This window comes from Arabidopsis lyrata, assembly GCF_000004255.2.
Source record: "Arabidopsis lyrata subsp. lyrata unplaced genomic scaffold ARALYscaffold_4, whole genome shotgun sequence".
NCBI lineage: Eukaryota > Viridiplantae > Streptophyta > Magnoliopsida > Brassicales > Brassicaceae > Arabidopsis > Arabidopsis lyrata.
In genome coordinates this window covers 3,330,107-3,397,326 of record NW_003302552.1, presented here as the reverse complement: position 1 = coordinate 3,397,326, position 67,220 = coordinate 3,330,107, and the positions used below count along the sequence as shown (strand labels likewise).

Here is a 67,220-nt window from a genome sequence, read left to right as displayed (position 1 = left end):
TGAGTAATTGGATTTTGAGAACAATGGTTAGACTACTTATAAAAGGGTCCACGATAAACAAGGTTATTTGAAGCAAGGAAATTCGGAAATTTTGCAACTCCATAGGTTGACAAGAAATCAAGAGTAACATAAAAAGTGTTTTATTGCGTATAGAACCTAGTTAACATTACCTTGGAGTAGCCATGGAGTAGAAATCATTAGAGGATTCACACCTAATTTTGATCTCCTTAGTGTGATTAAAGTTTGAGTATATATAAAAGCTATCGTGAAAGGGTAACTTAATATCGGGTTTAGAACTCCGCATTAGATGGTCTATCTTCTCGTAAGTTACCACAAAGAGATGTTTTTCTACCAACCAAAGCTCTACCATTGCTAACGACATTCAAGTAAATTCTATGTAATTCCATTGCATGATATAGTACGCTTAGAATTTTTGTATGTTTGACTGTCAAATATGTGTTTACAAAAGACGCCTAAAATAGTTTGATTAGCGCCTTAGCGGTAATCCAACGAGAGAATACTCTGTATTTTCTTTATCCATTTTTGCTTTTTGTTGGATAATTCCAACATACTTGAGGAGCAAGTAATCTCTTTCTAGAAGATCCTAGAAAAGAAAAAGAAGAAAGGAAAAAGAATAAAGGAAATTCAAGAAAGGAAATACAAATAATGTCAAGTTGGATAAAATTTGGAAGATTTCCTTATCATAATGGGATTAGGAGAAGCTTGGTTCTAGTATAAATAAGAGCCTTATGAAGAACAAGAAGGTAGTTAAAACACACATAAGAGAGGGAGCTCAAGATGTGAGTCAAGGAGAGATCTCATGAGAGTCGAGAGAGACCTCATGAGGTAAGACATGAGAGTCGAGAGAGACCTCAAGAGAGATAGACTTAGGGGTAGCTAAGTTCTAGATAAAGAGGCTATGGAGAGTTGTTCTATAAGACCTAAGAGATAAGGCTTTGGAGAGTTGTTCCAAAAGACCTAGAGAGATTTAGTTTTGTGAAGTTTCTAAATCAAAAAAGAAAGTTCGTTCTTTAATCTCTTGTTCTCGTGTTGCTGAATCACTTTCCGAATCATTCAGTGACTAAGTCAGGGTAAGGTGATCCTGATTTAAATTGGGCATAAGAGCAGTCAAGGTAAGGTGATCTTGATTTGCATCAGAGAAGTCAAGATAAGAAGATCTTGATTTGAATTGGTATCAGAGGAAGTCGGCTCTGAACTTTAATTGGTATCAACAAGAACAAGACATGGTTTGTTGTTGACATATCGATTGAAGTTTTCGATCGGTTCAAAAGGTTTAAAGAGTTTGTAGAGAAGCAAGCCGACTTGTCTATGAAAACCTTTCGCACCGATAGAGGAGGAGAGTTTATGGAGTTCAATCGATTACGCAAAGAGAGTGGAGTCTCTAGGCGAGATTCAGAATGATCAGTGGGAGGAGCCGTACGTCATTCAGAGATCACATGACCACATCTAAAGAAGTTAGATGTTGAGTCAAGAAGTGTGATCACGGGACCGCATCTAAAGAAGGTAGATGTGGAGTCAAGAGGAGTGATCACGGGACGCATCTAAAGAAGGTAGATGTGGAGTCAAGGAGTGTGATCAATCTTGGAACCAAGCCGGGTTCTAAAGAACATAGATCCTATGATCAATTACAAGGAAGATAATGGTCACAGTATTTGGGTATTCTATACTAGTCGTTGAAGTAGTACAGGAAGTATTACAGGAAGTCATTCAAGGAGCAGAACAAGAGGTATATGCTCAAGGAATACTTGTCGTTGAAATAATACTGGAAGTAGTACACGAAGTCATTCAAAGAGCAGAACAAGATGGATATGCTCAAGGAATACTTGTGGATACTAAGATGGAGTCAAATTTGAAGATGTCAAATTTGAAGATCTCAAAAGCTGAGGAGGAGCAAGAGATCGTATCTCAACAAAGCTTGAAGTTGAGAATGTTCTAGGTGTGGAGTAGAAGGCGGACACACTTATTAAGGCATTGGCGAGAATCAAGTTTAAAGAGTGAGGAACCTAATCGGAGATGAAGAGATCAAGCCACCCGGAATTCAAGTTGGAATTAAGGGGGAGAATATTGGATAATTCCAACATACTTGAGGAGCAAGTAATCTCTTTCTAGAAGATCCTAGAAAAGAAAAAGAAGAAAGGAAAAAGAAGAAAGGAAATTCAAGAAAAGAAATACAAATAATGTCAAGTTGGATAAAGTTTGGAAGATTTCCTTATCATAATGGGATTAGGAGAAGCTTGGTTCTAGTATAAATAAGAGCCTTATGAAGAACAAGAAGGTAGTTAAAACACACATAAGAGAGGGAGCTCAAGATGTGAGTCAAGGAGAGATCTCATGAGAGTCGAGAGAGACCTCATGAGGTAAGACATGAGAGTCGAGAGGGACCTCACGAGAGATAGACTTAGGGGTAGCTAAGTTCTAGATAAAGAGGCTATGGAGAGTTGTTCCATAAGACCTAAGAGATAAGGCTTTGGAGAGTTGTTCCAAAAGACGTAGAGAGATTTAGTTTTGTGAAGTTTCTAAATCAAAAAAGAAAGTTCGTTCTTTAATCTCTTGTTCTCGTGTTGCTGAATCACTTTCCGAATAATTCAGTGACTAAGTCAGGGTAAGGTGATCCTGATTTGAATTGGGCATAAGAGCATCTCCAACCCACCTCTATATTTGTCTCTAAACTCTATTTTAGAGGCAAATCTACTACAACCCTGCTCTATTCTCACCTCTAAAATAGAGATCTCTATTTTTTTCTCTATATATAGAGGTGAGAATAGAGAATCTCTATTTTTTCTCCTATAAATAGAGTTAACTTTTTAGAAGAAAAAATAGAGAAACACATTGGAGTAAAAATAGAGAAAATTTACCTCTATTATAGAGATAGAACTAAAATTAGGGAAATACATTGGAGATGGTCTAAGAGCAGTCAAGGTAAGGTGATCTTGATTTGCATCAGAGAAGTCAAGATAAGAAGATCTTGATTTGAATTGGTATCAGAGCAACTCGGCTCTGAATTTTACTTTTTACATGCTAGCAAAGAATCATCATGGGAAAAATGGTGATTGAGAAGGCTCTAAGCTAGCCTTAATGAATGGAGAATTTTTTATATGTCAAAAAAAGAAAGAAAAAAGAATGGAGATTAATCGTGAATGGGATAGTTTTCCAGCACCTAAAAGAGTTGTTTTCGAAGCAGACAAACACCCAAAATCTTCCATTGGTGTATTGTAGGAATTAAGTAAGAGTTACTGACAATGCTTCATGTTTACGAGCTTTACCAAACATCAAACTTATATTTAGAGTATATGGAAATTTGGAGAGTTGACTAGTGACCTTTTAAGTAACCTTAATGATCTCAACCTCTACTGTGAACATAAGTGGAGATTAGGGATAGTTCTAACATTTTGAAAAGTTAGTAGAGACTTCATGGACAATATGCCACGATCTCTTGGCCATATAAGCCCATCCATTAGCAAAGGTTCCTTTAGAGACACATAACGTGAGATGATCGGACGAGATAAATAACAATGAATCCTACCAGCGTCAACCAAAGTTGTGTTACCAAATTTCAATAACAACAGTGGCATGGAGCTTTTTTATTTGAGCTCCTCTTCTCGTAAAGAATGGGAAAGATGTTGTGACTTTTCAGTGTGAAGTGTCACTTTAACAGCCGATGCAATGACTCCGACACCAAAAATAAAGTACAATTTCCGGGGGGAGGGAGGTTTATATATCTTAAGATGAACCAAATTGGAGCATATACTAACTCTGAAAGAAGAGAGATTAGTAGTTGGTGACCATTTGAAGAGTGAGAACGCACAATTTTCCGCTTGCTAATATTCTAAATCTAGGACGTAGTCCATGATACCTCTGAAGGAGAAAGATCAGGCAGAGACCACCCAAGACGACATTTGGTAGAAATTATTCTCTGACCTTCCTATAAATATGCCATGAGTAAAAATGTGCCATTAGTTGAAAATAGTCGCAAGAGGAGTGCCGTGAAAATGTGCCATGAGTTGATCTTTCCAAATGTTGTAGACCTTCAGGGGGGTATAGGATATGTTAGAAACTGAAGTCTCCAAAACAGAACAGAGTAAAGATCAGAGAGAGGGAATCAAGTTTTAAAATCAAGATCGGTAGAAAAGACAAAACTGAACAACATGTGTTCCCGCAAAACAACTTGTGTTTAAATAGACTTCAATGGGTTTTAATGTCAAGAGATGCAACTCTTCTTTCTTGTAACCCGTAAGACATAACTAACTTCCTTAACAGACACGACACACACACCTTTTGACTTAACATACATAATTACTTATATAATTATTAAAATCCTAAACTCAATTATATATCAACAGAGCTCTCACAACCGGATTCCTATCTTCATAGTAAGTCAGAGAAGCTATTTTCTTGAAGTTCCATCAAGAATACTTAAATCAAGGAGTCCAAGGAAGAGAGACATTGTTAATCACCAAATTTGGTTCCTCATCAACCACCTCCAGCTGAGAATCAACTACCGGAGACGAGATAGAGGAATCTATCGATGGATACAGAAAAATCGAAGTATTAGGGGCTCTACTGTAGCAGAAGCCATGGAGAAAGGAGGAGGAGGGAGTAAGAGGAAGACAAATATTTGCCGGTTATATGGAAATGAAAGAGTATTCTTTTTTTTTTGGCGTATCGCCTAATTTTTTACTACTCTGAAAGTTGATACGATAGGGATTTATCAGCCTCAGTATGAAATTAACCAAACCGGCAAAAGGGATTAGAGCTTAGACATGCAACTAAAAATTTGTTGGATTTTCTAGCTGTCTATTAAACAAGGCCGGTCCGGTTAAATCCATGGCCGATTACAAAAAACAAAATTTGGAGCATAATTTAAAAGATAAAAAATGCTAAAACATTTTTTTTGCTAATTATGGGGCATTAATAATTTTTCTTATATTTTAGACATTGTTTGCTAATTATGGAGTATTTTTTTGCTATTTATGAGACATTGTTGCCAATGTTATAATTTCTTTTGCCAATTATGAGGCCTATTTTACAAATTATGAGGTATTTTTGCTAATTTTGAAGTTTATTTTATTAATTGTGGGGCTTAAAAAAAAAAAAAAATCTCCCACAAAATGGGCCTCAAAATTTCGAGGCCCAATACAAATATATCACAAAAATATGTCAGGGGCCGGGTCTGCTACTAAACGAATGTTAGAGCGAGTGGTCTTAGACAACTGGAAAACCCCAGCTTACTATAATACATTAACAAATGGGTATAACGAAACTTGTTTTTTATTTCTTAGAATTTCATTACATCTTAATCTCTTCTTTTATAACTTAATTCTATACTATTTTAACCACTTGTAAAATAGTAAAGCTGGTTCAGGATGTTTGTCGCTATATCCATATATACCATCTTTTACTGCTTTCCATGTACAGATTTTACATCTTTCCTCATTCCTAAGCGCTATGTAAATGTCAAAAATACCTTTATCTATTTGTCCGTCATGAAATCCACAAAAATAGAGTGTAGTTTTCGTCAAATTATTATGAAATTTCCATTCATATATTTCACCTTTTTTAAGAAGGCGAAAACCGAAATCTTTATTTGCGGATTTACAATGGACTCCAAGATGATAATCATTTTCATTTATGATTGAGACTGTCATGAGAGGTCCTGTTATCGAAATCAGTTGTCTATCTTGTTGTAGAGCTTCTGAACAAATAAAGGATATCACCACTATAGAAATTGTAAATTTTGAGGACATAATGGATATGAGATTTCCTTTAGATGAGTTTATCATGATGATTGAAAGAGTGATGATATTTGCCTTCTCAATAATTCATAATTTATATATAGTGGGACATATACATTGGTAGAAAAATTAATTTATAATATTCATATCAAATAACCTAATTTAGTCAATAACTAGAGATAATTTACTAAATATAAAAAGCAGAATAAACGGATACGAGATTTTGTATATCATGGAGATTTTTTAGTGATGATATTTGCCTTTTCTTAAGAATTCATAATTTCTATATCATAAGATAACGCAACTTTTATAAAATATAATTTGTATTAAATTTACTTGGAATAACCTAAATTAGTCAAAAGCCATTAAAGATACTTGAGTAATTATAAATATAGTTAGAGGTTTGTCTCTCCTCCTAGGATAGCCACCTAATCAAAAAAGTTTTACATTACAATCTATTTAAAACGTTCATTGAATTTAGACATTTTTTTAAATATTATTACTTATAATATAAGTTAACAAAATACCAAAAAAATAATTAAAAAAGATGAAAATTAAATGATTATTGTCTAAAATTTTCATCTATTTCATTCAATGCCTTAAATTTGAATATATATATATATATATATATATATATATATATATATATATATATATATATATATATATATATATTCTCATTTTTTGTTATTTTGCCTATATTCTTAAGTCTTTCTTATGTTTTGTTTATTATTATCTTATTTTTTACAAAAATAGAAAATATTGAAAATGAGATGAGAGAGAGAGGATTCTCTCATCCAGGGCCGGCCCGCAGGACAGGCCACCCAAGCGGTGGCTTGGGGCACCACAAATTTTTTTTTTTTTTAAGGTTTTTTTTTTTTTTTTTTTTTTGGTAAAAAGGCCCATAAAATGAAAATATTTAGTAAAAACTAAAGTTTTTTTCGAAAAAAATAAATAAAATAGGGCCCAAACAATTAAATTTGAATGTAATAATATTCAAAATATCATTATTTTTGTATAATTTACTAAAAATAGGTCAAAAAAAAAATTTAGCCCTAAAACTTATAAATATATTGGGCATTATTTTATTTTTCGTGTAGGGCCTCACAAATGCTCGGACCGGCACTGCTCTCATCGTGCGTAGGGCTTTTGACTCCCTCCCCTACTTCTTCCTTCTTCTTCTTCTCTTTGCTTTGGCCACTCTACACAGTCCACACCTACTTAGACACCTTTCTCAACCTTGAGATCGGCGTCAGATCCTTTTTTATCAAGTTTCTTAAACATCATTAGTTATTTTAGTTACCATCGTTTACAAGTAGAAAACATCTTACCATATATGTGTCGCTAATTAATTTTGTATGTATATTTTTTAAATTTTATTCTTGAAGAAAATATTTAAATTATGTATTAAACTTTAAGAGATCAAAATGTTGTTGATGAAGCTTTTTTTGTTTTACATCTGTTGATTAAAATTTTGATGTTAAAAAATATACACAACTGATCACTTCAAAAAATTTCAGAATGATAATTATAATTTTGATCCCGTGTGACATTCCACCGTGTTCTAAATTAAAAAAAAAAATGAAAATTCTCAAAAAAATCTAACTATTTAATATTTGCTAGAAAAAATCGAAATTTTTTTACAGCTGACAAAACAAACACAAACTATATTTATTTTTTGAATTTCTCCCCGTCTCCGTTATAGCTGTTAACAACATCATGCATGTAGGCCCAAAACTTTATTCCAAGCGAGTATTCTCATAAGAGCACCCCCACCAATAGGTTTTAAGAGATTATCTAAAGAATAAAATAATAAAAACAATAAAAAAGTATGAAAGAGGTTTAGAAACGTTTCTTTAATGAGAACCCATGAGAGACTCATAAGTCATAAGTAACTCTATGTCTATTTGACACCTTGTAAGTGGTCTAATTTATTATTAAAAGCTAAAATTTAATCATTTATTTTTTCCAAAATTTACCTAGTTTAACATAACTTTAGGGAAAAGTAACAAGATTAACGCCCAGATATCTAAGATAACTAGATTAACCCAACATTTAAGTAAGAAGACCAAAAACCCTTTTTTAGTTCTTATTAAAATGAAATTAATTTAACAGATAATTAAAAAGAAAAATTAAATTTAAAAACCAGAAAAAATAAATAAACAAAACCTAATCTATCGAATTACATTTTATTCCATTTCAGCAAAATAAAAAAAAATAAAAAAAAAACTGGTCGATTTCGCAAAACAAAAAGTTGACCTCTCCAAATCAAAATTGAAGACGAGGAACCCTATATCTATCGTAACCTTATTGTACATACTAAAACAAAAATTGTCAATCATAACCAATGACATAAATCTTGTTGAAAACAAATCAGCAATCACATAAGAACAATAAATTTCTCATAATAGAAATTAAAATTTAAATATGTCGAATGGCCAGCTTTCTCCAACCTACTAGAAGAGTTTGGTTTGCTACGTGGTTCCATTCCCTCTTTCTCAATCTCCCTTATTTCTCGTTCTTATAATTTACAAGCGAACTGCTTAGCCCGCTCTTCTAGATTTTTATTTTCTGAAGCTACTTTTGTAAACGTTTCTCCTCCTAATTGGACAACCGATCAAAGAGTATTTTAATAAATGTGTGGTTGACGAAAAAAATTTAAATATGTCATAACATAAAACATATATGCGGGCACCATATATATAGGTCATTCCAACAATTTATTTTTTCCTCAAGAAAACTGCTATCATACGAAAGTTTTTTTTTTTTTTGTAAACTATCTTAAATCTGTCGTAACATTAAACAAATCTGTCATAACATAAAATATTCTGCTTGCGATTATATGTCATTCTAAAAAAAAATATTTTTACATAATAAATATGCTATCAGACTCTAAATTTTTATTAACATAATAAAAATATGTTATAACGTAAAATAAATCTTTTATCACTAATAAGTCAAACTAAATATTTATTTATCTTGGTACATAAACCCATAATCCCTATATATAATTAGTGATTATGGGTTGATGCATAAACCCATAAACCCATAATCCCTATATATATTTGGTGCATAAACCCATAATCCCTATATATAGTTAGTGCAGACTCATCTCATGAACTCTATCTTGGTATCCAAAGTTTCAGTGCAGAGTCATGTGTATGGAAATGGTCATCTATTCATCTTTTGGTACAAAATTGAATAACCTATTTGCTTATTGAATTCTGGAATTGGATTGGATTCTCTCATTTCAATATATGATTGGAACCTTTGTTTTGCACATCCACATTAGCTGAACATAATTAAAGTAGCAGGTAAAGAGAATTATATTTGAATCATCAACCCATAATCCCTATATATAATTAGAAAGATAGAAAGAAAAAAAAAAAACTAAAGGAAAAAAATTGATGTGCACTCCCCCAAAATATTCGCATATACTAATTTTCGCACATAATTTTCATCTTAAATAGAATCACCCACAAAAATAATGTAATATACAAAAAAAAGAATCGGTTATGAGAATTTACGACCATAGATCATATATTATAATAAATGGTAATATGGTACTATATATTAGAGGCCACAAAGAAGCCCAAAGATTAGCCTCATGAGAAGCCCATTAGTCCATGAGATTAGGTTTTGTAAGAGCTCTCATATATATATATATATATATATATATATGTTATGTAAGACATTGATGAAATATGTTGCATGGAAACTCTCTTCGAGGTCCGTTTCCCGTTTCCGAAACGTTTCGGAAACGGAAACTCTTCGGAAACACGAAAAACGTCACGGAAACGCGTTTCCTAAAAGTCTATGTTTGGAAATACGATGGAAACTCACGTTTCCAAAATGGAAACGCGACAAATCTTTTTATTGATTTTGGAAACTTAATAAATAAAAGTTGAAAATATTAAGATTTATAATACATATAACTAATTTTGGAAGAGTCTGAGTTTTAAGATCTTTCTATCGACAAACTAGATTTGAAGGCATCTTTATATGATCTATGATAAAACTAATGAAAATGAGAATAAAAATGTTGGTCTAAATTAAATATTTGAACTTGAACTTCTTAATCTTTATCTTTTAGAATTTTAGTTAACCTATTTAATATTGATGTTTTGGACTTTGTATTGTTTAATTAAACCATTTTTTTATAGTTTTATGTTAATGTTATATATATACATATATGTATGTGTATACGTTTCCAATCCCTAATTTTAGAAAAAAATCGTTTCCCATTTCCGAAACGTTTCACTTCCACGTTTCCGTTTCCGTTTCCATGTAACACAGGATGAAAGTAACCAAGGCTGCCTCTTTGATCAGCCACATTCATCCTTTTATGAAACATAATCGAAATCTATTTTGGTCTTGAAGACAACCTAAAGCCTTCACCTTTCTTTGCTCTTTACATTTTGAATAAAGCTCCATATGAGCTATCTCATTTTCAGTTTCATATTTCTATGTTAATAAGCTCTCTAAGAGCATTAATCTCATTATCTTGAGATTGTCTACACTAAATATATGTAATCAAAATGATTATTTGTACATTGTCTATGAAAAAGATAAGGACAAGAATTACCCCTAGAACGAAATTAAGAAAAGTTATAGACATACAACACTCAAATCAAAACGATACATAATTACCTTTAATTCTCAAATAATAATATACTTCTACGTACATAATATATAGGAGATCCCGGTTAATTAAACCATTGACTAGTGACATATATCTCAAATAAACACATTAGCGATGTTGTCATTATGAACATATATGTATGTAAATGAAATCATGCCGGCTCAAGTCTATATAATACAGAACAATTTGGTATAAATAATATAGTAACAAATAATTTGTAACAAACGAAGTCAACGAATTTTCATTACAAATACACATCTTATTCTCAATACACAATTGTGTCAAACAAAAAAAGTTGCTTGTTATAGAGGAAGAGATTAAGCAAAGAAAATGGCAAGGATACTCAACTCCATATGCTTCATATCCGTCTTTCTCATCACTCTATTGGTTTCAACGGGTAAATTAAATAGATTATTGGAATTTACGTAAAAAAACTTATCAAATCATCGTTTTACATGCTGAAAAATGGATTAATATTTCTTTATAGATTTACCAAAGAGCGAGGCCAAGACATGCAAGATGTTCAGAGGAGAATGTCCCGTAGATCCATGTGATCCAGTCGCATGCGACCAATGTTGCAACACAACCTTTGGAAAACAGGTTTGTGGAAAATGTGAACAAGAGGGCACTGAGTTTCATTGCCATTGTCGTCGCTGAATATTCATGAGGTCATATCAAGTGATCTTCAAGCATAACAAACAAAAACAAGAGAAGCTATGATAAAACTTTGTTTTCCTTTCTATTGTTTTTCTCTTTTGATTGTCGAAATAATTGACGATGTTGTAACATTAGTCACCTACTTTCCATGTGCCATGTTGTGTACGTGCTACATTGTTTTTTTTAATGTGTGCCTTTTCAAGTTTTTTTTTGGTTTTCTAACGAGACCGTGCGTTCCCTACCATACTGGAAACTGATCCGACAAGGGGAAATAATTCGAATAATCTCCTCTTACAATTTTAAAAGTTCGAAAAATCAATCAATGAGCATTAACAAACAATTTCACTTGATTCACTAGTCACCTGAATCAATTTCCAAAGCATCTTAAATGAAAGAAACCACACAAATCTGATTCTAACATTAATCAATCATTAAATCTCCATACTCTGCACAATCCACAAATATATCAATACTAAAAGACTAATTGATACTAGGATTTTTGCTATCAATTACCCTAATATACTTTCATGTCATTGCAGTATAAGAGGTTATCAATCCAATCAGGTGCTCTTACTATCAATCAAGATATGCTCAGAGAATACTAAGTCAAGCCAAGCAGAATAGAGGTTTGTTATTTAGCAATCCTAAGCGAACATGCATAAAAACTATAAAACTACAGAACATGAATGAGCAAGTGCAGAGAATAGGTAAACAACAAGTAAGCAAGATTCAAGCAATCAATAGAGATAAAAGGTCTTGAGGAATGGGGTAATCGATTATAGCAGTCTCCTTAGTCTATCTAGGTGGTTAACAAACTCAATCAAGCTATCCCTAGACAATAGATTCAAATACAAATCAATCCACTCTCGTGACAGAGATTCTCAAGCTAAATCACTTTCATACTCAATTCTCATTGAAGAAATATAACCTAGCAGGCATTAAGATTCAATCTAATAGAGTCAATAAGCATTCTAAACATCCAATCTCTTGGGCTAGAGTGTGCAAATCTCTGGAAAAGTTTGTTCAGACATTTCATCAAACACCTTTTGGGTGTGAAAATGTCTGAGATCAATTTCCAATTGATCAGAGAAGAAATAGCATTAAGATCTACTAAACCAGAAGGGAAATCAAGCAATTCTACACTTAACCACCTAAATATACTAAGGATTCCACACCTAATCTAACCCATCCTCAAGAACCCTAATCCACTACTCAAGAACACTGAAGAACATCATGCATAAAAACCCAGAAAACGTTTCAAACCCAGAAATCATTGAAAAGCAAGTATGTTATAGATAAGAGACAGATCTACAACTTTGACGAAGAAAAGAAATGCAAAAACTCAAAGATTCAGCAGGAAAAACGATTACAAAAACTAGGGTTTATGAGAGAGCAGAGGAATATCTGCTGGATAAAAGAAATATCCGCTGGATAAAAGGGTGTACCCCTATTTATAGGAATACTAGGTTGCCCTAATTTGGCTACAAGACAAAATAAGAAGTCGGTGGGTGGTCCAACTCGACGTGACATCGAGCCTGCGTGGTCGAGTCTGTGTCCAGACAGCTTCCTGACGTCCTACTCGACGTGTCGTCGAGTCCATGTGGTCGAGGGGGAGTGATTCTTCAAAGGGTGCTCCTTGATGGTGTCCTACTCGACCTCACGTCGAGTTGGTGTGGTCGAGTCCAACCCTTGGTGGTTTCTGAGCGCCTGCTCGACCTCCTGTCGAGTCCAACCAGTTTTCTGCATATGTCTCCATTAAAACCACCATAACTCTTGCATCAAAGCTCTGATTCGCTTGAAATCACCTCCGTTGGAAAGGTAACTCAATTTCCTATAACTTGTATGAAGAGCTCTGAAGCTAAATCGCAATGCAAGACTTCCATCTGAGTCGATCTTTGAGGGACTTCAGACTGGCTCTAAATCATCAATTCTCTTCTTTGCATCCATTAAGTCCCAAATAAGCTCCAAATACCTGAAACACATCCAATATGCAATATGCTATGCCATGCAATGCAAATCGTACTAAGTGATGAAAATGATATGATAAGGGCTATGGATGCAATGAAAAAGAGATGAAACTTAGCTAAATGCACGAGAAAAGTGTGCTTAAAAGCGGTAAAATATAGAGACATCACTAATCACATGGTGCTAAGTAAAGCTAAAAATAAATATAAGAGGTAACTAAAAATCTTCACTAGATTGATGGAAATGATGAAATCGTCATGAACAATGTAGAACAAGATTTTAGGCTCTTTTTCTGAGTATATAATGTTTTATTTGGTTATTACAATTTGCGTCTTTCATAGACGGTTCTGAACTAAAGTTTTTTAGTACTTTTTTATTTGAAATTATATTTAGTCTATATTATTAAGTAGCAAAACGAATTGAGATTTGCATCTAGTTTTGTAATAGTCGGTCCTTATAGTATTAAGAGGCATTCCATATTGATTGCTGTGTTTAAGAATGAATGTGATCTTTTTAACCTAAGAACATGTAACATATAAAATTTTATGGTTATTCATCAAAACGGCTCTATAATATAGGTTGTCAAATATTTTGCTATATCAATTTCGTTTGTTCTCTATAGATAGTGAAAAAGTCAAGTTTTATCACTTTAATTTATACATATATATATAAGGCCATTTAAAATAAATTCTGGTTTAAATGAGTCACCAACAAAAATAATATAAATTATGATTTCAATATTGATTTTTTTTTTTTTTTTTTTGCTAAACTGTAAATATCATATAAATGAAAATTGGGTAGTACAACAAGCTAACCCAGGCTTTTGTAACCATGGCAAAAAAAAAGAAATATTGAAATTTTATACAGTAACGAAACAACAAAATACTATATTATTATTGAGCGAGAAGCGATAAACACACATAAACAGTATAAAAAAATATACATCTTATACGGTCTAGTAATCAGTTAACACACTAACTGATACTAGTCCATTGTTTTATTGAAAGCAGAATATATAAACACGAAAGATATAGAACATAAAAAGCGGTACAATTTTTTCTTGTTCAGCATTCGTTGATAACTTCCTTGTGGAGATTATGTGTAGCAATGACAGTGCAATTCACTACCCTCAAGTTCACACTTTCCACATGCACCTGATCCCCAAGCTGCCTGGCAACATGTTTTGCAATTTCCTGACGAGCTGCATGGCGGGGTAACCGAACATTCTCCCTTAAATGTGAAACATGCTGCTTCGCTTTTTGGTATTCCTAATTTGTAACAAATATATGTCATTGATGTGTGAATTCAAACACTATCATAAGATTCTTGAGTTTAGAGTTATATATTACCCGTAGAAATAACGAATATGATCATCAAGATGGTGGTGAGGCACATTGAGTTTATGGTCTTTGCCATTCTTCTTCTTTTTCCTTTTTCTTACTTAAGTTTGTTTTGCTCCTTTATGGATTTACTTAGTCGAGAGTATAAGCTGTTATTTATAGATAAATTCCATTCATTTTCTATGGCTTATATTATGTATGACCTATCAAACATGATCATAATGTCGACACTACATTAACCATGTATGTATAATACTATGCCTTACCTAATATGTTTTTATAAAAATATACGTTAATATTTTTTGGCGTTTAGGTTCAAGGGCTATATAACTCATGCCTTTGATAAAATTAAAATTAAAAAAATGTCTGAGTTGAAAAACTCTCCTTTTATTGTTTTTATAGCTCATAATATAAGTAAGAATAAGTATGAAAGTTTTATTTTAAGCAATAACTAATAATAAAATCGAAATATGCTCATTATTGATTCCAAACTATGGCTGTTGGTTGTTATTTACATATTTATATTTACATGTTTATTTATATAAACATTGTATTTATGTAAATACCCCTCTACTTGTGAAAATAACATCACGTCTCTTTGAACGTATGTGACTATTAGAAAAGCAACGATTGATCTAAGAGAAGCATCCCTTGGATCAAGCAACGCTTGGATTAATATTTAAAGAGATGTCACGATACAGAGGGGAGGGTGATAGACGAACAAGTGAGAGAGAGGGAAAAACAATACAGAGAGATTAAAGAGAGACAGAGATTTAGATTGATTCTAATCTTCTCCTTCTCCAAATCAGTTTCTGAGAATCTCAAAGTAGGTTTGCTAGGGTCTCTGTAGAGGTGTGAATACAGAGATCGATTGTTGTATCCTGCAAGATAGACGCCCACAAGAAAGCTACTAACACCACTGTAGGGGTGAAATTCTGTCTTAGGAGATTGCTTATTGCAAGCCTCAATCAAACCAAAACGTTGTTCTTACGTTGAATAAGAGAAGAGATCGACGGTGTACGTATTGTGTGTTCGTATTGTGATCTGCATCTGTAATTCTGAGATAACAGAGGTCCAACAATCTAAGACAGAATTTTCATATCAATTCTCTGTTGTCTTGAATTGATAGATGGATCAATCTGTTGGGAATGTGGAAAATTACATTGAGAAGCCTTTTGTTTTCAAAGGAATTGATTTCAAAAGATGGCAGCAGAAGATGATGTTTTATCTTACGACTTTGAATCTGGCACAATGCTTGACTTCTGAAGCACCGTAATTACCTGTTGAAGGAGATATTCCGGATGAAATCATTAAAGCATCAGAGGCATGGTCACAGAATGAGTTTTTGTGCAAAAACACTACAAGAAATATCTATATTGTTAGCAAGAGAAAAAAGCTATTAAATGTCATCAATAGCGTTTTCATAAATGCTGTCTTATGCCCCTGTTATGGTAGACCCCCCATATACGATGACGTTTTTAACATGCTATAATAGACCCCCACATACGATAACATTTTCATATTATAGCATTATTCAAATGTTATAATATTCTTTATTATAACACACGTTTAGTGCTGTTTTATATAATGTCGGAACATTTTTTTCGTTATATAAATAAATTTTATATTGGAACCCAATTTTGTAAAATTTACTTAATTTGACAAACACGTCATATTATATATAACTTTTATATTTTATAAATCATCAACAAGTAATATTACATTAACCAATTAGCCAAACAAGTCTTACATAACATCATACCAAATCTTATACTATCATCATAAGTCTTAAACAAAATAGAACTAACATCATAAGGACAGAGACAAACTTCGATCTCTTCAATTTCTTCTCGTCTATCTATTTCGCCCCATCAAAAGGAGAACGCATAAAACTTTGATTTGAACAATTGTTCCTATTAGCACTCCCGTCGATAGGCTACATGAAACAAAAGAACAAGGGGACAAAAGACACCATCTTAGAAGCCTTATTCACTTTAGGAAATTCTAAAGTAACAAAGACTTCAAGAACACTACAATAAGCTATATAGGTTATAGATGTAACTCGATCTAAATAACTAAGCATCCCCTTAGAGATGATTCTAACTTTCAAGTTTTGCGTTGTCCAAACTCAAAACAAAGCAATTGGTCAAACCAATGCAACCTAGATTTCAGCTAACGAGAAGCACAGAGGAACACAAAGCAACATCCTTGTGCTTGACCAAATGTAAATCAAAATCTATACTAGGAAAAGTTAAGCTATAGACCATGATTAAAGCTGATTTTTTTATGCTGCAATTGAAGAAACAATCATTTCCGCTACAGAACTAGAGAATCACGATGAGCAGATGAACTAGAATACAAGCCATTTGCCTATAGATCCTCTCGATCGAAAGAGATTGTTCAAGTCCAGAAATTTGAAAGCTTAGAATACGAGTCACATATCAATCGAATTAAACTATGTACCTTTGTTAGATTGACGTAAAAGAACAATGGTTTCTTGGTGTTTGAAACCTGAATCCGATTTTACTTCTGGGAATCAACGGCCAAGTTCATGTTGTTCACTCCATCGGTGATCTCTTCCATGGTTGCTAATTCGGATCCGTAACCCTAACTTTTTCCGAGGTAAGGGGATGACGAGTAAACAAAATTAACAAGAGACATATACGACGAGGAGAATCAGCGACGACATCGGCGGCTAGGGTTTAGAGATGAGAGGAGACGATTCTTCAGGATGGTGACGAATCACCTGAGACTGAAGGAAAGATGAACGAATGGACGCAAAATGAGGCTGGCGAAGAGTTTCGTGGAGTCTATGGCGGATTGGAAGAGATCTAGGTTTTTTTTGTCGTGGATTCTATGGGTAATTTTTTTTTGGCTTTGGTATATATGATGGCACTAAAATTTTTTAGATCTGATATATATAACTCTTAAAGTGGATTTTTTCCTCTAAGTATTGGCATAATAAATGATTTTAGCTTTTCGTTTAGTAATTTTTTATCTAGGCGTTATTTCAATGCTATTATATAGTAATCAAAATAAAACATTCATCTTTTATAGCAGTTACGGAAAATGAGCTATCTTCTTGTGCTATCAATGTTGATATTTCTTGTAGTGAAACTACATTCTTAATGCCCTGGATGATTCTCTCTACGATGTTTATCAAATATTTCAAACTCCAAAAGAGTTGTGGGAATCGTTAGAGAAGAAATACAAGTCAGAAGTGGCAAGTGCTAAGAAATTCATCGTTGGAAAATTCTTGAATTTCAAGATGAGTGACACCATCTCTGTGGTGAAACAAGTGGAAGAAATCCAGATTTTTGCTCATGAATTGAGAGATGAAGATATGGGGATGAATGAGGCGTTTCTGGTTGCTTCGATCATTGAAAAGTTGCCTCCTACATGGAAGGATTTCAAGATCTATCTAAAGCATCTTCATGAAGACATGAGTCTTGAGCAACTAATTCTCAAACTTCGTGTCGAAGAGGAGAATAGTAAGAATGAGAAATCTGAATTTTCTTCTATGGAAGCAAAGGCCAATGTAATTGAGGGAAACAGTTCCAAATTCAAAGGCTTCAAGAAGAACAAGAACGGTAAGAAACCGTTCATTCCACCAAAAGGTTCTAACTTCAAGAACAAGCCACAAGGTGCTTGTTGGGTGTATGGAAAGCCTGGACATAGGGCCAAGACTGCCGCCATAAGAAGGAAGGGACATCGGTTGGAGACGCAAATAACGCAAACCTTGTCGAAGATCAGTTTGTTGCGGTCGTTTCCGAAGCAAACATGATGACAAACTCCAATGATTGGTGGATAGACACTGGTGCTACAAAGCATGTGTGTTCTGATGCGAGTATGTTCTCAATGTACGTACTTGGCTCTGGTGGAGAAAATATGTACATGGGAAATGCAAGTACCGCAAAGATAGAAGGGAAAGGCAAAGTGGTCTTAAAACTCACATCTGGGAAGGAACTTGCACTGATGAACGTGCTCCATGTCCCTGAGATTCGAAAGAATCTGATTTCGGGTTCCCTTCTAAGCAACAAAGGATTCAAGATGGTATTTGAATCTGATATGTTTGTACTCACTAAAGGTGGGATGTATGTGGGACAAGGCTACTTATGTGATGGTCTTTTCAAAATGAATGTTGTACCGATCGTTAATAAAAACGCAGGCAATAGCTCTGCTTCTGTTTATTTGCTTGATTCAAATGACTTATGGCATGCAAGATTGGGACATGTCAATTATCATTCTTTGTATAGAATGATGAATTTAGGATTGTTACCGAAGAACAATCTTAAGAATCATGAAAGAATCAAATGTGAAGTTTGTGTAGAATCAAAATATTCACGGCACTCTTACAAATCTGTGGAGAAGTCAAATGTATTACTTGGTTTAATACATAGAGAATTGTGTGATTTTCAATCAACTCCAAGTCATGGAGGAAAGAATTATTATATTTCTTTCATTGATGATTACAGTAAGTTTTGCCAAATCTATTTGATGAAGACTAAAGATGAGGCTTTGGATATGTTTAAGAAATTCAAAGCTGAAGTCGAAAATCAATTAGATAAGAGAATTAAGATTCTCCGATCAGATCGTGGTGGAGAATACTTGTCGAATGAATTCTCTGATTTTTGTTCTACATATGGAATCATTCATCAAACTACGGCACCTTATACTCCAATGCAAAACAGAGTTGCCGAGAGCAAGAATAGAACTCTTAAAGAGATGATGAATTCCATGTTAAACGATTTGGGTGCACCATCTAACTTATGGGGTGAAGCCATTCTCACGGCTAATTCAATCTTGAATAAGATTCCTCATAAGAAGTGTGATAAAACTCCATATGAGATGTGGAAAGATAAGACTCATTCATATAAAAATATGAAAGTGTGGGGTTGTCTTGCTAAGGTTCAAGTACCTTTACCAAAAAGAACTATTATAGGACCAAAAACGGTGGAATGTGTATACATCGGTCGTGCGGAGAATAGTGCAGCTTATAGATTTATAGTTCATAAATCTGATAATGCTGAGGTAAAGGTAAATACGATCATTGAATCAAATGAGGCTGAATTCTTTGAGGATGTATTTCCATACAAAGAGCCTAAAAATCCATGTACCAAACGGGTACGTGATGACAATGATCGTGTACGTATTCAAGAAGAGGAATATGAACCAAGAAGAAGTAAAAGAGCAAGAGTTGCTAAAGATTTTGGCACAGACTTTATGACGTTTTTGAGTGAATATGAACCTCAAACGTATAAGGCTGCAATGGAATCATTGGAAGCTTCTTATTGGAAAGAGGCTATCCAAAGTGAAGTTGAATCCATTTTGAGTAATCATACATGGGAATTGGTTGATTTACCACCTGGTAATAAACTAATTGGACATAAATGGATATTCACTAAGAAGTTGAGACCGGATGGTACGATTGAGAAATATAAAGCAAGACTAGTGGCGAAAGGATTTCGTCAAAAGGAAGGTCTTGATTTCTTTGATACCTATTCTCCGGTGACGAGAATCACTTCAATTAGATTTCTAATTGCAGTTTCGGCCATATATGATCTAGAGATTCATCAAATGGATGTTAAAACAGCATTCCTAAATGGTGAACTAGATGAAGAAATATATATGGAACAACCCGAAGGCTTTATAGTCGAAGGGAAAGAGAAGAAAGTTTGTAAGCTTAAGAAGTCTTTGTATGGACTTAAGCAAGCGCCAAAACAATGGCATGAGAAGTTTGATAATACAATGAGGTCGTATGGTTTTAAAATAAATGAATGTGACAAGTGTGTCTACATTAAGGAAACCAAGAAGGATACTATCATTGTATGTCTATATGTGGATGATATGTTGATAATTGGAACAAGTAGAGATAATATCAATACCACAAAGAAGATGTTGAGTGACAATTTCGAAATGAAAGACATGGGATTGGCTAATGTAATTCTTGGAATTAGAATTAGACGAGAGCCAAATGGGTATTCACTTACTCAATCTCATTATGTGGAGAAAGTCCTAAAGAAGTTTGGTCACTTTGATGATAGACCAGTAGTTACTCCGTTTGATCCGACGTGTAAGCTTTCAAAGAATGAAGGAGAAAGTGTGTCTCAGTTGGAGTACACACAAATTCTTGGAAGTACCATGTACATTACAAATTGTACGAGACCAGATTTGGCTTACTCATTGAGTCGATTAAGTCGATATGCAAGTAATCCAAATGGAGAACATTGGAATGCTTTGGTTAGAGTATTGAGATACTTAAAGCATACAATGAATTATGGTCTATATTACACTAAGTATCCTCCAGTGTTAGAAGGATATAGTGATGCCAATTGGATCTCTGGAAGTACGGATAGTAAGTCCACAAGTGGTTATGTGTTTACACTTGGTGGTGGTGCTGTGTCTTGGAAATCATCTAAACAGACGTGTATAGCAAGTTCTACAATGGAATCGGAATTTATCGCACTAGATATTCCACTATGGCCAAAGCCGGTGACTGCACTATGTATCCATTGTGATAATATGGCTGCCTTGAATATAGCAAGAAATAAGAATTTCAATGGCAAGTCAAGGCATATTCGAAGGAGACATGCCACAATACAACAATTGCTTTCCAATGGGGTGATAGCATTGGATTATATTAGATCAAAGGAAAACTTGGCTGATCCTTTGACTAAAGGCCTACCGAAAGAGCAAGTCGTATTCACTTCGAGGGGAATTGGTTTAAAGCCAACACAATGAGTCAGCACTTGGTGGAAACCTTACCTAGCAACATTGGAGATCCCATGGCTTAGGTTCAAAAGGCAAACTGGCAGAGGAAGACTCAAGAGAGTAATACACATTACTAATTCCTATGAAGTTAAATGTGTATCCATTGACGATTAAGGGATGAATGTTTATTCTTAATAACATTAATATCTTGTGTTTACAAGTGGGATAGAATGGACTATTCTTAGTTAATGTTACCTATATGAGAGTGGTGTCGCGGTCGCACCTATGAGAATTGAGATGGCTAAATTCTCCATAGCTCTCACGAAATCGGGATATGTTCAGGACCCAAATGAACACAACCGTATAAACATGAAATGAGCTGATGATATATGTGTTTCACTTATTGTCTCGATTTACTATCAAACGTGGTTAGTTCAAGACAAGAGTTCACTACCCACAAAGTAAATCCGATAAGTGTTAACTAGGAAAGGTTCAAGTCCAAAAGACACCTTTACCGATGCGTATTGATTCTATTTTCTCAGATATTGTGGAGCTTATTTTCTATTCAAATGTGGGGTATGGTTGAGTTTGAATAGAAAATGTGGGGTATTGTTGGTTGTTATTTACATATTTATATTTACATGTTTATTTATATAAACATTGTATTTATGTAAATACCCCTCTACTTGTGAAAATAACATCACGTCTCTTTGAACGTATGTGACTATTAGAAAAGCAACGATTGATCTAAGAGAAGCATCCCTTGGATCAAGCAACGCTTGGATTAATATTTAAAGAGATGTCACGATACAGAGGGGAGGGTGATAGACGAACAAGTGAGAGAGAGGGAAGAACAATACAGAGAGATTAAGGAGAGACAGAGATTGAGATTGATTCTAATCTTCTCCTTCTCCAAATCAGTTTCTGAGAATCTCAAAGTAGGTTTGCTAGGGTCTCTGTAGAGGTGTGAATACAGATATCGATTGTTGTATCCTGCAAAATAGACGCCCACAAGAAAGCTACTAACACCACTGTAGGGGTGAAATTATGTCTTAGGAGATTGCTTATTGCAAGCCTCAATCAAACTAAAACGTTGTTCTTACGTTGAAGAAGAGAAGAGATCGACGGTGTACGTATTGTGTGTACGTATTGTGATTTGCATCTGTAATTCTGAGATAACAGAGGTCCAACAATGGCAACATCTATTTTCCGTGTATGAGATGCAATTTTGTATTAGATTGAGTTGACTAGGTATATAATACATTTATAATGAATAAAATTGTATTATATACCATTTTAATTGGTTGAGCTTATTTTTAGCATTAGACCCTAAAAACGATTAATTTTGATTAGTATCACGGTTAGGTAACTAAATTATAAACAAATTTTACAATGAAGTGTTCTATAAATTGATTAGTAGACAATCGACTTTTTTTTTTTTTTTATGTAACAAAATTACGGTTTCGCACTGAGTAACGTCCTGACTATATGGACTTCGACGTCCACTTTCATTCTGTGGCACATTCACATTCGTTTTATGGTATCTGATAGATGCGTTATTTCTAAAGATATGAAATTTTCCTATAAATCACCATAACAATTACATAAATTGCTTTTTACTATACCATGAATTTAATCTTACTTTCATTCTAAAACTCATTCATACATTCAAAAGTTTTAAGTATGATCACTTTTATTTATTTATTTTTTCGTTATGTTAAATTATAATATTATTACTAATACGATTTTTATAGTATTATTTTTACTATTTTAAAATTTCATTTATGTTACTTAATTCATTTTTATTTAACTAACATTTATATTAATTATAAATAACTGCACCAAATGAACATTTTAAATATACTTTAATATAAAAATAATAGTATTGCTCAGATGGATGCTTACGTAGACACCTTAGATGAAGAGAGAATTCTCTAATTATATATATGAATTTTTATATACGAAAAATATATTGAGTACAATAAGCTAACAATCATAAGAATCCAACCAAAGAAATTCGGTGGCTTTCAAATCACAAGAACAAAACCGATTACTGAAATGACTTAAACCGATATTTTCTGGTTTATTCCAATATAGAAAAATCGAAAACTGAAGATCGGATCCGAAAATTAGTTACCGATCTGCCAAAATTGAGCTATCTTAATGTTCTATCAATACTCATACTTCTTGTAACGGCGGGAATCCGAATTAGCAAAATACCTGGCCCGACAGAATCTAAACATCAAAATCCAAAATTCCAAACCCAAATGGATCTGAGCCGTGAGCCGAGCGGATACCCGAACATCACAAAATATAAGTATATCCCAAAAAATATTAGTAATATTTCTATTTGTAATTAGTAATAAAATTACCCAAAATTATAAATTTTTGAATGTTTCGGATACTTTCGAATAATTTGGGTGGTTTATAGTTAATTTTTATTTTTTTGGTCAAAACGGTAGATTTATAGTTATTCATCAAAATACTTCTATATTATAGGTTGCCAAATATTTGGCTATATGAATTTCGTTTGCCAACTAAGATAGTGAAAAAGTCAAGTTTTTCGTTTTTTAATAGTGTTAAAACGTAGAGTCAAGAGAATCACCACTAAAAATAATATAAAATCATTCCAATATTCAAATTTGAGACAGTAAGGAAACAAGAAAATACCATATTATTATTGAGCGAAGAAGCCATTAACACACAGAAACAGTACAAACAATATACATCTTATACGGACTAGTAGTAATCAGTTAACTGATACCAGACCATTGTTTTATTGAAAACAGAATAAACACGAAAGATACTGGAAATAAAAAGTGGTGCAATTTTTTCTTGTTCAGCATGAGTTGTTTGATGACTTCCATATGTAAATTATGTGTAGCAATGACAGTGCAATTCACTGCCCTCAAGTTCACACTTTCCACATGCACCTGATCCCCAAGCTGCCTGGCAACATGTTTTGCAATTTCCTGACGAGCTGCATGGCGGGGTAACCGAGCATTCTCCCTTAAATGTGAAACATGCTGCTTCGCTTTTTGGTATCCCTAATTTGTAAAGAATATCATATTATTACGTGAATTCAACATAAGAGTCTTGAGTATAGAGCTATATATTACCGGTAGAAATAACGAAGATGATCAGCAAGATGGTGGTGAAGCACACAGAGTTTATGATTTTTGCCATTCTTCTTCTTTTTACTTTGTTATACTTAAGTTTGTGTTGTTCGTTTATGGTTTTACTTAGTCGAGGTCATAAGCTGATATTTATAGCTAAATTTCATTCATTTTATATTTAGTATATTACGTATGACCTATCAACCATGATCATTATGTCGACACTACATTAACCATGTACGTATAATTATACTATTCTTTACCTAATATGTTTTTATAAAAACATACATTATATCTTATTTTTGGCATTTAGAGCATTTCTATTGGCTTACAAACTCAATTGTGTAATTATTTCTTTTATTTGTTCCTTTTTTTCTAATTTTTTATTTTATTTTAATATGGAGTTTTTTTCCCTATACACTCCTAATGGAACTGCTCTTAGGTTCAACTGTTCAAGGTATAACTCATGCCTTAATAAAATTTAAAAAATGTTTGAGTTGAAAAATATATATTACCAGCTCATAATGTAAGTAAGATCAAGTATCAGAGTATGAAATTAAACCATGACTAATTAAATCAAATTTTGTAATTATTTCTCAGTATTGATTCCACATTGAAATTAAACCATGACTAATTAAATCAAATTTTGTAATTATTTCTCAGATTCCACACTATGGCAACATCTATTTTTCGTGTATCATAATGCAGTTTTGTATTAGATTGAGTTGACTAGGTGTCAAGTTAATGAACAAAATATTATTATATACCATTATAATTGGAGTGAGCTCATTTTTAGAATTAGACCTATAAAATGATTATTTTGATCAATATCACGGTTAGAAAATTACATTGTAAACAAATTCTACAGTGAAGCAATCTATGAATTGATAAGTAAACAATCGATTTTCTTAATGCGTCTCATAAAATTACCCAACACCACCATGTGTGGGTTTCAACGTCCACTATCGGTGTGTGGTCTTGTCTTAAAAAACTTATTTAATAATCCTAAAAATCAGAGGTTTCACAAAAAAAAAAAATCTTATAAATCATCACAATTAATTTTTTTTTTTTTGTGTTTTGTTCATATTCACACGATATTAGAAATCATTTTTCGGTATGTCATATATCCTAAATTCGTCCAAGTTCAAACACGTTTAACTCTAAGATTTTGTCAGAAATTTAAGTGAAACAGTAAATGCACGTTGGTGATATAAGTAACTAATCAAATCTCTTAATGTTTCTCGTGCACAACCTTATTTCAGAAATTGAGATGTTACAGACTGTTATGTTTCAGAACCCTCATGACTGGAACTCTACATAGCAGATGCACAAATTCCCCTGACCTGTGGTGTTCCAAGCCACATTGATAGTTGCAAGCTTGAAAGACTAGGTTTGGACATGTCTGTCTCTTATTTAGGCCTTGGAGCCACACAAGAGATGAAATCAGCTTCAAGTAGAATTTTGGCATTCTTGTTACTTTGAAAACCTGATTTTTTTTGTGGGATTGTTGCTTTGTTTGGCAGCTTAACAAGCTGGAGTTTACAGTGAAACATGGAGATTTCTTCACTTTTAAACCGAACCAAAGAGGAGGAACTCTGGCTCTACGTTTGTCCGTTGAAAATCCAGAAGAAGATGAGGAGTGCTCATCAGAAGCTAGTGAAGTAGTCTCTTGCCACTGGACCAAACATGGATGAAGACAGGAACCAGGATGATAGAAGCTGACAGGAATGCACAAAAATAAAGGAAAAGAAGGGTAACTTGATATGGAAAGCTCTTCATCATCTCATGAATTATGATGCACTAGTTTTAAGCAAAAATGAAATATGACAAAAATAATACAAACCAGATACAACGGTCAACGGTACCGTTGATTTTAAAAATTAAAACAAAGCACAAGAGACCCTCCGTGTCAACCAGAAGCTCTCTCACTTTGAACTAGACAGACAATGTTCTGTGTCTTTGTCACTTTGAGGGTTCTAAACTTCTATTCCACAGTTTGGGTACAGACTCTTTCTTCTTCTCTCTTTTGGTACCAAATTGAATAATATATTTGCTTAAATTTTTCTTACATGTTTCTGAAATTGCAGCAATCAACAAAATTGGCGAAGGAAGACATCAACCATGATTTGGGCACGGACTCTTTCTCTCCTTCCAGTACAAAAATTGAAATAGATTTTTTTTTTTTTTTTTTGTCGAATTCCTGAACTGGATTTGATTCCCCTGTTTCAATACAATATTGTTTGTTATGCGATTAAGCTTCGATGTTCATGTTTTAATTTGTCTCTTAGGTTAGGAAATCAGCAAACATGGCAAAGGAAAAGAAGCGATCGCTGCCGAAAAGCTACCGAAAAGTTCCAAGGTACCAACTCTTTTCTCTCTTCTTAATCTTTGATGTTGTGGTGATTTCTAGGTTTTATTAATTTGTAGTTCGAAACTATCTTGTGGCCCTGTTGTCGCTATGGAAACGGTTTTCTCAAGAACGAACTCTTGAAACCGTGTCTGGATGTGCTTTTGTTATCACACGGTGAAGGTGAAGAATTCAGTCTCATAAGAGTTTACTTGACGTCGCAGAATGATTGCAAAAGGCTTTGTTATCTGTTAAAATGACAATTACAGACTAGAATAGTTTACTCATTTGTGTGATGCCTTCCCATATTTGGGTCTCACTTGTTGGGCTAATGTGTCACAAAAGCAGTTCTAGTGATCATATGAAGAATTATAAAAGTAGAAAGCAGTTTCTTATAAAAGTAGAAAGCAGTTTCTCGTTTTGTACAATTTGCCAAAACGAGAATGGTGTTGCATACCGGAATCAAACTTGTATTGAAAGTAATAATGTGAATATGAATTTCATCAGATCTAACTGAGTGATACATAAAAAGATAAACCCTAATTAGTAGTATCTTAAAATCTACGACACTATAACAATTGTGAAACCGTACCCCTACATTAACTACATGATCACTACAAAAACAAAACATAATTTGAAACCCTAACTAGACTCTTAACACACGGATCAACTAAAATATACAACCATACACACACAAAAAAAACCATGTTTTGAAACCCTAATTATTAGACTCTGTTTCACTTTTGCTACTGGTAAATAGGTTGGCGACAGAGAGGACATGAATTCTGTTGTCGATTCAACCACTCGTTGAGACAACCTTGATGAAACAGATGCGAACAATTATGCATATGGTAGATAGATCCCGACTCCAACATATCCTCCAGACATATCGCACATGTCTCTGTTTCCACCAAATCTGTTGTCGATGGAGCACAATTACAAGACACAACTTTGAATACCTTGCGTGTAAATCTGACGGAGACTCCCATGAATAAGGGTTGTTGTGGCAAGTGATCAGAACTTTGATCACTTCTTAGCTCTTGTGCTTTAACAACAATCTGGTCAGATATTTGTTTGGACAAGACATGATCGTGGAGTTGGGTATGGACAAGTTGATAGAGGTAGTTTGGTTCGAAGCTTTGGAATTTGAGATAGATTAGTGGGTCGGAAGGAGGAGAGTCCGGGTAAGAGCCAAGACTCGTGACACTATGATCGTTGTCGTCTATGAGAAATTCCTCGACTTGTCTCGGTCGAATGATTATTAGTTCGTTTAAGAAGCCTGAAGATGGAGTAAAAAACAAAGCCGTTACATTAACATCGACGTTGAGTGATTTGGTTTCCATTATCTGAGAGTGAATTAAGATAACAAATTCAGAGAAAGAGAGATGATCTCAGTCGTAAGAAATTGGAAATAAGAGAAGAGATTGTTGTGAAATTGGAAATTGTGGAGAAGTCAAGTGTTATGTTATGTTTTAATAAGCAAAAGTCTGATTACAATTTCCTTTTTTTTTTTCAACTTTCCTCTTGTTTCCTTTTTTTTTTTCTCCAAAAGTATTTTTATTGTTGTTGTATTTCCATTTTTCATTTTTAATGTATCTCACTATTGACTATACCATAGCTTAATAATGTCTTATGAATTTCCTTCAAGTCCGTCAATCTCCTCTGTTTTATCCTCTGCATCGAGCTTTTTTGCACGAACTGTAATTGGGCCTGGGCTTTTAACAGAAATCACGACCCATCTTCTTGCCACTTAACTCAATTTCAATCTTAAACCGAAGACTAACCACGAGACTGAACCAGTCCTTAACTATGTGAAACCCACATGACAATTTTAGTATACTCTTCTTCTCTGTGAGTTTGGTGTTCTTCCCCTTTGCTAAATTCTGGCAATTAGATTCGATTCTCTGTTTTCAGTATTTATTGGTCAATTTATACATGTTTATTTGATCATGTTTGTTTGATCGAAAATTGCAGAATTAAGCAAAGATGGCAACGGAACAGAATTAAGGCATACAAAATGCTTAATTTCTGTGAGATTTGATTCTTCAATGTTTGTTGAAAAGAAGATTTGTTTGTTTCTGTGAGATTTGATTTGATTCTCCGTTTTCCAATGTCTTTTGGCGAATTCTGGTTATTGTCTTCCCTCTTTTGGTACGAAATTGAATAACCTTTTTGCTTATCGAATTCTGGAATTGAATTCGATTTTCTCATATCAATATATGCTGGCAAATCTTGCTCTTGATAGTTACTTTTCTCTATTCATGTTTTTTTTTTTCTTCAGAGTTCTGGAATTGCAGCTATCAGCAAAACATGGCACCGAGAAAGAAGACATTAACCATGGTTTGGGTACAGACTCTTTCTCTCCTTTTGGTACAGAAATCGAAAAAGTTATAATTGTTATCGAAATCTCAAACATGATTTGATTCCCTGTTTCAATAGCAAAATTGTGTTTTAAGGACTGTTATGATCATCTCTGTTCATGTGTCTTATAGAAAATTGATTTTTCTTTTAGGTTAGGAAATCGCAACAACCAGAAAACATGGCAAAACCTGCAAAGGGCAAGAACAAATCGCTACTGGACTGCTCTCCTCTCCTCGAAGAGCTCCCGCAAAGTCCCGATTGTGTAACAACTCTTTTCCTCCCTGAGTTTACTACTTAATTTATTGGCATAAGTAAGAGTTTGAGTTCGGAAATTTGATTTGAATCTTTGTTTTCATGTTTGTTGGCAGAAGTAGTTTGGTGTATGTATGGTTAAAAAAAATCTTCCTTTATATACCTGAGACATCTGCTGGCTTTAAAAAAAAAAAGAAAAGTTCCTTATGATTTCAGGTAAAGATCTTGTGATTTCTGATGTTATAGTGATATTCTAGTTCTAATTTCTAAACCTTGTTGTCCTTATGGAAATGGTTGTCTCATGAATTCTCACAGTTGTGTGTGGTTTTCTAAAGAAGTCGGCTTTCGCCCAAGACTCATATGAAACTTAATCTGCAGAAGATGTTCCGAGTCACTTTAATGATAATGATATTCCATGATCGATCAGCTTCAGCTCCGTGATAGGTTAGTCACTTAGATAGGTCTCTCTATTTTGGTATTTGGGATTGTCTCAAATTTTTTTGACTTTTGGCTACTTGAAGATTTGGGGGAATTATCTTGATTTTGACATGATTTTCGAATACAGTATAGAGCTTGATACTGTATATTGTTTGTACACGCATATGCGCAAGAAGCAATCTTTGTTCTTTTAGTTCAAAGCTAATTTAAGGTACAGTAGTTTGTTTTGGGGGATATGTCTCACTCTTATTAGATTAGCTCAGGAATTTTGAATCAAGGTTAGTGTTTGCGAGTTCGAAAGATAGTACTTATAGATGTTTGGATTGTTAAAGTATCATCGGGTTCTTATGGTTCATTATCTATTCTTAGGTGAATTGTGTTGTCTCATTTTGTGTTTTGGTGTATGCTACTCAGAAAAGCATCGCATTGTTTTTAATTCGAAACCTGCTTGAATCTGTGGCTTGTTGTATAATGATCTCCTTCAACATCTGCTGGCAAATCTTGTTCTTGATAGTTACTTTTCTCTATTCATGTTTTTTTCCTTCAGATTTCTGGAATAGCAGCTATCAGCAAAACATGGCACCGAAAAAGAAGACACCAACCATGGTTTGGGTACGGATTCTTGTTCTCCTTTTGGTACAGATATCGAAAAAGTTATAATTTTTACCGAAATCTTGAACTGGATTTGATTCCCTGTTTCAATAGCTAGAGGAATCGGGGAAATCCTGAAGCAAATCCGAGAAAATGTAACATGGCAAAACCTGCAAAGGACAAGAACAAATCGCTACTGGACTGCTCTCCTCTCCTCGAAGAGCTCCCGCAAAGTCCTGATTGTGTAACAACTCTTTTCCTCCCTGAGTTTACTACTTAATTTATTGGCATAAGTAAGAGTTTGAGTTCGGAAATTTGATTTGAATCTTTGTTTTCATGTTTGTTGGCAGAAGTAGTTTGGTGTATGTATGGTTAAAAAAAATCTTCCTTTATATACCTGAGACATCTGCTGGCTTTAAAAAAAAAAAGAAAAGTTCCTTATGATTTCAGGTAAAGATCTTGTGATTTCTGATGTTATAGTGATATTCTAGTTCTAATTTCTAAACCTTGTTGTCCTTATGGAAATGGTTGTCTCATGAATTCTCACAGTTGTGTGTGGTTTTCTAAAGAAGTCGGCTTTCGCCCAAGACTCATATGAAACTTAATCTGCAGAAGATGTTCCGAGTCACTTTAATGATAATGATATTCCATGATCGATCAGCTTCAGCTCCGTGATAGGTTAGTCACTTAGATAGGTCTCTCTATTTTGGTATTTGGGATTGTCTCAAATTTTTTTGACTTTTGGCTACTTGAAGATTTGGGGGAATTATCTTGATTTTGACATGATTTTCGAATACAGTATAGAGCTTGATACTGTATATTGTTTGTACACGCATATGCGCAAGAAGCAATCTTTGTTCTTTTAGTTCAAAGCTAATTTAAGGTACAGTAGTTTGTTTTGGGGGATATGTCTCACTCTTATTAGATTAGCTCAGGAATTTTGAATCAAGGTTAGTGTTTGCGAGTTCGAAAGATAGTACTTATAGATGTTTGGATTGTTAAAGTATCATCGGGTTCTTATGGTTCATTATCTATTCTTAGGTGAATTGTGTTGTCTCATTTTGTGTTTTGGTGTATGCTACTCAGAAAAGCATCGCATTGTTTTTAATTCGAAACCTGCTTGAATCTGTGGCTTGTTGTATAATGATCTCCTTCAACATCTGCTGGCAAATCTTGTTCTTGATAGTTACTTTTCTCTATTCATGTTTTTTTCCTTCAGATTTCTGGAATAGCAGCTATCAGCAAAACATGGCACCGAAAAAGAAGACACCAACCATGGTTTGGGTACGGATTCTTGTTCTCCTTTTGGTACAGATATCGAAAAAGTTATAATTTTTACCGAAATCTTGAACTGGATTTGATTCCCTGTTTCAATAGCTAGAGGAATCGGGGAAATCCTGAAGCAAATCCGAGAAAATGTAACATGGCAAAACCTGCAAAGGACAAGAACAAATCGCTACTGGACTGCTCTCCTCTCCTCGAAGAGCTCCCGCAAAGTCCTGATTGTGTAACAACTCTTTTCCTCCCTGAGTTTACTACTTAATTTATTGGCATAAGTAAGAGTTTGAGTTCGGAAATTTGATTTGAATCTTTGTTTTCATGTTTGTTGGCAGATGTAGTTTGGTGTTTGTCTGGTTAAAAACATCTTCCTTTGTATACCTGAGACATCTGCTGGCTTTAAAAAAAAAAAGAAAAGTTCCTTATGATTTCAGGTAAAGATCTTGTGATTTCTGATGTTATAGAGATATTCTAGGTCTAATTTCTAAACCTTGTTGTCCTTATGGAAATGGTTGTCTCATGAATTCTCACAGTTGTGTGTGGTTTTCTAAATAAGTCGGCTTGTTGTATAATGATCTCCTTCAAACCAGGAACCACAACTTCTGATTAGTTTTTTTTCCTTAACTTTTGCTACTTTGTGGGGTTTTTTTTCAACTTGAACGATGTACATTACAATTCATTGGTGGAGAGGTGACTTGTGGACTGTGTTGATAGCTTCACACGCAAATCTCTGCAGAAACAAGACGAGACTTGTCTCAGTGAAATTCCACTTCTCTCCATGCGATGAAAAAAGTAGTTTTTTTTTTTACCTCAAAGTGGGATTTCATAGTGCACAAGTCTTACTCTGAAACCAAGTCCATTAATAAATACAGAAACCAAGAAGACAACAATAAATGTATAAACTATTTCTGATTTGACAATAACCAAAAAAATAACCAAAGCTCTCGAGCTCCAAGGAGAGTTTACCAATATAAACAGTCTCTTCATCAAATTACTCTGAACTTGATGAAATGTTGTGTTCCCTACATTAGAAACTGAAAGATTTAGGCATTTTGAGAATGGCAAAGCAACATTTCTTCAAGCCTCTTCTTCCCGGATTCCACAGTCACTTGGTACACTCTTTCACCCTTCTTCTTTTTCTGTCTTTGTCTCTCTGAGAAGCTCATTGAGAATAAATGGGTCTGTTTTTTTTGTTTGCATGTTGCTTCAGACAATTCCTGTGGCTTTCTTCTTGAAGAATATAGAAGGAAGACATGAGCAGAAGACGGCGGAGCTGAGATCAGACGCGTCAAAGATAACTTGGGAAGTGAAGATTGATGGACAGAGACTCACTGACGGTTGGAAAGAGTTTGCTCTCTCGCATGATCTTCGAATCGGTGACATTGTGGTGTTTAGACAAGAGAGAGATATGTGTTTCCACGTTACAATGTTGGGACCTAGTTGTTGTGAGATTCAATATGGTTCGTGTTTAGACAACAAGAACAACCTCGGTGAGTTGTGTTCTTTCGTCTTTCGAACTCTATCCATCTATATAAGTTTTAACTAATACTAGTTGGATTTGCTCTCTTCGATTTCAGGGAAGATTCAAAGGAAGAAGAATCCAAGAAGAGAAACAGAGTCTTCGTCACTAGATCCTTCTTGTTTTGTGGCTAATGTCACGGTTTCGAGTCTACGCGATGACAGACTGGTATTCTACTCTTAATTTGAACCCCAAAAGAAACTCTCGTTCTAGGGTCTGAAATAGATCAAATTCATGTTGTATTGTCATGTTTTTACAGAATCTTCCAAGAAGTTTTGTGAGGGAAAATGGTCTAGACAAAAGATGTGTAGAGATTGTTCTGATGAATGAAAAGGGCAGAACATGGACTTTAGATTTGAAAGGAAACAAATCATACGGAACTACTTACATCAAACGAGGATGGAGAAGTTTCTGCCATGCCAATGGACTTAGAGCTGGAAGTATCTTCACTTTCAAACTGATCAAAAAAGGAAAAACTCCGGTTCTACGTTTGTTCTCCAAAGAGCCAGAAGAACAAGCTAATGAAGCGTCTCTTTCTCCAGAACTGGAAAGCAATGAAGATAGCAACCTTGGTGAGTTTTGTTTTGTCTCTCTCTCTATAATACTTGACATTCAAGAATCAGTTTCACTATTACCACTTGGATTTATTCCTGTCATTTTCAGGGAAGATTCAAAGGAGGAAGAATCCAAGTAGAGAAACAGAGTCTTCTTCACTAGATCCCTCTTGTTTTGTGGCTAATATTACGCGTTCGAGTCTACGTTATGACATACTGGTATTCTACTCTTCATTTGAACCCAAAATATCTCTTATACTAGAATCAGAATTAGACCAAATTCATGTTGTATTGTACTGAATTTCCAGTATCTTCCAAAGCGTTTTATGAGGGCAAATGGTCTAGACACAAGATGTGGAGAGATGATTTTGATGAACGAAAAGGGCAGATCATGGGCTTTAGATTTGAAACGAAAGAACTCATGCGGAACTACTTACATCAAACGAGGATGGAGAAGTTTCTGTCGTGTCAATGGACTTAGAGCTGGAAGTTTCTATACTTTCAAACTGATCCAAAATGAAAGAACTCTGGTTCTACGTTTGGTCCCCAAAGAGCCAGAAGAAGAAGAAGAAAAAGCCAATGTAGAGTCTCTTTCCACAGAACCGAGTGATGAAGAGAGCAGCCAAGATGAGAAGAGCTCACAAGAATGTTCAAAAACAATGGAAAAGAAGAGTATATTGATACAGTAAGCTTCATCTTCCGCATCCCAAAGCCGATTCGTGACCGTAACTCTAACACTTTACAACGTCACCTTATCTAGACTGGTTAGTTGCACCACTGAGCCATTTTCTCTTTACAGCCTTATCGATTCTGAACTCTAGTCTCCGTTGTTTGAATCTTTCTCAGACTCTTCCCATACCTTTCACAAAGGTGAATGGCATACAAAATGCAAAGAAGATGAGTTTCTTGGATAAACATGGCGTGAAATGGTCTACGAGTCTGAGGTTTGAACAGGACCGTCAGAGAATGAGACTGGTAGGAGGCTGGAAAGAGTTTTGCGATGCGAACGGTGTGAAGATAGGAGAATCGATCATGTTAGAGCTAATTTGGGAATCAGACAAAAGCTCTGTTCTTAAGTTCTGCTCCAAGGTGATGCAAGAGATCAAATGAAACTGTTTCTGAGGTTATGGAATTACAAGTATGCTAATTAAAGCTTTTGTTTGATATCTCAGTTTTCTCTTCTTCCTACTAGTTTACTAGAAACTCCATGCATGCTTTGTCTAAATGCTTATGGTCAATGTTCTTTTTGAGTGTTGTTGTGTGTAATAATTTCAATATTTGTATCGTTTACTATGTTCTAGCTACATTGAGAGAGCCTGCGACAGCTCATATGGTCACTTCACTTTCTTTTATTTTTGGACTAAGCTAATGTGTAATTATGTCTTTTAGAAGCTGAATCATAAGTATAGACTGACTAGATCATAAATTATGTTTATTTGACCTATTATCATAAATTATGTTTTAAAGCAGAAAATGTGTATATTTTTTTTCAGAACGGTCAAAAGGATATGGTCTGGTCTTGACCTGGTCACACACTCACACTCGTCAGTTATTTGTTAGAGGAAGTAAACACAAGAATCGCTCCATCAACGGCTCCTTCCGGATTTTAAAAACTGACTATTTCGTAAGATAACTTGTCTGACTTTTTACTTTTTAGGCTTTTTGGTACGTTACTGAAAGTTTTATTTGAATCAGTTCTAAGTTACATCATCATCATCATCCATGAAGCCAGACTGGTCTCTTTTACCGGAGGAACTCCTGCCCATTGTTTCCAAGAATGTGGAGGACTGTTTCGATGTTGTTCATGCTCGCTCTGTTTGCAACTCGTGGCGATCCACGTTTCCCTTTCCTTCTTGCCTATTACGCCCAAGTTACTCTCTTCCTACTTTCGACGAGTTCACTCTCGAAAGCAAAGACTTATGCACCCTCGAGAAGGTCCCTATGTTCCTCTTTAGAGTCAAAACTCATGCTGCTTCTACGTCGCCTTTTGAGTATTTTCTGGGAGGCATAGGCCGAGATGATCATATGGATCTTCCATCTCCCTTTCAATGTTCAGTGAAAGTGAAGATCCCAGGATTTGATCCAACCTTGATGAACATGGTCGACTGCCAGATCCTCTCTCTAGGCCATCAGTATAGATTGATCGGTTGGGAACCTAAAGATTACAGAGGCGTGGCTTTTCTTCTCCTAAACAAGGAGGGAAGAGAAGGAGAATTCGTTGTGATTCTCAATTACACTAACATTTTGATGGTGTTAACAAGTGCGGAAATGAAGTGGAAGCGGCTTGAGAACGTCCCATATGCTATATGCTCAGATTTAGTCACTTTTAGAGGAAGATTTTATGCATCCTTTCTTAGCAGAAATACTTTCGTTATCGATCCTTATTCGCTGGAGGTGACTCTCTTGATGCCCTCACCTCAAAAGCCACTAAACTATATGGTTGCATCTGGCAATGATGAACTTTTTCTAGTTGAGGTAACCATCCTAAATTTTGATATAATAGATTTTAGCCGGTTCACATGTATAGTGAGTAGGCTAGATGAGGAGGGTGGTAAATGGGTTGAGGTCACCGATTTGGGAAACCGTGTGTTGTTTATTGGAAACTTTGGAAATGTCTCTTGCTCGGCTAAGGAACTTCCTGATAGTTGTGGTCTGAGTGGGAACTCAATCTTGTTCACCAATGAGCCAATTTTCGCCTATAAATATGGAGTAAATACTGTAAGCCCGGAAGAAGATCTCAATTGTTGGAGAGCCACAAGGGAGAATCGTGTAATGATCCTCAACACATCTCCGATTTTGGCTCTCCAAATTGAGCGCTAAGCCGAAAATCTCGCTTTGGGATACTTGTGACTTTTTATTGGTTTTGTTTTAATTATATCACAAACAAACTTTAAACTTTGCTTTGTTTGTAGGGACTTTGTGATCTCTCTTGTTACTCATTGTTTGGGAGTTTGTGTCTTGTGTCACGGCGATAATGCTGAAGGCTAGATAATTTGGTATTCAAGTCTTAATATTATTTTGTTCTAAACTATTTCCCACAACCTTTTCAACACCACACAACCATGTCTCTGTAAATAATAGTGCGGCTGTGTTCTTGGTATCACACGGTCATGTATATGACGAAAGTTTTTCAATTTTGCAAAACGTTTTTAAAGAAGTATGTTTTCTACACAAAATCATATCGAAAATTGAAATCTTTATACATGTGTTCCAAGCCATCTTTCATGGCTACAAGCTTGAAAGACTGTACATTGCTGTCTTCAGGAAACTAATTTGATAAGGCATTCTTGTTAGTGTAGTGCATGTCTACGTGTTTTCTTGTCTTATCCAGATTATGCTTGTAATTTAACTCCTAATTTATTACAATAATCTCTATACTATTAAAATAGAAGTACAAATGTAAATGGGTCGGGTCAAAATCAGAAAATTGACCCGAAATTCTGAAATCGGATCTTTGAAAATTTTGGAATATAAATTCGAATTAATAATGAAAAATCGAACTAAAATCAAATGTTTATGGAAATCAAATAAAATTTGATTGTACTTATGGTAACTAATTATAAAATCATATTCCGAACAATATTATATATTAATTACGTATAATATATTTGTTCATATACTTTTGGAACTAATTCCATAATAATCAACGTTTTTCTCATTAATTTTGCTTATTTTAGCCAGTTATCATTAATTAAAAGATATCTTACTTGCTTCTAGAGATTTCTAGAAAATTTATCACAACTAACCCATCTATTTTATAAATTAAATAGATTTTTTTTTTATTTTGGTCATGTAAATTAAATAGATATGAAATCTATGTAACTAATTTTAATTTAAATAGATTAAATCGAAATTATGGTATTTTCATACTTATAGCTTACCAAAGAAGTTTAAATTTCAAATTATAAAGATGTCTTGAATATGATTTTTAGAATTATTCAACAAGATGATAAATATTTATTAAATTTTGTGAATCATGAAAAATATTAATTATTTTTTAATCATTATATTTCACCTTTCAATCTCTCATATAACAAATAAGATACATATTCTATTATTCCTATGTCCAAACTCCATTGTGTTGTATGACTAAATAATATTTCCATTAGAGCTGTCAAAACGAGTTGATTCATCCCGTTAAGCCTGTTTTGCAATAGGCAAAATATATTTTGGCATGTAGTTAGTCTGTCTGCACGACCCGCGGGTAGCATATATGAAACACAAACCCGTCGCGCGAATGTATGCTGATTTGCGGGGTTATCTGTGGATTTTGTTTAAATAATTTTAGAGTAACCAAAATTTTAAATTCTACTAAAATAAATAAATTAGAAAAAATTTAGAGATAATAATCTTTTATATCATTATATTTATAAATATTATAATTTCATTTATTAAAAGTTTTTTAAACTACCACATGTTGAATAAATTATATTTTTATCAATAAATACTATCATGCGGGTTGATCCGCCAACCCGCGGATGAAAACCGATGACCCACTGCGAATCAATCCATGTGGCCCGCTTATTTGCGGGTTTAATATATTTTCCCAAATCTGCCCAATAGTGAGATGATTTGGGCTCGACCCGCGGTTTTTGACCTATTTTGACTGCTTTAATTCCCATGATTCGTCTAATTTTTGAATTCTAAAACACAAAATTCCATTTTGTAAATCATAATTAATATGATTGGTTTAATTATAAACAATTTAATATTTTATTTACAATTTGTTATTAGGAATATTTATAAGTACACAAAACGATTCGTTCTACTAAAAACACGCACAATATTAAAATCAACGTATGTAAATCAATATTCTCCCGCGGTGGACCGCGGGTCTGATCCTAGTTTATTTCATTATAAAGATATATGAATATGTGACAAAATATTCAAACATCCAAAGTATAGAATTGCGGTGGATAAAATTGATATTTTTGAATCTCCATCGATACGTATAAAAGTATTGTTATAATCATCACGATTTACATTATACATATATAATTATGAACTAAAAGATAAGAAAATTACAAAAAGAAATAAAATTTAGAGTGAAAACTCTTCTGATGATGTCTTAATTGATTTTTCAACTCATGCAACATCATAAGAAACAAAACAAAATATTTAGAATTTTAGATATGATGCATGAGAATGAGAGAATGAGATAATGGTTATTTATAGGATAAGAAGTGATGGAAGTTACATTTAGATATAATTAATTATGAGAGTTACAATTATAATAATTGTGTATTTGAATGACATTGAGTGGATGAAAAAAATTAATATATAATATTTATGATTTCAGTTATAATTTGGTATTAAAGTGTGAATTTATATATGTTTAAATGTGTTGCATATGTGGTTTAATTGCAAAAAAATTATATTTTTTTTTTACTTTTGAAAAATGAATTGCCAAGTGAACCAATAAAGAGAGAGTGAAACCTTACTTTTATATATATATGATTAGGATATATGATGTGTCGTTGTTTATAAGAAAAATGATGGCTGTTAGATTCATCTCTACCGCCCAATTTTGAGTCATTTGAAAATCTAAGATTTTTTTTTTTTTATTCAATGTATCTTAGACTACCAATTAATGTTTTTTAAAAAGATAACAAAATGAGAAATATCTTTACTTTCCCATTTTAAATAATATTTTCTACATATATGTAGTTTATTTTAACTATCTTTAAAAAGTTTACTTAATCACTCCAACTCTTTTATTCAATACACCCCCTAAGAATACGAGTATTAAGTATTACACTCAAAAGTATTGAGTAATACACCCTATGACTAAATTTTGAAAATGACTTCAAAAGTTTGTCATTTTAAGAAACTCATATATATATATATATATATATACGAGAATTTTATTAATTTTGTATACAAGTTATCCAAAAATACTTGAACATATCTCGTAGGTAGCAAATTCATTCGATTCTATTAATTTTGTGACACCACTATGTTATCGTACATCATCTATGAATATTAAGCTCTTGTTGCAGTTCCTTCCCTTTAGCCACGGACTTGACCTAACACATACAGACGCATTTGACTGGACATATATGATAAAGTTTTTAATGGATATTGATGTTTGCTGCAACAAAACTGAAGAAATATATATAGAAACTTAGGTCACATAATATTTTGAAGACATTTTGGTTAAGATTCTTAAACCATTTTTGAACTGGAATGGAGTTAAAACACATATCGTGAGATAAGAGGATGTTTCCTACGAAAAGATGACCATAAGAAATGTACTTTCTTAGAAGAGCACAAAAGAGATATCAAATGGATCGAGAATGAATTTGGATTTTCTGATTAGATAGATTTTGGTCCACTGTAATGGTGGGGGCAACATAAAATTATCATAAGAAAATGACAAGATTTGGTAATATGCTTACTTATGAACTCTTTGTTTCGACTTAACTTATAATATGTGACACATTTAGGGTAATGCAAGAGGCAGTAAATACTAAAATTACTATGCATATTTGCAAGTGAACATATTTTATTTGAGATTTCATTACTTACTGAAAATATAATATGATCTAGAGAAGTTTTGTTAATTATCTTTAACGGAAATAGAGTCACAAGGTTATACTCTAAAGCGATAATTACATTAAAGGGTCATATTAATGTAAAACCCCAGTTGAATGAAAAACCAAATAAGTAACCTTCTTTATTTTGTAATTAGTTCTCTCTCTTCTGCTATTTTCAAAATGACCAAATATGCCCCTATACACTACAAGATACGTATCAAACGTAAGCAAGATATTACAAGTTTAATTATAATTTTGTTTTTTGAAAAAAAAATTGCTAAGCTAACACAGCTGTCAATCTTCGTCTTCTTCCATAAAAGAAATACGAGAAAATTGCTTCAGCAACGAAGACAATCGGATGTCGGAGCGGAGGTGATAAAAACGATATGTTATTAAATTGATGCTATGAACAAATATTTTCTTAGTTAATACTCTATTAAAAAATCTAGGAAATATCGGGAGATAAAAGCACTGATTTAACAGCCTAAACAGTGGGAGAAGTAAGTTTATGGAAATATTAGAATTGTTATCTGTTAAAGATTGACTCATTTATGGAAATACTATAATTGTTATCTGTTAATTCAAGGTCCGTACTCCATAGAATTAAGGTTGTCTACAGGTTTTATAGTTAGGGGTAAAGTCAAAGTTGTTAGGTAAAATGTTTAGTATCAAGTTAAATGGTTGAAGGTAGAATACACTTGTAAATTAGGTGCTTCCATGAACACACTACAAGAAATATGTACATTATTAGCAAGAGATAAAAGCTATTATATGTCATCAATAACGTTTCATAAATGCTATGTTATGCCCCTGTTATGGTAGACCCCCACATACGATAGCGGTTTATTTGTGTGCTATCATAGATCGTTCTATTATAGCACTAATCGATTGTTTTAATATACTTTTTGGTAACTCATAATTTTTGCTATATTTTATTGTTTTGTAGCAATTTTTATATGCTACATTATTAAATGATAAATTGCAATATTATTCCAGATATATTAATTAAAAATATAATTAATTATATGCTATAAAACCAATTTGTTAAAAGCATGCTTCTTTCCATAGATCATCAAAAGATACATAATTGTAATTATACAAAGTAGTTCATCATTCCCTATTTGTTAAAACAAGGTCACAAAGAACATCATAAGTTGCTCTTTCTCTCCCTCCAAGAACTTATATTGTTGTCTCATTCCAAGCAATTCCCACTTCACTGTCTTGACTCTTGATCTTCTTCCATACCTTGATCTCCGTATCACATATCATAAAATCTGAGTAGACACAACCCATCACATTTGCAGTCAAAACAGAACCTACAACCAAGAGAGAACTTGTCATTACGTAACTTTATTAACCTTAAACAACTTCAACGGCTAGTTTTCTAAAAACCCTAGTCTTGTTCATGATCAATGGATAACTTCATTAGCCTAAAAAACTTCTACAGATTCAATAAAAAATACTTAAAATTTCACACAATGATTTGACCAAATCAAAGTCATCAAGCAAAAAAACAAACTTTGCGCTCCGATGAATTCCAAAGCTATACTCCATCCAAGAGATACAAACAACAAAACAAAAGAACTCACTTTTAGCTCCGTCAAGGCTCCTGGAATTGTGGCAATCTCTTTCAACGTATACTGATTTTTGGCCCTTCTTGTCAAAACCTAAACTAGACCAAACTCGTTTCCTAAGAAAAAAGAACAATGGTATGTTGAAGAATTAAAATAATCACATTGCTAATTGTTGATTCCTCTCTCTGTATAACATCAAAATCAGATAAACTCACATTGGAGCAGTGATGAAAACATATCCAAAACTCTTCCATATGGTGATGTCATGACATTAACTCTTTGTATGTAAACTCTAACCCTGTCAAGACTTTAGTAACATCTAAAAATCACCAAAAATTAATGTTTTAACAACCATATCTAAAGAAAACACCAAAAAAACAAGACAAAAGACAACAATTATACACTTAACATGAATCAATCCTTTCCTACCACAGCAAAAGAACTTGAAAAGATAAAGCGAAGGAGGCTTAGAGACACTTGATTGACGACATAAGTACAAATATTCTAAGCAGGATGGACAAGCAGATAAAAGACGATTCTTTAAACAGTCCCAACCAATCTTAGGAGAACTATTATCTAGACTAACCGAAAACACTATAAAACACCATCTTTCATCTGTTGAAAGCTCACCAAATGAATTGAGCTTACCTGCAAGCTCACCAAAAACTGTAAAGCTGCCAAATTGAAAGGATCAAATCTCAATTAACCAATGGAACAAACAGAGAAACAGAAGCATAAAACACCTCTCCTTGTTTTGTCTCCTTGTTGAGAAGATTGAAGTAGACATCACCGAACTTAGGATCAGTCCTTTTGGTCTTCTTGTCACTTACCTCTTGCTATAAGATCGATACCCTATAATAACAATGAGAAAACCCAATTGAAAACCTCAAAATTATAGAAACCACAAAATCACTTTTAGGGTCAAAATCACTCTATCCGCCTCCTTTGAAACGTCCGATTCATCTCCTTCTGGTTTAAAGAATTTCAAACACGGCTCAAGAATCTCGACATCGTCGGCGTTACCACTCTCCTTCTCATCTATTAATTTCGTTACATGATTTAGCTTGCAATAGCTCAAGCTCCTCCTCCTCCGCCACGATTCCTCCATTTTTAACACTCGAAACATCATCTCGTGAGCCAAATCTAATCCCATAAGCTTCACGTACAGGGAGGTAGCCATAGATCTGAAATAGAAGTTGAGGAGTTCTCTCTTTTGTTGAATTCGTCTTAGACTTCTCCATACCTAGAACCATAACAAAATCTAGATCTATAGATGGAGATGCCAATGGACCCAACTCAGGATGAAGGAGATTTGACCTCGAATCAGACCAAATTGGAGAAGACGGGGATGAATATGCATGTATCTTTAACGGCCGAAGAAGGAGGAGAAAGAGAAGACGATGAGGAGGAGAGGAAGACAAGAGAAATTTGAGAGAGCGTGAATTTTTGTTTTGGAGATGGAAAAATGGGATTTAGGGTTACAGGTGAGAGTGCGTGATTTTTTTTTTTTTCGTTATCAATAAAAAAAAAAATGGGTTGCTAAGTATAAATATTTTCGACTAAGTGTTGCCGCAAATAGTGATTTTAGGTTCACCAACTGAAATTTAGTTCCCCGCTTACTCATTTTCGGGGTTAGCATTTCTGAAACGCTATCATATGATAACCTCATCCAACATTATATTTTCAATAGCAGTTGCGAAAACTGAGCTATTATAATGTGCTATCAATGCTCATATTTTTTGTAGTGACACATTTGTTATATTGTCAAGTTAGAGGATAAAACCTAAGTTATTAGGTATCCCGTTTAGTAGCGGGTTAAATAGTTGAATGTAAAATGGGATAACATGTTACCTCGTACATAATGGGATAACACATAGGTTAAAAAAAATTGTTGCCATACTTCAAATGTTTTTTTATTTATAAAGACCATACATAAAATGTTATCCAGTAAGATCATATTCAAAAGTTAGCAGGTAAAAGGTTTATAGACAAGTATATTAAAAGTTAGTATGTACATTGTTATTAAGTACAAAGAAAAGTTATATTGTCAACTTAAGGGGTAAAGTGTAAGTTATAATGTTAAACGACTAGAATTGGGTTAAATAATTGAAAGTAAAATACACTAACAAACAAAGAAAAGACCATATATCATATATACAATACACCGTACATAAATCAGGTAACACATAAGTTAGCACGTAAGATCATATATTTCAAGTTAACTTACATATAAGATTTATTCTCAAATATATAACAAGTTAGCGGATACATACATTGTTATCGGGGACATTAAGTTTTAAGAAATTAAATGAGGAGAAAATATTAAACTTAGAGGACATTGAAAAGCTAGTAGAAATTGTATGACAGGTTACAAGATACATATAGGGGTTAATGAGGAAGTTAGCCCAACTGGAGCATCTAGTATTTATCCTCTAACTTTGGAATTGCCAGCATATGGATTTAACTACCATTGACTATTACATCACAACGTCTATGCGTCATAAAAAGATAATTATTAAAAACCGAGAAAAAGTAAAGTGTTATGTATGGTTTTACAGTGATAAAAAATTAGTTAAACAAAAACATAAACTATTGCCGACACCAGCTTTTTTTAGTATTACGATAACTCTTCACATTTTTTAAACCCAAACAAAATCTAATAGTATGGTACTTTGATCTCCGGTGTCCTTTTTTTTCTTCTAAATAGTCGGGTAATTGTTGCAGAGTAACCCAATCACAATCTTGAATTCTCTAAGCGAGAATCTAATTGGGGTATCTTCGAAAAGAATCCACATCTTGTTGGTTTTCGCCACCGCTAACTACCAACTGAGTAGCAACAAACTAAAACTCGTCCAGTCGTTCCATTGAGATTTCCTAATAAATGACAGCTCATCTTTTTCGAAAGAGTCCAAAATTTTGGTATACGTTTACCCTCCGTCCTGGTGGCTCATCTACAACAGCGATGATACGAGTTGGAAGATTTATGTCTCCCTTCATTAAAAAAAAAACTAATCATTAGCGCCTCAAGAATACATCATCGTTAACAATATTAGTCGCTAACATGTTATCAGAATAAATGGTTGGTTATTCAGAAATACACATAGAGAGGCAAACACAAAGGTACGTACCAGACTATTTACAAAATTAACATCAAACAAAACATTCATAAGGATATGAGACCTCAAAAATTCTTAAAAAAACAAGAACAGGAACGAAAACTCAAGAATATCAGAAATACACAAAGAGAGGCAAACACAATGTTACCGGACTATATACAAAATTAACATTAAACAAAATATTCATAAAGATCTAGGACCGGAACAATTACTAAAAACAAGAACACGAACCAAAACTCAAATTTTGGAAAAAACTAAGAACACGACTGGAATATGATAATCAAAAACCCTAAAGAGGGAAATTAAAAAACTTGCTTACATCGTTTTATAGTTTAGGGGAGATGTCGATTAGATGTTAGAGAAGATTCGTTATTATTCGAAATAAACTCAAGAGGTGATACTGCTTAATATAGCTGCGAAGGTGAGACGAATAGATTTTCCCCGGTTTCAAAAAGAAATCTTCTAGAAGATCTTTTTTTTTTTTTTGACACAAGATATATAACTAAAACTTTCTTTCTACGACATGCAAAATTAGTAGGGATAAAAGAGTCAATTAGCCGGATAGAGTGTTTGTCTAAAAGTGTTTATTTGTGTCAGTTAATTTCAGAGTCTTCTGTGGTCATTTTATGTACATACCCTACATTAAATATCTAATTGCGTTGACATCTTAAAGTTTGTTTATGCATAAGGAAAAGGATGTTTGATTCATGGCAATCTCTTTTATTGATGGTTCAGGACCTTGTTTGAAAAATCGCTAGGCGCTAGTCGGGCGCTCGGCATGGGCCTAGCGATTAATCGGAAAATCGGATTAAAATCGGGGATTAACCGGGGATTAGTTTTAGGGTTATTTTCATATTTTTAAAATATATTAATCCAATATTGTAAAAATTTATGATTTTTATTACAAATTTATGATTTTTATTAAAATTTGAACACAAGTTATTGTAAAACATCACAAACTCCCTATTCAAATGATTGAATAACAAAAATGAAAGGTTTTTTTATACTTGCAATCTAAAAAATAATCGGGGTATATAAGATTAGGTGGAAAATAATCGGATTAGGCGGGAAGTAATCGGATTAGGCGGAGAATAATCGGGTTACTGATTTTTTAGGGGATTAGTCATTAATCGAGGCGGATAGGGTGGGCCTAGCGATTAAGCGGGGAGTAATCGGGGCTAGGCGGGGATTTTTAGAACAGGGGTTCAGGACATACACATAATATATAAAAGTACATTAGATGAGATTTCAATAACGAACAATTTCAAAAGTAATTTTTTCTTGGAAATGACAATAGTTTTCTGAAATAGTAATATATAACCCAAACAACTTTATTCACTATATTCTTCTCATGTTTTTTTTGGCCATAAAATACGTAAGCTACAATACTAGCATGTAAAACAAAAATAGTATTTTAAGCTAACCAAGATTTATTGGAATGGGTGAAATTAGCATGATTACTAATTTAGAAGAAATCTATTTAATATACGATAAAAGAAAAAGTAAATTTACTTTTTTTACTTATGTTTTTATTAGTTTAATACTCCCTCCGTTTCGTTTTAGTTATCGTTTAAGTTTTTTTCACACAAATTAAGAAAAACATTAAATTTTCTGTTTTATCTTTTATTTAATATATTTTATAAAAAATTTCATTGGCCAAAACATTAAAACAGTAGGGATAAAACTGGAAATTTCACCAAACATTTCCATTGAAAACCTAAAACGACAACTATTATGAAACAAAATTTAAATTCTAAAACGACAACTAAACTGAAACTAAGGGAGTATTATTTATTCTACTTTTCTTTTTTTTCGATTGATAGCAAATGAAGGTAATAATGATGTTGTTACAAAATAACAATCATTATGGAATAAAAAAAAAAGTCAAAACATCAATCAATTAGGAATAAATGCAGGATTAAATAGGAAATACATCTGATCTTAAATTTGTCGAAAACGATAAAAGCAAACACGTGCGCTACAAAATCGTCATGCACAAGTATAAAAATTTGGGTTACCAAATTAAAATGTAAACCCATGCATACTTTACGTACATATATAACAATTATATTAGTTAGGATTCAAACTAAAATTAATGTAACACCCCGGTTTCAGGAATATGGTGGTGCATGCGGAGAGGTTTAAAAGGATTGATTTGGCCACCTATGTCACCAAAGTGCACTTATGTTTTCGGTCAACTGTCCTGAGAGAACTCCACCGTTAAGGGTGCTTGAACTGAAGTAGTTTCAGGATGGGTGACCTTCCGGGAACTGATTGTCGGAACTGTGAGAGTGAGGACAAAACACAGGGAAATATCATGTGGTGATTTGTAGGGTCGGTAAAAAGTCTTTAAAACCTCCCGGACGTAGCGGACCGGCCGTCGGACAGGGATGGGCCCATGGACCCGAGAGAGGACGTGAGGCCCACTGGTAGGGACGATCAGAGCGTTACAATTAATTTTCTATAACATATATAACAACTAAAACATTCAAGTGAAATTTCTTCATCTATGCTGTTTAAACTAATTTTAGATATACTATGATATGTAATATGATGTTAATTTTCATAACTCTCTTCTAACATTGAGTATATAATATTAGGCTCATATCTCTAAAGTTATCAATATTGAGCTAAAAACCTAAATTGATTTGATTTTGGAAATTGATGAAGCGGAAGCTTCTAGGGATAGAACTAGATCCGTTGATTTTGAGAATACCCGGAAACTAGGGTTTGAAAATCTTCATCTCAGTGCTTTCACAAAAGCTCTTAGGGTTTGTGAATACTCTTCACAGTGGTTTATCAATACCTCTTTAAATATTTCGATTAATCAATTCAATAACAACTTAATATAATAGGAGGCCTAAGAAGGATATTTATAATAAAAGCATAAAACCCTAAAATCCATAAAAAATATTCTAGAATATTTATAATTAATAAATTAAAATATAATAGAAATACATATTTGGAATATTTCCAAATATCTCCAAATATCTCGCTGCATCAGAAATTGATAGTAAAGCAGAGTAACTAGATATAAACTTTGATATTCTAGTCTCGTATATTTGCTATTTAGAAGTATGTCAAGATCCAACTTCACTCAATAAAATTTGATAAAGAAAAAAGAATAATTTGCAACAAAATGATTGAACTGAACATTCTAATTTCTACATGATGTGTTGCGTTTTTAACGGTTTCGAGTCTTGGTTTAGTCCATGTTTTGAGTCATCTATCGTGTCAAAGTCCGTCTTTTGCGTCTTTTCGGTTGTGTCTTGAGTCCTTTGCAGGTTATAGGTGCTCGAGCTGGATTCGGAGCATCTTGTGCATGATTGAGCCTATTCGGAGCTAAAACAATGGAGAAACGGTACAAGAGATCACCAGGAGCTGGGGATCGATCGATCCAAGGCGTGGATCGATCGATCCCAATTGTGACGATGAAGCCAAAAGTTCCAGTAGCTCGAGATCGATAGATCCCAGGAGGGGATCGATCGATCCAACCCTCATCCGTCCAAGACCAATTGATTCAGCATATCTGGATCGATCGATCCGAGCCTCGACGTCCCGAGACGGTTTTCCTAAACCGGGTTTTGTCTTCCTTTTTTTTTTTTTTTTTTTTTGTACTTGGATATAAAAACCCCAGAGACCTAATTTTCTTTTTACACGTTTTCTTTCTGCAATTTTTCTGAGACTTTTCTCTTGTAAGCAACCTTGGGATTCTAGAGATTCATCCTCTTTGACAATTTGGAGAAGATTTCTAAACCCTATTTCTTATTTTCATTGTAATTCAATTATGTCTTCTTCATCTATTTGTCTTGTTTCTGTTGCTATGTGTGAGTAGTCTTTTAATTAGGTGTTAGGGTTCTAATTAGGAGATTCGATAGATTAATGGATTAATTGTTGTTTGGAATTCTCATTCTCTAGGTTCTTTGATTCACATGTTCTTAATGCTAGAATAGGATTGATCACCCTGTTGTAGAACCTAGGTTTTTCTATGCATCAAAAGTGTTCGATAGAATGCCTGAAAGAATGTGAATTGAGCAATGTATTTCTAGCCAACGAAAGTTGAAGTTAGGACGCATTGTGAACTAAATGAACTTGTTTGATAATGCGAATTTGACTAGGAAATTACATGCGAAAGTTTAGTAATCGAGTAGTCAAATTTAGTGATTAATGTCTTGAAAGAGAATTAGTCTAAGTTGTGTTCATGTTCAAGAACGGTTCGTAATTGTTGAATTCCTTGTCCCATGTTTCCATTGTTTATTGATCTCTGAAATACCCTAATGCCTAATGTCTTTAAATCTTGAAACTTAAATCGTTTAATTTAATTGCATTTTTATTTTACAATTCGGAAAACTCAAACAAAACAACTTTTTAGTTTTAGCTAAGAACAAGTCTCGAAAATCCTTAGAGTATCTTTGGTCCTTGTGGATCGACCTCGAATATACTGCCTAACGGTTAAGTGTATTGAGTTAATTACTCGAACAATCACTACACACTAATTAATATCGAAAATTAGACAACATTTTATTATTTTCTTCTAACTTGAATGAATGGCTCTTCATCCTCTTATAATGCACTAGTTTGAATAAAATATGATTCAGTTGAACATGACAAAAATTATAAATCTAATAAGAACATGATCAAAGTTAATATAAACCACACAATCTTATTTTCCATATTCCAACCCAGAGCCGGCCAAGATGCCAAGCAAATCAATTTTGGGCTTGCGGCCGAAATAATTATATATATTTAATCGGCCTTCAAAATGCCAAAATTTATTAGTAGTCTAGTTGTAGAAACATGGCTATAATGTCTAAGAATCAATAAGAGATTGGAAGTTCTAATCCCCACTAATAATATGACATATTTAACTTAACTTATAAACTCTTTGTTTCTACTTAACTTATAGTATGTGACATATTTCGAGTAATGCAAGAGTCAATAAATAGTTAAATACTAATATTATATGCATCCTTGCAAGTGAACATATTTTATAACATGAAAATATAACATGATCTACAGAAGTTTTGTGGATAATCTTTAATTAACGGAAAAAGAGTCAGAAGGCTAAACTCTAAAGCCATAATTACTTTAAATTTACTAATTGCATTGACATTTTAAAGTGTTTTTATGCATAAGAAAAGGATGTTTGATTCATGGGAATCTTTTTTATTAATTGATGGTTCAGGACATACAAATAACATATAAAAGTACATTAGATGAGATTTCAATAACGAACAATTTCAAAAGTGATTTTTTTTTTTAAGTGGCAATAATTTTCTGTAATAGTAATATATAACCCCAACAACTTTGTTCACTATATTCTTCTTATGTTTGTTTTGGCCATGAAACAGGTCAGCTACAATATTAACATGTAAAACGAAAATAGTGTTTTAACCTAGGGCAACAACGATGCTGCCAAAATGTATTTGGATGGGTGAAATAAGTATGATTACTAATTTATAAGAAATATATTTAATATATGATAAAAGAAAAAGTAAATTTTACTTATTTTTAGTTATGTTTTTGTTAGTTAATATTATTAATTGGAAAAACTACAACAATTACCACTTTTTCCCAATTTCTTTCAAAATCTACCACATTCATAACTTCCTTTCCACTCCTACCACATTTAGTATTTGAAGTTACCAATTTCCCCTCCCTATTTATTTTCCCTATTTATCTCTTCTCCCTATTTATCTTCCTACCACATTCACTTCTTTATTTATCTCTCCTCCCTCGAGACACATGCGCTTTAACAAAAAAATATTATATCTCCTAAGACTAAACAATTAACTTTCGTTTTTGTCTCCAGATCTTGTCCCCGATTGAAAATTCTCTGTTGCGTCTAGATCGTGTCCCCGATTTCATCATCTTGCTTTATTATCATGAATCCCACATCTTGTCCACCAATTGTTCTCATTTAAGGGTTTCAAATTTTATTTAGATTTTTCACCATCTATTTTGGTCCACAGATTAGTTGAGCATTATTATCTTCATCTACCCAGATTATTGAATTTTTTTTCACCCTATTGCAAAATAACAAAAAAGATCCAGTTGTCTCCGAGTAAATCCAGATCTCTGGCAGGCAAAACTACACCATTTGGAAAAGTAGGAGAATCGTTCCTTGTTTTTTCCTCTCTTCTCTCTCCTCGCAGACAAAAGTAGATCTAGATTTTCTCTTAGGTTTCAGATTTTAATCGCAGGTTGAAGCTTCTCATTGAGAGTCCAGTGTGAGTAGTACCCTTCTCCGTCAGCGGTGGTGTGGACTATCCTTGCCGATGTAGCTGTAGTTATGGGTCGGCGGAGGAGGAGCTTGGAAGTGGTGGCTCCCGGTTGAGGACGCTGGAGAGTTTACTTCGAAGATCCTCGGCTCACCCATCGATCCAAACATTGCGGTTACGGCGGAAGTTGGTGAGGAGTAAGGTGGGTTGCGTTGATTTGGCGAGGAGGTTAACGGTAGTTCCATCGGAGCTTAGATGGCAGTTGCGGAGTTCGTATCCAGAGGGTTCGGTTGAGCCACCGTCCATTGGATCCGCTGCAATTTGCTTCAACCTTGCCCGGATTGAAGGGTTTCTACTCGGAGAGATTGGGTAGTCCGGATCGGTGAAGAGTAGGGTTAGTCCCGAGTGTGACAGGTTGCTAGGCCGGGATCTATCACCGTCGATCTGGTTCGTCGGAGTGGCTAGCTCGCTGGGTGATCTGTAGCTATGATGGTCCATCGGAGGGGAGAGATTGATGGCGGAAACCGGTTTCTTTCGCCGTCGATCTTCAATCCGTCGAGGGTGCCAAGCAGCCGTGGATCTTGGAACCGTCGGCGCTAGGGTTAGGTCATTCTGCGACCAAGTATCAACAAGGACAGAGCTCTTTTTACTGTTCCGATTAACTGACTATTTCTCTTTTTTGTATCTGGGCTTCTCTGTGTGTAAGGCTTCGGCCCAGCCCATTTGGGATTTTAAATGAATATTAATGATTAAAAAAAAAAAAAACTACACCATATGGCGATGGACAGTCAAGAGAATTGGATGATAAAAATCATCACGCTCAACTTGTCTGTGATGTAATTCTATTACTCATTCGATATGAACTTGTCACCGATCTAATTCTATTACTCATCCGATCAGAACTTGTCCCCAATCTAATTCTATTACCCATTCGATCTGAACTTGTCCTCGATATAACATATTACTAGAATTTAACCCGTGGTATACCGCGGAGCTATATTTTTTTAAAAAGTGTAATGTTATTTTTTAAAAGATTAACTAAATATATATCATATTAATTTGTATTTTAAAATGTAGATATCTATCTATCAATATTTGAAGTATAGATACGAAAACATACATTTTTTTTAAGTAACGATGTATGGTGGATTTTAAAATTTTGAATATTTTACTCTGTAGTATACCGTGGGTCTGTTTTTTTATAACTAAATATTTTAAATTTAAGTTGGATTTGTTTTGTTAACATTGTTTCTTTTGTTTTGTGTTTAAGATTGTATAATTGTATTTTGATTGTCAATTTTAGGATTTCATCCGTGATATACCGTTATTTATTAATATCAACCCAAACCCGTCATCCCATATAAACCCGTTTATATTATCTCGTTAGCTAAATTATTAGTGTTATAAAATCCAAGAAAATAAATTATTATTGTTATAAAATCTAATAATTTTAGGATCTCACCCGTGATATACCGTTCTTTGAACGATTTTAAATTTATACTACTAATATATATTTCAAATTTATAATATAAAGTATATGATTTCAAGTTTTTATGTTTTTTTTTTAATTTAAATAAAGCAACGGCTTAAATGATAATAGATATAATTCTTTTTTCTGTATGTGTATATGATTTTTCTATGTGAATATTTTGATTATTATAAATTAGTATTTTTATTGCTATGCAAAATGTTAATATAAATATTTGTTATAAAAACTTTTTGAAGATATATGGAAAGATTGTGTAGAGATTTTTAGAAACAAATTAGGCAATATATTGTTTGGTTAATATCTTTTATTTAAATTTTGTAAAAGTAATAATAAATGCCAATGACATTCTTTGTAAATACTGCCCAACCCCAGGATTTATTTACTAAAAGTGTTCCAAAAATGTATATATAGATTTAAATAAAATTATATGCAATTGTAAACGTGCAACATTTATTGCAGTCTGCTTCCTCTTCTTCCCGCCAGTGCCAACTTGTCCCTTTATCTGACACAACAGTCTGACACCATCAAAGGTAATTTCGTCCACAAATTTGCATGTGGCAATGAAATGTGGTAGATTTTGAAAACTGTTTCTAATTGTGGTAGATTTTAAAAGCCACTTTTCAAAAAGTGGTACATTTTGCAAGATTCCCTTATTAATTCTACTTTTCGATTATTTGATTGATAACAAATGAAAGTAATAATGACGTTGATACAAAATAACAATCATTATGGAACAGAAAAAAAAAAACTCAAAACACCAATCTATTAGGAATAAAAGCAGGACTTAAAAGGAAAACATCGGATACAAAAGCAAACACGTGCACTACAAAATCGTCATGCACGTATAAAAAAATTGTGTAACCAAATAAAAATGTAACCCCTTACATACTTTACGTACATATATAACAAATATATTAGTGAAGATTCAAACCAAAATAGATTACCTATACATATACTATATAACAACATTCAAGTGAAATTTCTTCATATATGTCGTTTAAACTGATTTTAGATATACATATCGTATGATATGTAATATGATATTAATTTTCATAACTATCTTTTAACATTGAGTATATAATATTCTCATATCTCTAAAGTTATCAATATTGTATTGAGCCAGAAACTTAAAATTGATTTGATTTTGGAATCGATGAAGTAAAGCAGGGTAACTAGATAAAAACTTTGATATTCTAGTCTCTTATATTTGCTATTTAGAAGTCTGGCAAGATCCAACTTCACTCAATAAAATTTTACGAATATAAACTTTGATAAAGAAAAAAGAATCATTTGCAACAAAATGATCTACACACTATGTATAAGTAGATAAGAACATGATCAAAGTTATTATAAACCTCACAATTTTATTTTCCAAATTCTAACACAGAGCTGGCTAAGAGGCCAAGCAAATCAATCTTGGACTTGCAGCCAAAAGAATTATGTATATTGAATTTTACCAAAAAAAAATTATATATATTGAATCCGCCTACAAAATGCCAAAATTTGTTAGTAGTCTAGTTGTAGAAACATTTCTAAGAATCAATGAGTGGCAGTTCTAATCCTATCACTCTAAGTTACATTTTTAATATTTTCTTGCCCCACTAAATAATAGGCCTTAATGTTTCTTTTACTTGGAGACCTGAATTATAAAAGGGCCGGCTCTGTTCCAACTCTATCTCATCTATGATGTTCGGCTATATACAAACTCTTTAATTACCAACGTAAACAATCAACTACATGATCATTTCCATCGGAATATATCAAGTATCTTTTTAAGTGTTAAAAGTGAATTCACAAATAAAAGCTATAGAATGTTTACCAAAGCGGATATATTAGTTTCATTCGCATGACAGAAACTACAGTCCACGATCTACCCTTTTCATTCATCAGAATCATGTCTCCACATCTTTTGTATACACCATTTGCCCTCACAAAACTCAACGGAAGATTCTGGAAATTCATAACAATAAACATGATTTTGATCTAAATCAGACCCTAGTATAAGAGTTTCTTTAGAGTTAAAATTAGAAGTAGAGATACCAGTGAGTCATAACCTAGATTCGAAGGAGTGACATTAGCCACGAAACAAGAGAGATATAGTGAAGACTCTACTTCTTTCTTCTTTTTCCTTTGAATCTTCGGAAGAGACTTAAATCCAATTAGTATTAGTTAAACAGATTCTCTTTTTAATATCAGTTAGAGACAAAAGAACATAATTCACCGAGGTTGTTCATGTCTAAACAAGTGGCTGTGAAAGCCAGGAAGAAGCGTCTTGAAGAAATGTTGATTTGCCATTCTCTATGCTCTCTCAGCCTTTACACTGCGATCTCAAGGAGGAAAGAGTGTAGTAAACACAACGTTTCAAGGTGAAGACCTTTTTTTTTTGAACTAGAGACTGTTTGGTTTCCACTGGCAAACACTCCTTGGAACTAGAGAGCTTTGGAAAAAGAAAACCATAGTTTAATGATTACTAGAGTAAGTGTATTCATTATGTACTTTAAAAAAAGAACTCTTTCCTAATGTAAGTGTATTCATTATGCACTTTATATACTTTTATATTAACAATCTGTACCCATTATGGTTAGGCCTGGGCATATGGGTAACCCGTTCGGGTTCGGGTAAAACCCATTCGGGTTCGGTTTGAATGGATAATGAATTTAGGGTCCATTCGGGTATTCCTATGGTTTCGGTTCCGGTCCGGTTCGGGTCTTGTCGGGTTCGGATCGGTTTGGGTAATACCCGAAGTTTAAAATCAGTTTACATACTCAAATGATCGAGAATAGAACATCAAACATGACATTTAAATTCTAAATCCAATCCAAAATAACAAAGATGACTATTTAACTCTTAAGTGTTAAGAGTAGATTCTAATTATCTATATATATACATATATAAACATATGTGTATTGCATATATATAAGTATACAACTATATAACTAATTATCTATATACATATATAAACCCAAACGTCAAAAGTCACAAAACCTAAAACCTAGGACATACATATAAGTATATAACTATATAAGACTATATATCTAATTATCTATATACATATATAAACATGTGTATTTCTTCGGGTTTGTGGGTACCCTAAATGGGTAACGGGTAATCCCCGACCCGACCCGATACCCACGGGTAATCCAATACTCTACCCAATGAGGTAATTTTCTAATACCCTAACCCGCCCCAACCCGCCCCAACCCGATTTTTTCGGTCCGGATATCGGTTCGGGTATCGGGTCCGGGTTTTTTGCCCAGGCCTAATTATGGTAATCATCATAAATCTCTCCAAGACAAGGACAAGTAGAAGTGAATACCTAAAACATGTTTCCTCAGTTGAAACAGAGCCTAAAAAGAATCTCCCTACACTACAAGAATGCTTTACCAAACTTCTTACTCGTGTTCATTGAGAAATAAATACCTGAAGCTTATTTCAGATCTTGTGTGGCCTAACTGTGGCTCCAATGCATCAATAAGATCAGACGCACATGGCAGTCTTTCAAATTTGTAGCCATGACCCATGAAGGTGGCTTGGAACATCTTCTACAGGTTGAGTTTCATATTGTTTTGGAACTTCTTTCAAAAGCCTTTGGCAACTTTGAAAAGTCACAAAAACACATGACCATATGATACAAAGAACAGAGCCGGATACAGCTTTGAGAGTTCATGAGATGACAATTTCCATACACATGCAATGCAAAAACACATTAAAACTTAAATACGATTGATCTAGTCTTCAACATATCACCCGCGGCACTAGATACACACTCCACAACAATGTGTAACAACAGAGATCACAAACTATATATACCTAATATCAAAGGATAAGAATTCTTGTGATCTAATAAAAAAAAGCAAGAAAATGTTGCTTAAGACTTAATACCATCTCCAATGTATATCTCTATTTTTTACTCTAAAATAGAGTAATAGTAACTCTATAATAGAACATGGTTTCTCTCCAATGTATCACTCTATATCCTACTCTAAAATAGAGGTAGAGTAAAAAAAAAACAGAGTTCCTCTAAATATAGAGCAATCATCTCTTTTATTCTATTTTAGAGTGGATATAGAGTAGGCTTGGAGAGAATTGTGTTCTAAAATAGAATTTATAGAAAAAAATAAAGTGGGATTGGAGATGCTCTTAACTACTGCAATTTCGAAATATGAAAAAGAAAATTTACAATTTTAGGGTTTAGAAAATTGTAAAAAGAAAATAATAATGAAAGAGAAGATTAATCTCTTGATCCTTTCCCCAGAAAGGTTGAAAAAGCTGTGCATATATTTTATGAAAAGGAATCATTGAAAGAAGAATTAAAAGAAATCTGGAGATGAGACACACATCAAAGTGTATCCAACACACTCAGGTAAATAAACAAATCTAACTTTTAAATTTTGGTTTCTACAAATTTGTGTAAGAAACTCCTTACACAAACAAATGAAACGGAACCCTAGACACAATTACTACAGCCTATAGTCGTCGAACATGCCTGTCGTAATTGAAAGATTAGGACCACGAGACCAAGAATGGAGAAGTTGTCGGAGAAGAAATTACTCGACGGACACTACATCGATTTCAGCCGTTAAGATATGGAGAAGAAATGGATAAGAGAGTTTTCTTTCATTAGTTAAAACATCAAGGGTTCTTAGTTTTTATTTTTATTTTTATCTCATTTAAAAAAAAAAAACTAATGGATAGTTCTGATTATTACAAGAAAATTTTTTGGGTTCAACCCTAAAGGTGAACCTTCCTTATTCACTCCCATTTGATTAGCCAATCAAAATACAACAATATGCCATATAATACTTTTTTAAGAAATAAATCAAAATTAAATCCAAAAACAAGAAAATTAAGGAAACAAAATCTGTATACCAATTGAAAATGAATCCTTTTAGGCAAAAGTCTGATTAAAAATTCACTAATTTTATTAATGGTTTAAGAAAGAAAAATACAACAACAAAAACAAAAGAAACAAAGAAGCTAAAAAACAATTAAAAAAAAAAACACAAATTAAATGATGTAAAGTCCAAATCAACCAAAAGAGCCACGACATTGGACTGAACCACATAGACAAATGAAACGGAACCCTAGACACAATTACTACAGCCTATAGTCGTCGAACATGCCTGTCGTAATTGAAAGATTAGGACCACGAGACCAAGAATGGAGAAGTTGTCAGAGAAGAAATTACTCGACGGACACTACGTCGATTTCAGCCGTTAAGATATGGAGAAGAAATGGATAAGAGAGTTTTATTTCATTAGTTAAAAAATCAAGGTTCTTAGTTTTTATTTTTATTTGTATCTCATTTAAAAAAAAAAACAAAAAACTAATGGATAGTTCTGATTATTATAAGAAAAATTCTTGGGCTCTCTTATTCACTCCCATTTGATTAGCCAATCAAAATACAACAATATGCCATATAATACTTTTTAAAAAAAAATAAATCAAAATTAAATCCAAAAACAAAAAAAAATTAAGGAAACAAAATCTGTATACCAATTGAAAATGAATCGTTTTAGGCAAAAAAAAGTCTGATTAAAAAACTACTTTTATTAATGTTTTAAGAAAGAAAAATACAACAACAAAAACAAAAGAAACAAAGAAGCTAAAAAAAAAAAAAAAAAAAAAAAAAAACACAAATGATATAAAGTCCAAATCAACCAAAAGAGCCACAACATTGGACTAAACCACATAGACAAATCTTCTTTCCTCTATAAATTACTTCATCTTCTCCAGTCTTCTCCACAAAGGAAACTCCATAGTCATATGTTAACTCTGTCATCGGAGGAATATGCTTCATCGCAAAGAGTCCAATGCGAACATAAGTAACACCGTTGTTTTCATACTCAATAGGCTGCCAAAAAACATTCGGCGAACAGCTGTGGTTCATGAACCGACCAACATTTCCTTTCTCCTTGGCGCTTATCAAGACTTGTGTCGGAAGATTGATAACTTCAGAGACCTGTTTTGAAGCATCTTCACGCAAAAGCTGAGGTTCATAGTTCCATATGAAGGTATGATAAATCCGAGATGTGTCGAACAAGTAATCGTCATCCTCTTCTACTTCTTCTTTTGCCTTGCTCACACCAGCAAACTCGCAGATAAAAGTTCCGGCTCGGATTGGATCCCAAGAACGTAAACCCCAACCACAGTTTGTTGTCTTGAACACTTCCAAGTGGAGTTTCAAACCGGTTTGAACCAATCGGTTTGGGCAATCGATGGGGCAGGTACAAGATTCACCGCACTCGTAAATCAATGGTTTACGACAAACCAAAATATTTTTATGGTATGGTAACTGGCCACCGTTTTTACCCATGCACGTGCAGTTTTGATGACTGCATGACTCACCTTGGCAATTATGGCATCCTAGTGCTTGACCATCAACATGGAGATCATGCTTCATACCTGAGTAACACTGAGATCTAATGTACTCGAAATCTTCTGGAATCGTTTTGTCGTCTTCATCGACTTCATTAACGAGGTGAACTGGTAAAAGCTCTTCTCCAAAAGAAAGATCTTGAAGTATAAAACCCTCTCTTGGATCAATCGATTCATGGTTCCTCAACTTTTCAACTAATTTCCATATTGCATAACCAGGAGGTTGGTCTGGTTTCCTCACCAATTTGAACCTGAACTCCTGAGAACCGGATTTTCCTGTCACAATCCAGGACCTTGATACCATGTAAAGTCCATCGTAGATATATACCTTCTCATTGTTATGCACTTCCCGTCTCACGACTCTAACGTCATTCCCTCTTCTTTCACTTGCTTCTAGAGCAAGGTTTCCTCTTTGCAAAACCTGATCACACGGTGGACCATACTTGACTTTTCTGCCGTGTCCGCTATAGATCAATGTGTCAAGCTCCTCGGTTTCATCATCGTACTTTCCTGCTGTTACCACACTTGTAGCAGCTTGACCGTCCACTGCACTCTCTGCAGCCGTCAGATAATCAATTCCGGCAACCGTTTGTTTGTGAAGACCGACTAAGCACATTTCACCCCAGTAGTAGAATATATCGCCTACTTGTACTCCAGGAACTGGACCAATTCTCCTCCTCCTGTTTGTCTGGACCCCCAATTTCGTGCAATTAGTTGACGCTGTTGTTAGGAGGTGTTTTGGATGGTTTAGTTGGCATAATCGCCGTCTAACCGCGTCAAACCGCTTCAAAACCGAACCAACTATCTCTTGATTCCCGGTTTCTCTCTCCACTTCAGTTATCCTTGAATCGAAATTCGAACAAGATTCCACCATTCTGCTGTTGGGATCATCTGTTTTTGGCTTCTTCGGTTTTTTTGAACCCTTTGGTCGGCCACGCCCTCGCTTTACTGGAACAGTACTAGGACCAGCACCCACATCATAACAGTTGTTGTTGGAGTCATCAGATGGTCTGATTGTTTGCAGCGGTGTGACCATTAGAGGAGGGGCTGCTGATGAGTCGTCCGTTTCACCATTAACATCATCGGATGGTTCTCGTTTGATTGAACCAGTGTTCAGACCAGCATCTTCATCATACCAGTCATCATACCAATCCTTGGAGTCATCAAACGGGCAAATGGTACGAAGCGGTGAGACCATTATAAGAGGAGATACTGCAGATGTTTTGTGGGTTTCATCTGCAGCATCTGAATTATATTGTTCTGTGGATTTCATCTGCAGCATCCGAAAAAAAGAAAAAAAGAACATATTATTATTCAATTTTATAATAAGATGCAATTTTATAACAATATGTTCAGATCTGAATTATATAGTGATGATACCATTGGACTAAGAAGAACTCTTAATCAAATTGGAATCTTGAAAATAGTGTCAACACATTAAACAAGCAATTTAAACAAAATAAATCACAATTTGAACATAAAAAAATGCATATATATGCCTCAACACGACCTCTATATATAAACAAATGAAATAGTTAACAACAAATAAAATCAACACACCTTAACAAGCCGAGTAAGTACGAGAGAAACGGAGTATTAAAAGAAATTTACGAAAAGGATGAAATAGTTGAAGATGCAAAATGGTGTATGATTTGAGAATGATGAAGAGTGTAAAAATAATCCTCTATTTAAAGGCAATTAGGATATATGATGTGTCCTTATTTACAAGAAGAGTGATAGCCATTAGGTTCATCTTTATCGTTCAATTTTGAGTCATTTAAAACCCCTAGATTTGTTTCTATGTTATTCAATGTATCTTAGACTACCAATTAATGTTTATACATTTTGGTCTCAAAAAATAATTAACATAAATGTGAAATATCTTTACTTTCCTTTTTAAAATAATATTTTCTGTATATATGTAGTTTATTCAAACTATCTTTAAAAAGTTCAATGGTTTGAATTATATACCCCCAAAAGTTCAATGGTTCAAAAGTTTTTCATTTTAAGAAATATATATATGAGAATTTTACTATTAACATTGAATAAGAGTTTTCCAAACGTACTTGAACAATATCGATTCAATTAATTTTGAGAAACCACTACAATATGTTATCTATTATACATGATATATGAATATGAAGCTCTTGTTGCAGTTCCTTTTCCTATAGCCATGGACTTGTCCGAACACATAAAAACCAATGTGACTTGACATATATGATAAATATTTTTTTAATGGATATTGAAATTTGCTGCAACAAAACTGAAGAAATTTAAAAAGTTTGGTCACATTATATTTTGAAGACAGTTGGGTTAAAATTTTTAAACTATTTTTCTAAACTGGAATAGAGATCAACACATATAGTGAAATAAGAAGATATTTCCTACGAAAATATGGTCATAAGATAGTGTACTTTCTTAGCAGAGCACAAAAGAGAACAAAATGGATCGAGAATGGAGTTGGATTTTCTTAGTAGAGAGATTAATTATGTTCCAGTGTAGTGGTGGGTATAGCATAAAAGTTTTCTAACAAAATGGCGATTGTTTATAAATTATGCATGTAGAGTAATGCAAGTGTCAGTAAACACTAATATTGTTATGCATCTTTGCAAGTGAACAAATTTATTTGATATTTCATTATTTACTTAAAATATAGCATGATCTAGGAAAATTTTGTGGATAATCTTTAACGGAAAAGGAGTCACAAGACTACTATAAAGCGATAACTACCTTAAATTTCTAACTACATTGACATTGAAAAAACGTTCATGCATAAGAAAAAAATGTTTGATTCATGGGGAATATTTTTTATTGATGGTTCAGAACATACAAATAAAATATAAAAGTACATTAGAGGAGATTTTAATTACGAATAGTTTCAAAAGTGATTTTGTTTCTCAGAAATGACAATAATTTTCTGCTATAGTAATATATATCACAAACAACTCTGCTCACCATATTCCTCTCATGTTTTTTTGCGACGAAACAAAATACCAAAATAGTATTTTAAGTTAGGGAAACAACGATGTTACCAAAATTTATCGGGATTGGTGAAATAAGCAAGATTACTACTTTAGAAGAAGCATATTTAATATACGATAAAAGAAACTACTGCCTCTATTCCTAAAAAAAAAATATTTTAGTTTTTTTAAACACAAACTAAGAAAAAGTAAATTTTAGATTTTTTTAATTATGTCTTTGTTAGTTTAATATTATTAGTTCTACTTTTCTCTTCTTTCTATAGATAACAAATGAAATCAATAATGATGTTGATAAAAAACATCAATCACTATGGAAAAAAAAAACCAACGCATTAATCTATTAGAAACAAAAGCAGTACTTAATTGGAAAAATATGTGATCTTAAATTTGTCGAAAACGACAAAAGCAAACACGTGCGCTACAAAATCATCATGCACACGTATAAAAAAGAGATAATTGGGTGAGAGACGTTATTGGGGAAGTTATTTAGTTTTTTAGTAATTTTACACAAAGCCAAGAACGACGATAATTTTAGCCTCTCTTTTGCCCAATTTTAACCCCACTCGGTTTTGATATTTAGACTTTGAATCAGTCCATTGCGTGAGACTAATGAATTGTTGTTTGTTGTGGATGTCCAAAAAATTTTGTAAATCTATGTATATATCTTGCATATTGTCTCCCCGTCGATTAGATAGAATATCTAATAAATATTTGTGGTTACATGTATACAAAAGTTAATAACGGTCTATATACATGTTTTTATGTATGCAAATGTTAATAACGCTCCATGTACGTATTTGCATATATATAAATGCTAAGAACGATCTATATATATATATATATATATTTACATGTACACATAAAATGCACTATTTAACACCATAATTATTTCTAACGCTCTATGTATATGTTTATCTGTATACAAATATCATAATCGTGTAAAATATTCTTTAGGTGTCCATGCAACTAGGTTATTTGTTTAAAAAATTAAAAAAACTATTTATTGAGTCCATGCAACTATGTTAGTTGTCTATATTCAAATTTGAGTTAGCTCAAGTTAAGATCTGTTGCATTTATTAACGATTACTTTGTTCCTTTTGTCAACGCGGCAATGTCAGTTCACGTGGCATCATTTATTATATGGCAGATTGTTCTTTCGGTTCCCTTAAGAGATACAATCCTTCACCACGCGCATGGCCAAACGCACCTCTGGTTTTTTCGTTATTAACTGAAATTTCAAGCCCAATTATATTCTTTTTTTGGGTCTTGTCTCCAACGATTTCTACTAACGTCTTTTAGCTAATTTCCTCTCCCAATAATGTCTTTGCGCTAATACACCCTATAAAAAAATGGTGTTACCAAATTAAAATCTTAACCCATGCATACTTTACGTATATATATATATATATATATATATATATATATATATATATATAACAAATATATTAGTTAGGATTTAAACTAATTAAAATTGATTACCTATAACATATATAACAACTATAACCTTCAAGTGTAATTTATTCATCGATGTCGTTTAAATAATTTTAGATATGCATATCATATGATATGTAATATGATGTTAATTTCCATAACTATCTTTTAACGTTGAGTATATATTATATAATATTACGCTCATATCTCTAAATTTATCATTGTATTGATACCTTATCTTAAATTGATTTAATTTGGGGAATCGATGAAGTAAACCAGAGTATAACTAGATATAAACTTTGATATTCTAGTCTCTTCTAAAAGCTATTAGAATGCTTCCAAAGTATATATATGCATTATATTATTTAGTGGTACAAAAAATGGAGACTTATTCATGATGTTTCCAAAGAACTTAGGCGGAGGTAGCAAATAAATTTTAATTCCGCCAAAAACAACAAAGGAAGTTGTTATTTATGCTAATTCAAAGAGAACCAACTTCCTTATGCCCATTTAGAGAATATCTTTATATTTTTCCTCCTAAACTTTGAAACTAAGCTTCAGGAAACATTGCGTGACGTTATCCTTGGAACTTTTGGGTTGGAAAGCAAGACAAAGAAGAAGTGAATTTTTGACATTTTAATGATTTGTTCCAGCGTGTCTATGTGGAGACACTATGTTTGGAAAAAGAACAAATTATTAGAATTTCCACATAAGAGCAGCTATAGATGAGAAGACATAAGTTCCACACTGCAGACAAACTAGATAGTGCATGAGTGGATTTTTTCAATGTGGATGAAGAAAGTTACTACTCGGTGATTAAGTTCGAAGGCGGAATATTGAAAATGCCTCTTTTCTTAGTGGACCACAACACCGAGAGGGTTACTAGGAATTTAATGGCACTCGAGCAATGTCATTACCCTTTTAATACTTATATTTTGTGACTAGGGCCTGATTGGCAAGTGCTTTAGAGTCTTTACAAAGCAAAAAAATTTCTAAAGATTTAAAATACATCCAATCAAGCTTTAGAAGCTTTTGGCTTTCTTTTTTTTTTCACAGCCAAAATATTTCCTTAATTCATTTTTTTGGCTGTAGAAAGCCTTTTTTCCTAAAGCACATAATTTTCAACTTTCCAAAATTTTAAATTCTACAGCCAAAATACTACAGTAATAAAATCTACAGCGACAGCAAATAAACCTACAGTCATATTTCTACATCAAAAAATGTAAAGCTACAGCTGTTACCAATCAGGCCATCACCTTCTTTGGTTTCCTCATCAAGATCTAGTTCAGATTATATTAATAAATAATGTGGGGAGTTAAAAAAAAACATTTGCAACATTTTTTTTTTCAACAATCCAACTGTTAGTCAATTTAATTTAATTTTGGTTTCAGTTTCCTAACTAATAAGGCTCTTTTTTAAGAGAAAAAAAAACGGATTCACTATTTGGTTTCCATCAACGATTAGATCTCAAATTTAGTTTTTTTAGGTTTAATTAAACAAGGTTGGACATGCATATTTAAGTTACCTTTTTTATTTTTTTCTTTTATTTCTAAGATTCTTACCACATTAAGTTACATTAGTTACACGTCCGGACGAGATGTGCAAACTCGTTTATCGTGGTTAAAACTGATATCAGTTTAGCATACGACATGATCGAGTGGAGATTTTTGGAAGAAGTTCTTCGGACAAAAGGTTTTGCTACTTGCTGGATAACATGGATAATGGAGTGCATACGATCAATGTCTTTCTCTGTTTTAATCGAGCCCGTACGGACTTTTCGATGCAAGCCGTAGATTACGACAGGGAGATCCCTTTTCTCCATACTTATTCATACTATGTGCAGAAGTGTTGAGCTCTCTAATGACAAGTGTCAATATAAAAAGGAAAAATCAAGGAAAACGTGTTAGCAACAGAAGACCTTCGGTATCACATCTATTCATGGCTAACGATTCCTTATTTTTTCTTAAAGCAGATCATAAAAACACTACCAATCTGCTACAAATATTTAAAGAGTATGAAGCTGCATCGGGCCAAATGATCAACCTAGAGAAGTCTTCAATAACTTTTGGAAATAATGTGTATCAGCATACAAGGAATGGAATCATGAGAAATCTTCAAATACCAAATATTGGCGGTAGTGGGAAGTACTTGGGACTGCCAGAACAATTTGGGAAAAGGAAAAAGGAAATGTGCCAGTACATACAAGCCCGAGTACAACAAAAGATCGATGGTTGGCAAACAAAGTTCCTCTTAGCTGCCGGGAAAGAAACACTTATCAAAAGTATATCATATGCAATGCCGGTATATTCAATGAACTGCTTTCAACTACCAATGGAACTTTGCTCCGATATAGATAGCATGGTTGCAAGATTTTGGTGGGGCTCAACAAAAGACAAAAGAAAGCTATCATGGGTAGCTTGGCGAAAGATGGCCTCATCAAAAAAGAGTGGTGGAATGGGATTCCGAGTCCTGCATTTATTTAACCAAGCTCTTTTAGCCAACCAAGTCTGGAAAATTGTACATCGACCTAAGTGCCTCCTCTACCGCATACTCAAAGGCCGATATTTCCGTGATGGCAGCATTTTCTCGGCTACTAGAGGTATGCAGCCATCTTATGGATGGAATTCACTCCGTTTTGGTAGGGACCTACTAAATACTAAATATTTTTAGTTATGTTTTTGTTAGAAACTCACTTTAAAAAAGTGACGTCTTCTACCGTATTTGTTGTAGTGACAAACCACACTCAAACTGCACCGTACTACTAGATTTGCTTGATTGCACCGCTCAATCTACTGTTTCCATTTTCAGCCTAACTAGGTTACTTTATGCCTCATGTGCGGTTTGTTTAATACTCCTTCTGTTTCACAAAGAGTGTCATTTTGACACATTTCACACATATTAAGAAATGAGTTAAATACACAAACATACCCTTAATAATTTAAATACAAGGATTTTAGTTTTGGATAAAGGGCAAATATAGAAATTAGTTACAAAAGTTACATTGAAAATGTAAAACGACTTTAATTTTGAAACAAAAAATTAATTCCAGAACGACACTCTTTGTGAAACGGAGGGAGTAACAATTACCATTGATTTATAAATTTGATTTGATTTTACTATATTATACAAAACTAAAATATCACAATAGTTTTCGATTTTCATAACTTATGTAATTATAAGAAGTGTGTGGAAAGATATAAATTAAATGTAAAAATTTGTGTACAATAAATTAAATGAAACGATTCCATTGTTGAACACCTTCAAGGTAAAAAAATTTTTCGGGATTTTTAAAAGTTATTAATTAATTATTATTAATTTTTTTAGTAAAAATAGTGCATGTTTGGTCAGTTCTATTTTATTAATATTAACTAATTATTATTAATTTTAAAAGTTTTGTTTTATGTGGCGAGGAAGTAGAGTCAAGAGATCGCTTGTTCTTCTTTTGCTCTTACTCCTCCCAGGTTTGGTCAGTTCTAGCTCATAGAATCCTTGATCATAGGTTTACAGTAAACCGTTTACTACGTGCTAGGGGTCTCTACTTCCCTTAATTACGGCTTCGTCTACTTCACCTCTACACACCTTTACATTGAGGTCGGCGGGAACAAGCCCGGTCCGATAAAATCTGGGGCCAAATACGGAAAAAAAATTTGGGATTTTTTTAAAAATAAAAACTGCTAAAAAATTTTTTTTTGCTAATTATGGAGTATTTACAATTTTTATTTAACAATATCTCTTAATCTTTGAACATTGTTTTCTAGTTATAGGATTTTTTTGCTAATTATGAGGCTTTTTAAAAAATTATGGAGTATTTTTTTTTATTTTGAGGCCTATTTGAGACTTCGAAAAAAAAAAAAACTACATAAATGGGCCTCAAAAATGTGAGGCCCAATACAAATGTATCTTACAAATGGGTGTAGGGCCGGGCCTGGGCGGGAACGTAATGGTCGTCTTCATGGAGAGACACTAATAC

The 67,220-nt window shown here is 33.5% G+C and overlaps 4 protein-coding genes and 3 long non-coding RNA genes across 9 annotated transcripts; 3 read left to right on the top strand and 4 right to left on the bottom strand.

Moving 5' to 3' along the window:
• Positions 1-16,032: 16,032 nt before the first annotated feature.
• LOC110228853 lies at positions 16,033-17,232 on the bottom strand. The gene is made up of 2 exons (XR_002332330.1): positions 16,821-17,232; positions 16,033-16,293 (listed from the first exon to the last, which is right to left on the bottom strand). It is a non-coding gene; the product is annotated as an uncharacterized LOC110228853 (long non-coding RNA).
• An 8,682-nt stretch (positions 17,233-25,914) lies between these two features.
• Positions 25,915-27,037, top strand: LOC110229211. The gene is made up of 3 exons (XR_002332715.1): positions 25,915-26,338; positions 26,473-26,543; positions 26,612-27,037. It is a non-coding gene; the product is annotated as an uncharacterized LOC110229211 (long non-coding RNA).
• A 178-nt stretch (positions 27,038-27,215) lies between these two features.
• On the bottom strand, positions 27,216-28,177 carry LOC9316694 (RING-H2 finger protein ATL78). The gene has a single exon (XM_002878747.2). The coding sequence runs from the start codon at positions 27,872-27,874 to the stop codon at positions 27,278-27,280; it is 597 nt and encodes a 198-aa protein (XP_002878793.1). The 5' UTR covers positions 27,875-28,177; the 3' UTR covers positions 27,216-27,277.
• A 267-nt stretch (positions 28,178-28,444) lies between these two features.
• On the top strand, positions 28,445-34,878 carry LOC9316693 (putative B3 domain-containing protein REM15). Its single transcript, XM_021028836.1, has 17 exons — positions 28,445-28,682; positions 28,813-28,877; positions 29,044-29,154; positions 29,261-29,360; positions 29,460-29,588; positions 30,130-30,194; positions 30,288-30,417; positions 30,524-30,623; positions 30,723-30,851; positions 32,106-32,243; positions 32,493-32,563; positions 32,662-32,941; positions 33,029-33,138; positions 33,230-33,542; positions 33,634-33,743; positions 33,833-34,288; positions 34,371-34,878. The coding sequence occupies exons 10-16, from the start codon at positions 32,114-32,116 to the stop codon at positions 34,211-34,213; spliced, it is 1,395 nt and encodes a 464-aa protein (XP_020884495.1). The 5' UTR covers positions 28,445-28,682; positions 28,813-28,877; positions 29,044-29,154; positions 29,261-29,360; positions 29,460-29,588; positions 30,130-30,194; positions 30,288-30,417; positions 30,524-30,623; positions 30,723-30,851; positions 32,106-32,113; the 3' UTR covers positions 34,214-34,288; positions 34,371-34,878.
• Positions 34,879-34,981: 103 nt separating this feature from the next.
• Positions 34,982-36,693, top strand: LOC9314860 (F-box/kelch-repeat protein At1g64840). The gene is made up of 2 exons (XM_002880579.2): positions 34,982-35,148; positions 35,220-36,693. The coding sequence occupies exon 2, from the start codon at positions 35,247-35,249 to the stop codon at positions 36,342-36,344; it is 1,098 nt and encodes a 365-aa protein (XP_002880625.1). The 5' UTR covers positions 34,982-35,148; positions 35,220-35,246; the 3' UTR covers positions 36,345-36,693.
• Positions 36,694-41,100: 4,407 nt separating this feature from the next.
• On the bottom strand, positions 41,101-43,300 carry LOC9314859. Of its 3 annotated transcripts, none has more exons than XR_002332822.1 (4): positions 42,566-43,300; positions 41,850-42,486; positions 41,650-41,750; positions 41,101-41,376 (listed from the first exon to the last, which is right to left on the bottom strand). It is a non-coding gene; the product is annotated as an uncharacterized LOC9314859 (long non-coding RNA). The 3 variants fall into 3 exon arrangements; XR_002332823.1 differs by having other exon boundaries at positions 41,850-42,300; positions 42,378-43,290; XR_002332821.1 differs by having other exon boundaries at positions 41,850-43,176.
• Positions 43,301-58,087: 14,787 nt separating this feature from the next.
• Positions 58,088-60,808, bottom strand: LOC9314856 (histone-lysine N-methyltransferase, H3 lysine-9 specific SUVH7). The gene has a single exon (XM_021027169.1). The coding sequence runs from the start codon at positions 60,142-60,144 to the stop codon at positions 58,117-58,119; it is 2,028 nt and encodes a 675-aa protein (XP_020882828.1). The 5' UTR covers positions 60,145-60,808; the 3' UTR covers positions 58,088-58,116.
• Positions 60,809-67,220: the final 6,412 nt, after the last annotated feature.

Bases quoted from the DNA above. Each gene is read 5' to 3' on its own strand.
- LOC9316694 (XM_002878747.2), bottom strand. From the start codon at position 27,874: ATGGAAACCAAATCACTCAACGTCGATGTTAATGTAACGGCTTTGTTT.
- LOC9316693 (XM_021028836.1), top strand. From the start codon at position 32,114: ATGTACATTACAATTCATTGGTGGAGAGGTGACTTGTGGACTGTGTTG. The intron at 32,942-33,028 runs GTGAGTTGTGTT...CTTCGATTTCAG, and splicing joins AGACAACAAGAACAACCTCG to GGAAGATTCAAAGGAAGAAG. The intron at 33,139-33,229 runs GTATTCTACTCT...ATGTTTTTACAG, and splicing joins GTCTACGCGATGACAGACTG to AATCTTCCAAGAAGTTTTGT.
- LOC9314856 (XM_021027169.1), bottom strand. From the start codon at position 60,144: ATGTTCTTTTTTTCTTTTTTTCGGATGCTGCAGATGAAATCCACAGAA.
- LOC9314860 (XM_002880579.2), top strand. From the start codon at position 35,247: ATGAAGCCAGACTGGTCTCTTTTACCGGAGGAACTCCTGCCCATTGTT.